Here is a 72089-nt window from a genome sequence, read left to right on the forward strand (position 1 = left end):
GTCGGATAGGCAGTATGGGTTCAGGGAAGGACGCAGTACAGAAGATGCTTGGTTTTATGTTCAGAGTGTTGTTAAGGAGAATGTCAACAAATATGTCCTTGGCATATTTGTTGACTTCAAGGGAGCGTTTGATTATTTAAGGTGGGATAGAGTTTTGCAGCGGCTGGAGGAGCTTGGCTGTCCGGAAATTACTCTTTGGCGGAGTTACTTTTCGGAGAGAAAAGCTTCTCTAGTAAGTATGAATGGAAGTGTTGAAATTGGAGTGGTTCGTGGCTGCCCGCAGGGATCCATCTGCGGTCCATATATTTGGAACCTTATGATGGACTCTCTGCTTGGACAGCTCGAGCCCCTCTGTAAATGTTGTGCGTATGCGGACGACCTTCTTCTTCTCGTTGAGGGTCGATCGCGGTCTGAGTTAGAACGGTCGGGGGGACAATTTTTAGAAATTGTAAATAGCTGGGGTTTAGATGTGGGGGTTGACATATCGGTGGACAAAACGGTTACAATGCTTCTTAAGGGCAGATTGTCGCCGGTTCGTCCACCGATTGTCAAGGTGAATGGGGTCAACATCAGGTATGTGAAGGAAGTTAAATACCTGGGGTTGACTATAGGAGAAAGAATGTGTTTCACCCCACATTTGGTGCGTGTGGGTGAGCGGCTGCAGGCAATTGTTGGCAAAGTGCGACGCATTTTGAGGAGTGATTGGGGCCTTGGACGCCGTGCTGTTCGCACCATATATCGTGGCTTGTTTGTGGCTTGTGCCACTTATGGGGCTGCTGTATGGTGGGAATCAGCGATGACGGTCTCTGGTCGCCGAAAACTCCTCTCGGTGCAACGTTGCATGATGCTTGCATGTTTGCCTGTTTGTCGTACTGTTTCGACGGATGCAATGCAAGTGTTGTTGGGTGCACCCCCTCTTGATCTGATTGTTATACAGCGTGCTGTTACATTCAGATTAAGAAGGGGCTTGAGTGTTTCTATGCTGCGGACAGATTGGACAGATGGTATTGATGTTGAGAGGGTGGGTTATCTAGAGAGCAAGAGGCTCCTGGATTTAAAGGTTAGGCGTAGGTGGCAGGACCGTTGGGAAAATAGCCCTAAGGGTCGGGTGACATATGAATACATCCGGGATGTAACGTTTGTTGAGGGTAACCCAGACTTCAGATTTTGTTTGAGTCTGGGATTTTTGTTAACGGGGCATGGGCCTCTGAATGCATTTTTGTATCGGAGGCACCTTTCTGATAGTTCGGGGTGTTTGTGTGGGGCACGTATGGAGGATTGGGTGCATGTTATTGCAGAATGCCCGATGTATTCAGACATTAGGAATATTGGGGGTGTGGGGATTAGTTGGACAGACGGACGTTTATGTGTAGGTAATGTAGTTTCTAGCAATGAGTATACTGAACAGTTAGGAATGTTTGCGCGTGAGTTATTTAAGCGGCGAAGGCGTTTAACTGAAGGTTAGGGTTAGCTTTTAGTGTGTAAGATGAGTGATTGTGTGGAGTGAATGGGGTCTAGCCCCTGGTTACCAGTCCAGAGCAGTATGGATGCTCAACTGGTAGTAGTTTCGGCTACGAGGTCTGACCGGAGACTTAATTCTGGTACCACGGGGAGCAGGGGCCCTTGGAGTTCGCTCCAACCTGCTCGTGCGGACTGGCCCTTCGGGGAGTATCGTGGTGGTTGTGGTTTATACCCAAATGCGGGAAGAGCTGATGTTTTGTCAGTTCAATGTGGAGTTGCATTGCAACCGGGTGCCGGACCCAAAGTACGGCAGAGGTTTTAGATAGGCCTCGAACCTTACCAAGGTGTGTAGTGTGTCCATCCCACACTACCAATCGGTACTGAAAAATGCCTAGCATTTTCGGGGCGCTGATCAACGCATTGTATTGATACGCTGTGCTTTTGAGCGCCGTGAGATAAGGCCGTCGACGGCAGGTACTCACGTTAAACACACCGGACGTTGTCCCTATCTACTGGCATAGTATATGGAGTGATAGTGCTATAATACTCAGCTTGAACTGATATTAGAAACACTTTAAATGAAAAAGCAAATAAAAAGACATTTGAAGTTCAAGCGACAAATGTCACCAGTCATTTGAGTAATGGGTAGCTCAACTGGCAGTAGTTTAGGCTACGCAGTCTGACCGGAGACTTTCCGGTACCACGGGGAGCAGAAAGCCCTTGGACTTCTGTTCAATCTGCTCATTGGGTTCGGCCCTTTGGGGAGTATCGTGGTGGCTGTGGTTTAAACCTAAATGCTGGAAGAACTGAATTTTCAGTTCGAAAAAAGAAGTTACACAAGTAACTGGGTGCCGTACCCGAAAACGGAAGAGGTTTTAGGTCGGCCTCGAATCATACCAAGATGGTAGTGTGGACCCAGACACACTGCCACTGGTATCCAAATAAATACTTGCATAAGCTCGTTTTGTTTGGGGCGCTGATCAACGCATTGTATTGATCCGTTGTGTTTTGAACACCGTGAGGTAAGGCCGTCGCCGGCAGGTACTCACGTAAATCTACAACGAAAGTTGTCCCTATCTACTCTGATTCATTCGTAGGCATTCATAGCGAGCAGACGTGCTAGCGCATAATTTGAATTTTTAATTCGGTCGTGTGAGTATTTGTGAATTTTACAGTGTAGAGTCGGTGTAGTGAGAGTGTATACGTGCATATGTGCTGGTAGTGTGAAGTGGTTTTTCGAAAACTCACACAAAATTGCCGTAGTGGGTTTTGCCATATATATATGTAAGTATATATATATGAATTTACGAGTTTTTGTTTGAGAAATTGTGAATTTATCGAGTAGCTTTTAAATAAAACAAGTGTTTTTCGTGTTTGTTTGCTTGTGTGTACAAGCACTTTGGGCTTTGTGCCTTTTAACTTGTCTTAGTAGGCTTTGGTACTTCGATACATATTTGCTACGCCTACTGGTGTAGTAGTGTATTGAAGAGTAGTTTTTTGGTGCTCAGGTACTTTATATACTAGAGCCTTTTTGTATAGTGTAGTAGGCTTTGTATATGATTACAACGCCTACTTGAGTAAAAATTTTATTTTTAGCTTGCAGGTAGATTTGCGCACAGTGGTTTTGTTGGGGAATTTTTTCAAAATTACTCAGTTGGCTTTGAATACGAATACAACGCCTACTTGAGTGAAAATTTTATTTTAGCTTGCAAGTAGATTTGTGTACAGTGGTTTTTTGAGAAATTTTTGTAAATTTTGTAGTTGGCGCTTACAACGCCTGCGTTTGTGCAAGTGGGTGTGTTAGGGTGTGGGATAGTTGTAAAAACTTTTTTTTTTTTTTTGTAGATTAGGGTACAGCAGGTTTTGTTGGGGAATTTTTTCAAAATTACTCAGTTGGCTTTGAATACGAATACAACGCCTACTTGAGTGAAAATTTTATTTTAGCTTGCAAGTAGATTTGTGTACAGTGGTTTTTTGAGAAATTTTTGTAAATTTTGTAGTTGGCGCTTACAACGCCTGCGTTTGTGCAAGTGGGTGTGGGATAGTTGTAAAAACTTTTTTTTTTTTTTTTTTTTTTTTTTTTTTTTTTGCTGGATTAGATTTGTAGATTAGGGTACAGCAGGTTTTGTAGGTGGGCCCGTCCGTAGTCTCAGTGACTGTGCCGTGGTGGTGTTTTTGGCTTGGGTGGCCTATTCAGGAGTGCTGTGTTGAGTGTCTGGTTTTCAGTTGCTGCTGTTTTCTAGGGGATTTCGCCAGTTTTGCTTCTAGGGTGTTAGTGGTTGTCCTAGTATTGGAGGCGCTGACTCCAGGGTGAATTAAGGTCATAGTGGTTGACTTTTAGCCCACGGTGCGATTGATACAACGTCACATCGGTCGATTCGCAACCGTTACGGGGACCTTGTTCTGTCCGGCGGTTAATTGAGTGACCTCTTCCACGCCTTTGGCTGGAGGTGTGAGTTGTGTCCCTGCGATAACGCGATAATCGACTGTTTGGGTGGTAACTGCTATTGAGCGGGTTTACGCGCGAGTTAGCTTCTTCAGTGCGTTCAATCGCACGTGCCTGGTAAGCGACTGTTTGATCTTTCCGGAACAGGGGCTTCTGCGCCAGTGTTTTTTACCGGCGGATCAGCCTGCCTGGTAGGGGATCTAGGTTGAAGATGCCTCCCCCACGGAGGAGGAAGGTTAAGTCCCTTGCTGAGAGCGATGGGTCTGTGCCTGCAAAAATGGTTGTAGGGGCGTCATCCGGTGAGGATAGTGTAGTGTCATCTACTGATGGGTCACCGGTGCGCAGAAAGGTGAGGTTGAGGTCACCACCTTTGGCGAAATCGGGGGGCTTTGTGCGCTTCACTGACTCCAGTGAAAGCAGTAGTTCGTGTGAGACAGGAGATACTGCTGACACAGTTAAGAAGGGGGGTGACGCTAAGATGAGTGTCGATAAAGGTGGTGAGGTTAAGGCTGGAAAAGGTGTTGGGCGTGTTAATGAGGGTGGAAAGAAAATAGGTGTTAGTTCCAACATGGTGAATAAGAAGGATAGTAAGGGTGGCAACCGTGAATTAGCCAAGGGCGCTGTTGCTGGTTGTGGTAGTGCGGTAAGCCATGTTGGTGCTGTTAAGAGGATTACTGGGGAGCTAAGCGGGTTGGTCTTTGGAGACAAAAAGTTTGAGATGGAAACCGTGAAGGGGCTGATGGAGCTTGCTTCTAAATACGAAGCACTCCTAATGACGGTTATTACCGAGAATGCCCATCTTCGCGGGCAAGTTGATGCCCTTAGAGGAAGCTGTGGGGGACACTCCTCGCCACTGAGCAGGTCAATGCCGGCTCCATCGGCACCGATGCCTCCGCCCCCAGCACCTGTACTGGAGGCGATTGCACCGGTGGCGCCGAAGCCTGTTGAAACCTGGTCTGTTGTGGTCAGGAGCAAGGGGCCTGCAACTTCCTCTAAGGAAGTAATTAGAAAGGTAGTTAAGGAGGTGGGTCCTTCACTCGGTGTGAGGATCCATGAGGTGAAGCCTATCAAGGGTGGTGGAGCGGTGATCCGCACACCTTCTGTTTCTGAGAGGGAAAATGTGGCGACTAACGCAAAGTTTGGGGAGGTGGGGTTAGACGTGAGTGTCAACCGGAAGTTGGGTCCTCGGGTTGTGGTTCAGGGGGTTTACACGGAGATCCCCCATGAGGAATTCATGGAAGAACTTCTCCGGTTGAACCTTCCAGGATTTAGCTCGGCGTCCCAGAAGTCGGAAGTAAGGATGGTCAGTCGTCCCTGGAAGGTGGCTCCTGATGGTGGCACTAATGTTGTTCTTGAGGGTACGGACAAAATGATGTCCGCCCTCTTGGAGGCAGGTAGGTGCTACATCAAGTGGTTCTCCTTCCGGGTGCGACCGGATAACCCCATTGCTGGCTGCTTCCGGTGTATGGGTTTTGGTCATAGGGTCGCTGAGTGTAGGGCCAAATCAGATGTCTGCCGGAGGTGCGGTCAGGAAGGCCACAGAGCTGCCAGTTGCGTCAATGCAATCCATTGCCGTAACTGTGCATTCAAGGGTAGGCCAGCTGGGCATTTTATGATGTCGGCTGTCTGCCCGATATATTGTGGGATTGTTGAGCGCGCCCTCGCCAGACACTGATGGGGGGGATTATTCAGTTAAACTGTCAGGGGTCGTATGCCGTAATGTGCGAGTTGGGGGGGTATATGACTAAGGGGGGGTGCGGCATTGCCTTACTCCAGGAGCCCTACGCCACCAATGGTGTGTTTCGAGGTTTTCCGGGTGGTTTCAGGGTCTTTTTGGACGTTAGGGCTAATGCTGCAATTGTTGTGAGTGATCCCAACTATGATTGTGTAGTTGTGGATTCCTCACAACTGGGTGTATGTGTTTCTGTAGAGGGGGGGTTTGTTAGAATACTTGTTGCTAGTATCTATTGTAAATTTGGTGAGCCCTTAGAGCCTTATCTGAGTTATATGGATAAGGTACTACTACTTGCGAGTGGTAGTCCTCTTATACTTGGCTTGGACGCGAATGCTACGTCTTCGATGTGGTTTAGTAAGGTATCCCGGCATTCGTCTGGATATCAAAGCCACAGTCGTGGAGTGGTATTAAGTGAATGGGTGGTGGGTAAAAACCTTCACATTCTAAACGAGCCGAGCGAGTGGTATACTTTTGATGGGCCTAGGGGTGTCAGTGACATTGACGTGACTTTGATGAACGAGGCAGCAAATAGAGTGTTTCGTGTTGGGTGGGAAATTAAGGGAGGGTGGGGATTGAGTGATCATAATTTGATTCAAATTATGGTTTCTTCTCAGTCCCCCCCTTTACAGTTCGTAAGTCCGTTGCGGCGATGGCGTACCTCTGGTATTGACTTGAACCAATATGGACGGTGTGTTAGGGAAGCGGTATTGGAAATACCGCTTAGTGAGTTTGAGGGCTTGGGGGTTGATGAGCAGATTGCTCGTCTTTATGAGATATTGTGGGTTGTTAATGATAGGGAACTTAAGAAGTGTGAAAGTTTTAAGCTTAGGAAAATAAAATGGTGGACGCGTGAGTTAACCTTGAAGAGGAGGACTGTCAGGCGATTGAGGCGAAAGTTTCAACGCGCTCGACGGTCCAATTCAGACAGGTTAGCTCAGGTTAGGTATGATTTTTGTTGTGAAATTAGGGAATATAAAGATATGTTAGTTAGGGTTAAAGAATATGAATGGAGGCCCTGCAGGGGTCGTAAGAGAGATGATATCACCTCTCTTTGCGTAGGTGACACTGTGTTATCTACGTGGAGAGAGTGTGCGGGGGTTCTATTAGGTGCGTTCTTTCCCAGGGCGGAGGTTCAGGTACCCCAAGCACAGGAGGTACCTGTCCCTCCATTAGATGATGGGGAGTTGGGGTATGCCTTTGGCCTGGTCAGGTCTAAACGGTCCCCAGGTTTTGATGGTTTGAACGGAGAGATGTGTAAAAGCTTGTGGAAGTTCATTCCGGAATACTTGGAGGCCATTTATGATAAGTGCGTGTGGGAGGGTTATTTTCCACGCGAGTGGAAAATTGCTAGGGTTGTACCTCTCCTGAAGTCTCCTGATAAGATCAGGAGTGATCCTCGCTCTTATCGGGGCATCAGTCTTCTTCCAGTACTTGGAAAAGTATTGGAAAGAGTTATGGTGGAACGGCTTCAGGAGCTAACGCGGGGTATATGGTCGGATAGGCAGTATGGGTTCAGGGAAGGACGCAGTACAGAAGATGCTTGGTTTTATGTTCAGAGTGTTGTTAAGGAGAATGTCAACAAATATGTCCTTGGCATATTTGTTGACTTCAAGGGAGCGTTTGATTATTTAAGGTGGGATAGAGTTTTGCAGCGGCTGGAGGAGCTTGGCTGTCCGGAAATTACTCTTTGGCGGAGTTACTTTTCGGAGAGAAAAGCTTCTCTAGTAAGTATGAATGGAAGTGTTGAAATTGGAGTGGTTCGTGGCTGCCCGCAGGGATCCATCTGCGGTCCATATATTTGGAACCTTATGATGGACTCTCTGCTTGGACAGCTCGAGCACCTCTGTAAATGTTGTGCGTATGTGGACGACCTTCTTCTTCTCGTTGAGGGTCGATCGCGGTCTGAGTTAGAACGGTCGGGGGGACAATTTTTAGAAATTGTAAATAGCTGGGGTTTAGATGTGGGGGTTGACATATCGGTGGACAAAACGGTTACAGTGCTGCTTAAGGGCAGATTGTCGCCGGTTCGTCCACCGATTGTCAAGGTGAATGGGGTCAACATCAGGTATGTGAAGGAAGTTAAATACCTGGGGTTGACTATAGGAGAAAGAATGTGTTTCACCCCACATTTGGTGCGTGTGGGTGAGCGGCTGCAGGCAATTGTTGGCAAAGTGCGACGCATTTTGAGGAGTGATTGGGGCCTTGGACGCCGTGCTGTTCGCACCATATATCGTGGCTTGTTTGTGGCTTGTGCCACTTATGGGGCTGCTGTATGGTGGGAATCAGCGATGACGGTCTCTGGTCGCCGAAAACTCCTCTCGGTGCAACGTTGCATGATGCTTGCATGTTTGCCTGTTTGTCGTACTGTTTCGACGGATGCAATGCAAGTGTTGTTGGGTGCACCCCCTCTTGATCTGATTGTTATACAGCGTGCTGTTACATTCAGATTAAGAAGGGGCTTGAGTGTTTCTATGCTGCGGACAGATTGGACAGATGGTATTGATGTTGAGAGGGTGGGTTATCTAGAGAGCAAGAGGCTCCTGGATTTAAAGGTTAGGCGTAGGTGGCAGGACCGTTGGGAAAATAGCCCTAAAGGTCGGGTGACATATGAATACATCCGGGATGTAACGTTTGTTGAGGGTAACCCAGACTTCAGATTTTGTTTGAGTCTGGGATTTTTGTTAACGGGGCATGGGCCTCTGAATGCATTTTTGTATCGGAGGCACCTTTCTGATAGTTCGGGGTGTTTGTGTGGGGCACGTATGGAGGATTGGGTGCATGTTATTGCAGAATGCCCGATGTATTCAGACATTAGGAATATTGGGGGTGTGGGGATTAGTTGGACAGACGGACGTTTATGTGTAGGTAATGTAGTTTCTAGCAATGAGTATACTGAACAGTTAGGAATGTTTGCGCCTGAGTTATTTAAGCGGCGAAGGCGTTTAACTGAAGGTTAGGGTTAGCTTTTAGTGTGTAAGATGAGTGATTGTGTGGAGTGAATGGGGTCTAGCCCCTGGTTACCAGTCCAGAGCAGTATGGATGCTCAACTGGTAGTAGTTTCGGCTACGAGGTCTGACCGGAGACTTAATTCTGGTACCACGGGGAGCAGGGGCCCTTGGAGTTCGCTCCAACCTGCTCGTGCGGACTGGCCCTTCGGGGAGTATCGTGGTGGTTGTGGTTTATACCCAAATGCGGGAAGAGCTGACGTTTTGTCAGTTCAATGTGGAGTTGCATTGCAACCGGGTGCCGGACCCAAAGTACGGCAGAGGTTTTAGATAGGCCTCGAACCTTACCAAGGTGTGTAGTGTGTCCATCCCACACTACCAATCGGTACTGAAAAATGCCTAGCATTTTCGGGGCGCTGATCAACGCATTGTATTGATACGCTGTGCTTTTGAGCGCCGTGAGATAAGGCCGTCGACGGCAGGTACTCACGTTAAACACACCGGACGTTGTCCCTATCTACTTTCCCCTGCGGGTTTGGGGAAAGAATATGCCCGCGGCAAGGCATGCCTGTCGTAAAAGGCGACTAAAAGCCAATATGCACTATGACTGTTATTATATTCTTTGCCTAGTAATATCAGCATAGTATATGGAGTGATAGTGCTATAATACTCAGCTTGAACTGATATTAGAAACACTTTAAATGAAAAAGCGAATAAAAAGACATTTGAAGTTCAAGCGACAAATGTCACCAGTCATTTGAGTAATGGGTAGTTCAACTGGCAGTAGTTTAGGCTACGCAGTCTGACCGGAGACTTTCCGGTACCACGGGGAGCAGAAAGCCCTTGGACTTCTGTTCAATCTGCTCATTGGGTTCGGCCCTTTGGGGAGTATCGTGGTGGCTGTGGTTTAAACCTAAATGCTGGAAGAACTGAATTTTCAGTTCGAAAAAAGAAGTTACACAAGTAACTGGGTGTCGGCCTCGAATCATACCAAGATGGTAGTGTGGACCCAGACACACTGCCACTGGTATCCAAATAAATACTTGCATAAGCTCGTTTTGTTTGGGGCGCTGATCAACGCATTGTATTGATCCGTTGTGTTTTGAACACCGTGAGGTAAGGCCGTCGCCGGCAGGTACTCACGTAAATCTACAACGAAAGTTGTCCCTATCTACTATCTAGCGAAACCACAGCCAAGGGAACGGGCTTGGAATAATTAGCGGGGAAAGAAGACCCTGTTGAGCTTGACTCTAGTCTGGCAGTTTAAGGAGACATAAGAGGTGTAGCATAAGTGGGAGATATATAATTTCGGTTATATATCAACAATGAAATACCACTACTCTTATTGTTTCCTTACTTACTTGATTAAGTGGAACGTGTATCATTGCTTAGCCATTATATGGGTATATTTATATATCTTATGGTATTGGGTTTTGATGCAAGCTTCTTGATCAAAGTACCACGAGTTTGTTATATAATTGTAAACTTTTTTTAATGAAATGGTAGCACTTCGGTGTTATTATTATAATTAAAATTTGGTATAACTCCAACATTCAGGTATGATCTAATTCAAGGACATTGCCAGGTGGGGAGTTTGACTGGGGCGGTACATCTCTCAAATAATAACGGAGGTGTCCCAAGGCCAGCTCAGTGCGGACAGAAACCACACATAGAGCAAAAGGGCAAATGCTGACTTGATCTCGGTGTTCAGTACACACAGAGACAGCAAAAGCTCGGCCTATCGATCCTTTTGGTTTAAAGAGTTTTTAACAAGAGGTGTCAGAAAAGTTACCACAGGGATAACTGGCTTGTGGCGGCAAAGCGTTCATAGCGACGTCGCTTTTTGATCCTTCGATGTCGGCTCTTCCTATCATTGTGAAGCAAAATTCACCAAGCGTTGGATTGTTCACCCATTCAAGGGAACGTGAGCTGGGTTTAGACCGTCGTGAGACAGGTTAGTTTTACCCTACTAATGACAATTGTTATTGCGACAGCATTCCTGCGTAGTACGAGAGGAACCGCAGGTACGGACCAATGGTACAATACTTGTTCGAGCGAACAGTGGTATGATGCTACGTCCGTTGGATTATGCCTGAACGCCTCTAAGGTCGTATCCGTGCTGGACTGCAATGATAAATATGGGGCAATTGCATTGTATGGCTTCTCTAAACCATTTAAAGTTTATAAATTTTATTTATAAACGACAATGGATATATGTGATGCCAATGTTATTTGTAACATAGCAAATACGGGAGGATTAAATATCACCTGTATGACGCGCTAGTTACTTATTAAAACATTATTTAATACAATGTCAATGCCTAGAATCAATTGTAAACGACTTTGGTAACGGGCAAGGTGTTGTAAGTGGTAGAGCAGCTGCCATACTGCGATCCACTGAAGCTTATCCTTTGCTTGATGATTCGATCATACTGTTTATAAATATATATAAATTTTATTTATTTGTATATTAATTTATACATATAATAAATAAATATTATATGTTTATATATATGTAATATATAAAAGAAAAATCTAATTTAATTATTAAATTAGATAAAGTATTTTATATATATATGTATATATATAAGAATATATAATATTAAATATTTATTTATGTAAATTATATACAAATATTATAAATTAAATTTATATAATTGTTTTGTAAGAGAGTATAAAAGAATCTTCATTTATATTATAATAAAAGAAGAAACGAAAATGAAATATGATTTCTATCTAACAAGTATCATTTAATATACCAAAAGTAATAAAGTAATTGAAATAAAAGCATATTATACAATATGGTATATTAATGAGTGTTTGAGAGAATCATAACATGAAAATAAAAATTTGAACGCATAAAACTTTGTTTTCAATATTTATTGAAAATAAGGTAAGTGTTGGGATTGTTATCAAACGACTATCATTTAATATACCAAAAGTAATAAAGTAATTGAAATTAAAGCATATTATACAATATGGTATATTAATGAGTGTTTGAGAGAATCATAACATGAAAATAAAAATTTGAGCGCATAAAACTTTGTTTTCAATATTTATTGAAAATAAGGTAAGTGTTGGGATTGTTATCAAACGACTATCATTTAATATACCAAAAGTAATAAAGTAATTGAAATTAAAGCATATTATACAATATGGTATATTAATGAGTGTTTGAGAGAATCATAACATGAAAATAAAAATTTGAACGCATAAAACTTTGTTTTCAATATTTATTGAAAATAAGGTAAGTGTTGGGATTGTTATCAAACGACTATCATTTAATATACCAAAAGTAATAAAGTAATTGAAATTAAAGCATATTATACAATATGGTATATTAATGAGTGTTTGAGAGAATCATAACATGAAAATAAAAATTTGAACGTATAAAACTTTGTTTTCAATATTTATTGAAAATAAGGTAAGTGTTGGGATTGTTATCAAACGACTATCATTTAATATACCAAAGTAATAAAGTAATTGAATTAAAATCATATTATACAATATGGTATAATAGTATATCAAGTGTTTTAATAACATGAAAATAAAAATGTTAACCAAAATACTTTGCTTGCAATATTAAATGAAGAAGTAGTGAATTTTCATATAAGTATTAAATGTATAAAGTCTATGAAGTAATAAATTTTCATATAAGTATTAATTGTATAAAGTCTATGAAGTAATAAATTTTCATATAACTATTAATTGTATAAAGTCTATGAAGTAATAAATTTTCATATAAGTATTAATTGTATAAAGTCTATGAAATAATAAATTTTCATATAAGTATTAAATGTATAAAGTCTATGAAGTAATAAATTTTCATATAAGTATTAATTGTATAAAGTCTATGAAGTAATAAATTTTCATATAAGTATTAATTGTATAAAGTCTATGAAGTAATAAATTTTCATATAAGTATTAAATGTATAAAGTCTATGAAGTAATAAATTTTCATATAAGTATTAAATGTATAAAGTCTATGAAGTAATAAATTTTCATATAAGTATTAATTGTATAAAGTCTATGAAGTAATAAATTTTCATATAAGTATTAATTGTATAAAGTCTATGAAATAATAAATTTTCATATAAGTATTAATTGTATAAAGTCTATGAAGTAATAAATTTTCATATAAGTAGTAAATATATAAAGTCTATGAAGTAATAAATTTTCATATAAGTATTAAATGTATAAAGTCTATGAAGTAATAAATTTTCATATAAGTATTCATTGTATAAAGTCTATGAAGTAATAAATTTTCATATAAGTATTAATTGTATAAGGCTATGAAGTAATAAATTTTCATATAAGTATGAATTGTATAAAGTCTATGAAGTAATAAATTTTCATATAACTATTAATTGTATAAAGTCTATGAAGTAATAAATTTTCATATAAGTATTAATTGTATAAAGTCTATGAAGTAATAAATTGTCATATAAGTACTAAATGTATAAAGTCTATGAAGTAATAAATTTTCATATAAGTAGTAAATATATAAAGTCTATGAAGTAATAAATTTTCATATAAGTATTAATTGTATAAAGTCTATGAAGTAATAAATTTTCATATAAGTATTAATTGTATAAAGTCTATGAAGTAAAATATAAAGTCTATGAAGTAATAAATTTTTATATAAGTATAAAAAATATAAAGTATATGAAGTAATGAATTTTCATATAATTATTAATTGTATAAAGTCTATGAAGTAATAAATTTTCATATAAGTATTAAATGTATAAAGTCTATGAAGTAATAAATTTTCATATAAGTATTAATTGTATAAAGTCTATGAAGTAATAAATTTTCATATAACTATTAATTGTATAAAGTCTATGAAGTAATAAATTTTCATATAAGTATTAATTGTATAAAGTCTATGAAATAATAAATTTTCATATAAGTATTAATTGTATAAAGTCTATGAAGTAATAAATTTTCATATAAGTATTAAATGTATAAAGTCTATGAAGTAATAAATTTTCATATAAGTATTAAATGTATAAAGTCTATGAAGTAATAAATATTCATATAAGTATTAATTGTATAAAGTCTATGAAGTAATAAATTTTCATATAAGTATTAATTGTATAAAGTCTATGAAATAATAAATTTTCATATAAGTATTAATTGTATAAAGTCTATGAAGTAATAAATTTTCATATAAGTATTAAATAAATTTTCATATAAGTATTAATTGTATAAAGTCTATGAAGTAATAAATTTTCATATAAGTATTAATTGTATAAAGTCTATGAAGTAATAAATTTTCATATAAGTATTAATTGTATAAAGTCTATGAAGTAATAAATTTTCATATAAGTATTAATTGTATAAAGTCTATGAAGTAATAAATTTTCATATAAGTAGTAAATATATAAAGTCTATGAAGTAATAAATTTTCATATAAGTATTAATTGTATAAAGTCTATGAAGTAATAAATTTTCATATAAGTATTAATTGTATAAAGTCTATGAAGTAAAATATAAAGTCGATGAAGTAATAAATTTTTATATAAGTATAAAAAATATATAGTCTATGAAGTAATAAATTTTCATATAACTATTAATTGTATAAAGTCTATGAAGTAATAAATTTTCATATAAGTATTAATTGTATAAAGTCTATGAAGTAATAAATTTTCATATAAGTATTAATTGTATAAAGTCTATGAAGTAATAAATTTTCATATAACTATTAATTGTATAAAGTCTATGAAGTAATAAATTTTCATATAAGTATTAAATAAATTTTCATATAAGTATTAATTGTATAAAGTCTATGAAGTAATAAATTTTCATATAAGTATTAATTGTATAAAGTCTATGAAGTAATAAATTTTCATATAAGTATTAATTGTATAAAGTCTATGAAGTAATAAATTTTCATATAAGAATTAATTGTATAAAGTCTATGAAGTAATAAATTTTCATATAAGTATTAATTGTATAAAGTCTATGAAGTAATAAATTTTCATATAAGTAGTAAATATATAAAGTCTATGAAGTAATAAATTTTCATATAAGTATTAATTGTATAAAGTCTATGAAGTAAAATATAAAGTCGATGAAGTAATAAATTTTTATATAAGTATAAAAAATATATAGTCTATGAAGTAATAAATTTTCATATAACTATTAATTGTATAAAGTCTATGAAGTAATAAATTTTCATATAAGTATTTATTGTATAAAGTCTATGAAATAATAAATTTTCATATAAGTATTAAATGTATAAAGTCTATGAAGTAATAAATTTTCATATAAGTATTAATTGTATAAAGTCTATGAAGTAATAAATTTTCATATAAGTATTAAATGTATAAAGTCTATGAAGTAATAAATTTTCATATAAGTATTAATTGTATAAAGTCTATGAAGTAATAAATTTTCATATAAGTATTAATTGTATAAAGTCTATGAAATAATAAATTTTCATATAAGTATTAATTGTATAAAGTCTATGAAGTAATAAATTTTCATATAAGTAGTAAATATATAAAGTCTATGAAGTAATAAATTTTCATATAAGTATTAAATGTATAAAGTCTATGAAGTAATAAATTTTCATATAAGTATTCATTGTATAAAGTCTATGAAGTAATAAATTTTCATATAAGTATTAATTGTATAAAGTCTATGAAGTAATAAATTTTCATATAAGTATTAATTGTATAAAGTCTATGAAGTAAAATATAAAGTCTATGAAGTAATAAATTTTTATATAATTATAAAAAATATAAAGTCTATGAAGTAATGAATTTTCATATAAGTATTAATTGTATAAAGTCTATGAAGTAATAAATTTTCATATAAGTATTAAATGTATAAAGTCTATGAAGTAATAAATTTTCATATAAGTATTAATTGTATAAAGTCTATGAAGTAATAAATTTTCATATAACTATTAATTGTATAAAGTCTATGAAGTAATAAATTTTCATATAAGTATTAATTGTATAAAGTCTATGAAATAATAAATTTTCATATAAGTATTAATTGTATAAAGTCTATGAAGTAATAAATTTTCATATAAGTATTAAATGAATAAAGTCTATGAAGTAATAAATTTTCATATAAGTATTAAATGTATAAAGTCTATGAAGTAATAAATATTCATATAAGTATTAATTGTATAAAGTCTATGAAGTAATAAATTTTCATATAAGTATTAATTGTATAAAGTCTATGAAATAATAAATTTTCATATAAGTATTAATTGTATAAAGTCTATGAAGTAATAAATTTTCATATAAGTAGTAAATATATAAAGTCTATGAAGTAATAAATTTTCATATAAGTATTAAATGTATAAAGTCTATGAAGTAATAAATTTTCAAATAAGTATTAATTGTATAAAGTCTATGAAGTAATAAATTTTCATATAAGTATTAATTGTATAAAGTCTATGAAGTAATAAATTTTCATATAAGTATTAATTGTATAAAGTCTATGAAGTAATAAATTTTCATATAACTATTAATTGTATAAAGTCTATGAAGTAATAAATTTTCATATAACTATTAATTGTATAAAGTCTATGAAGTAATAAATTTTCATATAAGTATTAATTGTATAAAGTCTATGAAGTAATAAATTTTCATATAAGTACTAAATGTATAAAGTCTATGAAGTAATAAATTTTCATATAAGTAGTAAATATATAAAGTCTATGAAGTAATAAATTTTCATATAAGTATTAAATGTATAAAGTCTATGAAGTAAAATATAAAGTCTATGAAGTAATAAATTTTTATATAAGTATAAAAAATATAAAGTCTATGAAGTAATGAATTTTCATATAAGTATTAAATGTATAAAGTCTATGAAGTAATAAATTTTCATATAAGTATTAATTGTATAAAGTCTATGAAGTAATAAATTTTCATATAAGTATTAAATGTATAAAGTCTATGAAGTAATAAATTTTCATATAAGTATTAATTGTATAAAGTCTATGAAGTAATAAATTTTCATATAAGTATTAATTGTATAAAGTCTATGAAGTAAAATATAAAGTCTATGAAGTAATAAATTTTTATATAAGTATAAAAAATATAAAGTCTATGAAGTAATGAATTTTCATATAAGTATTAATTGTATAAAGTCTATGAAGTAATAAATTTTCATATAAGTATTAAATGTATAAAGTCTATGAAGTAATGAATTTTCATATAAGTATTAATTGTATAAAGTCTATGAAGTAATAAATTTTCATATAAGTATTAATTGTATAAAGTCTATGAAGTAATAAATTTTCATATAAGTATTAATTGTATAAAGTCTATGAAATAATAAATTTTCATATAAGTATTAATTGTATAAAGTCTATGAAGTAATAAATTTTCATATAAGTAGTAAATATATAAAGTCTATGAAGTAATAAATTTTCATATAAGTATTAAATGTATAAAGTCTATGAAGTAATAAATTTTCATATAAGTATTCATTGTATAAAGTCTATGAAGTAATAAATTTTCATATAAGTATTAATTGTATAAAGTCTATGAAGTAATAAATTTTCATATAAGTATTAATTGTATAAAGTCTATGAAGTAAAATATAAAGTCTATGAAGTAATAAATTTTTATATAAGTATAAAAAATATAAAGTCTATGAAGTAATGAATTTTCATATAAGTATTAATTGTATAAAGTCTATGAAGTAATAAATTTTCATATAAGTATTAAATGTATAAAGTCTATGAAGTAATAAATTTTCATATAAGTATTAATTGTATAAAGTCTATGAAGTAATAAATTTTCATATAACTATTAATTGTATAAAGTCTATGAAGTAATAAATTTTCATATAAGTATTAATTGTATAAAGTCTATGAAATAATAAATTTTCATATAAGTATTAATTGTATAAAGTCTATGAAGTAATAAATTTTCATATAAGTATTAAATGTATAAAGTCTATGAAGTAATAAATTTTCATATAAGTATTAAATGTATAAAGTCTATGAAGTAATAAATATTCATATAAGTATTAATTGTATAAAGTCTATGAAGTAATAAATTTTCATATAAGTATTAATTGTATAAAGTCTATGAAATAATAAATTTTCATATAAGTATTAATTGTATAAAGTCTATGAAGTAATAAATTTTCATATAAGTAGTAAATATATAAAGTCTATGAAGTAATAAATTTTCATATAAGTATTAAATGTATAAAGTCTATGAAGTAATAAATTTTCATATAAGTATTAATTGTTTAAAGTCTATGAAGTAATAAATTTTCATATAAGTATTAATTGTATAAAGTCTATGAAGTAATAAATTTTCATATAAGTATTAATTGTATAAAGTCTATGAAGTAATAAATTTTCATATAACTATTAATTGTATAAAGTCTATGAAGTAATAAATTTTCATATAAGTATTAATTGTATAAAGTCTATGAAGTAATAAATTTTCATATAAGTACTAAATGTATAAAGTCTATGAAGTAATAAATTTTCATATAAGTAGTAAATATATAAAGTCTATGAAGTAATAAATTTTCATATAAGTATTAATTGTATAAAGTCTATGAAGTAATAAATTTTCATATAAGTATTAATTGTATAAAGTCTATGAAGTAAAATATAAAGTCTATGAAGTAATAAATTTTTATATAAGTATAAAAAATATAAAGTCTATGAAGTTATGAATTTTCATATAAGTATTAAATGTATAAAGTCTATGAAGTAATAAATTTTCATATAAGTATTAATTGTATAAAGTCTATGAAGTAATAAATTTTCATATAAGTATTAATTGTATAAAGTCTATGAAGTAATAAATTTTCATATAAGTATTAATTGTATAAAGTCTATGAAGTAATAAATTTTCATATAAGTATTAATTGTATAAAGTCTATGAAGTAATAAATTTTCATATAAGTATTAATTGTATAAAGTCTATGAAGTAATAAATTTTCATATAAGAATTAATTGTATAAAGTCTATGAAGTAATAAATTTTCATATAAGTATTAATTGTATAAAGTCTATGAAGTAATAAATTTTCATATAAGTAGTAAATATATAAAGTCTATGAAGTAATAAATTTTCATATAAGTATTAATTGTATAAAGTCTATGAAGTAATAAATTTTCATATAAGTATTAATTGTATAAAGTCTATGAAGTAAAATATAAAGTCTATGAAGTAATAAATTTTTATATAAGTATAAAAAATATAAAGTCTATGAAGTAATAAATTTTCATATAACTATTAATTGTATAAAGTCTATGAAGTAATAAATTTTCATATAAGTATTAATTGTATAAAGTCTATGAAATAATAAATTTTCATATAAGTATTAAATGTATAAAGTCTATGAAGTAATAAATTTTCATATAAGTATTAATTGTATAAAGTCTATGAAGTAATAAATTTTCATATAAGTATTAAATGTATAAAGTCTATGAAGTAATAAATTTTCATATAAGTATTAATTGTATAAAGTCTATGAAGTAATAAATTTTCATATAAGTATTAATTGTATAAAGTCTATGAAATAATAAATTTTCATATAAGTATTAATTGTATAAAGTCTATGAAGTAATAAATTTTCATATAAGTAGTAAATATATAAAGTCTATGAAGTAATAAATTTTCATATAAGTATTAAATGTATAAAGTCTATGAAGTAATAAATTTTCATATAAGTATTCATTGTATAAAGTCTATGAAGTAATAAATTTTCATATAAGTATTAATTGTATAAAGTCTATGAAGTAATAAATTTTCATATAAGTATTAATTGTATAAAGTCTATGAAGTAAAATATGAAGTCTATGAAGTAATAAATTTTTATATAAGTATAAAAAATATAAAGTCTATGAAGTAATGAATTTTCATATAAGTATTAATTGTATAAAGTCTATGAAGTAATAAATTTTCATATAAGTATTAAATGTATAAAGTCTATGAAGTAATAAATTTTCATATAAGTATTAATTGTATAAAGTCTATGAAGTAATAAATTTTCATATAACTATTAATTGTATAAAGTCTATGAAGTAATAAATTTTCATATAAGTATTAATTGTATAAAGTCTATGAAATAATAAATTAAATTTCATATAAGTATTAATTGTATAAAGTCTATGAAGTAATAAATTTTCATATAAGTATTAAATGAATAAAGTCTATGAAGTAATAAATTTTCATATAAGTATTAAATGTATAAAGTCTATGAAGTAATAAATATTCATATAAGTATTAATTGTATAAAGTCTATGAAGTAATAAATTTTCATATAAGTATTAATTGTATAAAGTCTATGAAATAATAAATTTTCATATAAGTATTAATTGTATAAAGTCTATGAAGTAATAAATTTTCATATAAGTAGTAAATATATAAAGTCTATGAAGTAATAAATTTTCATATAAGTATTAAATGTATAAAGTCTATGAAGTAATAAATTTTCATATAAGTATTAATTGTATAAAGTCTATGAAGTAATAAATTTTCATATAAGTATTAATTGTATAAAGTCTATGAAGTAATAAATTTTCATATAAGTATTAATTGTATAAAGTCTATGAAGTAATAAATTTTCATATAACTATTAATTGTATAAAGTCTGTGAAGTAATAAATTTTCATATAACTATTAATTGTATAAAGTCTATGAAGTAATAAATTTTCATATAAGTATTAATTGTATAAAGTCTATGAAGTAATAACTTTTCATATAAGTACTAAATGTATAAAGTCTATGAAGTAATAAATTTTCATATAAGTAGTAAATATATAAAGTCTATGAAGTAATAAATTTTCATATAAGTATTAAATGTATAAAGTCTATGAAGTAATAAATTTTCATATAAGTATTAATTGTATAAAGTCTATGAAGTAATAAATTTTCATATAAGTAATAAATTTTCATATAAGCACTAAATGTATAAAGTCTATGAAGTAATAAATTTTCATATAAGTAGTAAATATATAAAGTCTATGAAGTAATAAATTTTCATATAAGTATTAATTGTATAAAGTCTATGAAGTAATAAATTTTCATATAAGTATTAATTGTATAAAGTCTATGAAGTAATAAATTTTCATATAAGTATTAATTGTATAAAGTCTATGAAGTAATAAATTTTCATATAAGTACTAAATGTATAAAGTCTATGAAGTAATAAATTTTCATATAAGTAGTAAATATATAAAGTCTATGAAGTAATAAATTTTCATATAAGTATTAAATGTATAAAGTCTATGAAGTAAAATATAAAGTCTATGAAGTAATAAATTTTTATATAAGTATAAAAAATATAAAGTCTATGAAGTAATGAATTTTCATATAAGTATTAAATGTATAAAGTCTATGAGGTAATAAATTTTCATATAAGTATTAATTGTATAAAGTCTATGAAGTAATAAATTTTCATATAAGTATTAATTGTATAAAGTCTATGAAGTAATAAATTTTCATATAAGTATTAATTGTATAAAGTCTATGAAGTAATAAATTTTCATATAAGTATTAATTGTATAAAGTCTATGAAGTAATAAATTTTCATATAAGTATTAATTGTATAAAGTCTATGAAGTGATAAATTTTCATATAACTATTAATTGTATAAAGTCTATGAAGTAATAAATTTTCATATAAGTATTAAATATATAAAGTCTATGAAGTAATAAATTTTCATATAAGTATTAAATGTATAAAGTCTATGAAGTAATAAATTTTAATATAAGTATTAATTGTATAAAGTCTATGAAGTAATAAATTTTCATATAAGTATTAATTGTATAAAGTCTATGAAGTAATAAATTTTCATATAAGTAGTAAATATATAAAGTCTATGAAGTAATAAATTTTCATATAAGTATTAATTGTATAAAGTCTATGAAGTAATAAATTTTCATATAAGTATTAATTGTATAAAGTCTATGAAATAATAAATTTTCATATAAGTATTAATTGTATAAAGTCTATGAAGTAATAAATTTTCATATAAGAATTAATTGTATAAAGTCTATGAAGTAATAAATTTTCATATAAGTATTAATTGTATAAAGTCTATGAAGTAATAAATTTTCATATAAGTATTAATTGTATAAAGTCTATGAAGTAATAAATTTTCATATAACTATTAATTGTATAAAGTCTATGAAGTAATAAATTTTCATATAAGTATTAATTGTATAAAGTCTATGAAGTAATAAATTTTCATATAAGTACTAAATGTATAAAGTCTATGAAGTAATAAATTTTCATATAAGTAGTAAATATATAAAGTCTATGAAGTAATAAATTTTCATATAAGTATTAATTGTATAAAGTCTATGAAGTAATAAATTTTCATATAAGTATTAATTGTATAAAGTCTATGAAGTAAAATATAAAGTCTATGAAGTAATAAATTTTTATATAAGTATAAAAAATATAAGGTCTATGAAGTAATAAATTTTCATATAACTATTAATTGTATAAAGTCTATGAAGTAATAAATTTTCATATAAGTATTAATTGTATAAAGTCTATGAAATAATAAATTTTCATATAAGTATTAAATGTATAAAGTCTATGAAGTAATAAATTTTCATATAAGTATTAATTGTATAAAGTCTATGAAGTAATAAATTTTCATATAAGTATTAATTGTATAAAGTCTATGAAATAATAAATTTTCATATAAGTATTAAATGTATAAAGTCTATGAAGTAATAAATTTTCATATAAGTATTAAATGTATAAAGTCTATGAAGTAATAAATTTTCATATAAGTATTAATTGTATAAAGTCTATGAAGTAATAAATTTTCATATAAGTATTAATTGTATAAAGTCTATGAAGTAATAAATTTTCATATAAGTATTAATTGTATAAAGTCTATGAAGTAATAAATTTTCATATAAGTATTAAATGTATAAAGTCTATGAAGTAATAAATTTTCATATAAGTATTAATTGTATAAAGTCTATGAAGTAATAAATTTTCATATAAGTATTAATTGTATAAAGTCTATGAAATAATAAATTTTCATATAAGTATTAATTGTATAAAGTCTATGAAGTAATAAATTTTCATATAAGTAGTAAATATATAAAGTCTATGAAGTAATAAATTTTCATATAAGTATTAAATGTATAAAGTCTATGAAGTAATAAATTTTCATATAAGTATTAAATGTATAAAGTCTATGAAGTAATAAATTTTCATATAACTATTAATTGTATAAAGTCTATGAAGTAATAAATTTTCATATAAGTATTAATTGTATAAAGTCTATGAAGTAATAAATTTTCATATAAGTATTAATTGTATAAAGTCTATGAAGTAATAAATTTTCATATAAGTATTAATTGTATAAAGTCTATGAAGTAATAAATTTTCATATAAGTATTAATTGTATAAAGTCTATGAAGTAATAAATTTTCATATAAGTAGTAAATATATAAAGTCTATGAAGTAATAAATTTTCATATAACTATTAATTGTATAAAGTCTATGAAGTAATAAATTTTCATATAAGTATTAATTGTATAAAGTCTATGAAGTAATAAATTTTCATATAAGTATTAATTGTATAAAGTCTATGAAGTAATAAATTTTCATATAAGTATTAAATGTATAAAGTCTATGAAGTAATAAATTTTCATATAAGTATTAATTGTATAAAGTCTATGAAGTAATAAATTTTCATATAAGTATTAAATGTATAAAGTCTATGAAGTAATAAATTTTCATATAAGTATTAAATGTATAAAGTCTATGAAGTAATAAATATTCATATAAGTATTAAATGTATAAAGTCTATGAAGTAATAAATTTTCATATAAGTATTAATTGTATAAAGTCTATGAAGTAATAAATTTTCATATAAGTATTAATTGTATAAAGTCTATGAAGTAATAAATTTTCATATAAGTATTAATTGTATAAAGTCTATGAAGTAATAAATTTTCATATAACTATTAATTGTATAAAGTCTATGAAGTAATAAATTTTCATATAAGTATTAATTGTATAAAGTCTATGAAGTAATAAATTTTCATATAAGTACTAAATGTATAAAGTCTATGAAGTAATAAATTTTCATATAAGTAGTAAATATATAAAGTCTATGAAGTAATAAATTTTCATATAAGTATTAATTGTATAAAGTCTATGAAGTAATAAATTTTCATATAAGTATTAATTGTATAAAGTCTATGAAGTAAAATATAAAGTCTATGAAGTAATAAATTTTTATATAAGTATAAAAAATATAAAGTCTATGAAGTAATGAATTTTCATATAAGCATTAATTGTATAAAGTCTATGAAGTAATAAATTTTCATATAAGTATTAATTGTATAAAGTCTATGAAGTAATAAATTTTCATATAAGTAGTAAATATATAAAGTCTATGAAGTAATAAATTTTCATATAAGTATTAATTGTATAAAGTCTATGAAGTAAAATATAAAGTCTATGAAGTAATAAATTTTTATATAAGTATAAAAAATATAAAGTCTATGAAGTAATGAATTTTCATATAAGCATTAATTGTATAAAGTCTATGAAGTAATGAATTTTCATATAAGTATTAATTGTATAAAGTCTATGAAGTAATAAATTTTCATATAAGTATTAAATGTATAAAGTCTATGAAGTAATAAATTTTCATATAAGTATTAATTGTATAAAGTCTATGAAGTAATAAATTTTCATATAACTATTAATTGTATAAAGTCTATGAAGTAATAAATTTTCATATAAGTATTAATTGTATAAAGTCTATGAAATAATAAATTAAATTTCATATAAGTATTAATTGTATAAAGTCTATGAAGTAATAAATTTTCATATAAGTATTAAATGAATAAAGTCTATGAAGTAATAAATTTTCATATAAGTATTAAATGTATAAAGTCTATGAAGTAATAAATATTCATATAAGTATTAATTGTATAAAGTCTATGAAGTAATAAATTTTCATATAAGTATTAATTGTATAAAGTCTATGAAATAATAAATTTTCATATAAGTATTAATTGTATAAAGTCTATGAAGTAATAAATTTTCATATAAGTAGTAAATATATAAAGTCTATGAAGTAATAAATTTTCATATAAGTATTAAATGTATAAAGTCTATGAAGTAATAAATTTTCATATAAGTATTAATTGTATAAAGTCTATGAAGTAATAAATTTTCATATAAGTATTAATTGTATAAAGTCTATGAAGTAATAAATTTTCATATAAGTATTAATTGTATAAAGTCTATGAAGTAATAAATTTTCATATAACTATTAATTGTATAAAGTCTATGAAGTAATAAATTTTCATATAACTATTAATTGTATAAAGTCTATGAAGTAATAAATTTTCATATAAGTATTAATTGTATAAAGTCTATGAAGTAATAACTTTTCATATAAGTACTAAATGTATAAAGTCTATGAAGTAATAAATTTTCATATAAGTAGTAAATATATAAAGTCTATGAAGTAATAAATTTTCATATAAGTATTAAATGTATAAAGTCTATGAAGTAATAAATTTTCATATAAGTATTAATTGTATAAAGTCTATGAAGTAATAAATTTTCATATAAGTATTAATTGTATAAAGTCTATGAAGTAATAAATTTTCATATAAGTATTAATTGTATAAAGTCTATGAAGTAATAAATTTTCATATAAGTATTAATTGTATAAAGTCTATGAAGTAATAAATTTTCATATAAGCACTAAATGTATAAAGTCTATGAAGTAATAAATTTTCATATAAGTAGTAAATATATAAAGTCTATGAAGTAATAAATTTTCATATAAGTATTAATTGTATAAAGTCTATGAAGTAATAAATTTTCATATAAGTATTAATTGTATAAAGTCTATGAAGTAATAAATTTTCATATAAGTATTAATTGTATAAAGTCTATGAAGTAATAAATTTTCATATAAGTACTAAATGTATAAAGTCTATGAAGTAATAAATTTTCATATAAGTAGTAAATATATAAAGTCTATGAAGTAATAAATTTTCATATAAGTATTAAATGTATAAAGTCTATGAAGTAAAATATAAAGTCTATGAAGTAATAAATTTTTATATAAGTATAAAAAATATAAAGTCTATGAAGTAATGAATTTTCATATAAGTATTAAATGTATAAAGTCTATGAAGTAATAAATTTTCATATAAGTATTAATTGTATAAAGTCTATGAAGTAATAAATTTTCATATAAGTATTAATTGTATAAAGTCTATGAAGTAATAAATTTTCATATAAGTATTAATTGTATAAAGTCTATGAAGTAATAAATTTTCATATAAGTATTAATTGTATAAAGTCTATGAAGTAATAAATTTTCATATAAGTATTAATTGTATAAAGTCTATGAAGTGATAAATTTTCATATAACTATTAATTGTATAAAGTCTATGAAGTAATAAATTTTCATATAAGTATTAAATATATAAAGTCTATGAAGTAATAAATTTTCATATAAGTATTAAATGTATAAAGTCTATGAAGTAATAAATTTTAATATAAGTATTAATTGTATAAAGTCTATGAAGTAATAAATTTTCATATAAGTATTAATTGTATAAAGTCTATGAAGTAATAAATTTTCATATAAGTAGTAAATATATAAAGTCTATGAAGTAATAAATTTTCATATAAGTATTAATTGTATAAAGTCTATGAAGTAATAAATTTTCATATAAGTATTAATTGTATAAAGTCTATGAAGTAATAAATTTTCATATAAGTATTAATTGTATAAAGTCTATGAAGTAATAAATTTTCATATAAGAATTAATTGTATAAAGTCTATGAAGTAATAAATTTTCATATAAGTATTAATTGTATAAAGTCTATGAAGTAATAAATTTTCATATAAGTATTAATTGTATAAAGTCTATGAAGTAATAAATTTTCATATAACTATTAATTATATAAAGTCTATGAAGTAATAAATTTTCATATAAGTATTAATTGTATAAAGTCTATGAAGTAATAAATTTTCATATAAGTACTAAATGTATAAAGTCTATGAAGTAATAAATTTTCATATAAGTAGTAAATATATAAAGTCTATGAAGTAATAAATTTTTATATAAGTATTAATTGTATAAAGTCTATGAAGTAATAAATTTTCATATAAGTATTAATTGTATAAAGTCTATGAAGTAAAATATAAAGTCTATGAAGTAATAAATTTTTATATAAGTATAAAAAATATAAGGTCTATGAAGTAATAAATTTTCATATAACTATTAATTGTATAAAGTCTATGAAGTAATAAATTTTCATATAAGTATTAATTGTATAAAGTCTATGAAATAATAAATTTTCATATAAGTATTAAATGTATAAAGTCTATGAAGTAATAAATTTTCATATAAGTATTAATTGTATAAAGTCTATGAAGTAATAAATTTTCATATAAGTATTAATTGTATAAAGTCTATGAAATAATAAATTTTCATATAAGTATTAAATGTATAAAGTCTATGAAGTAATAAATTTTCATATAAGTATTAAATGTATAAAGTCTATGAAGTAATAAATTTTCATATAAGTATTAATTGTATAAAGTCTATGAAGTAATAAATTTTCATATAAGTATTAATTGTATAAAGTCTATGAAGTAATAAATTTTCATATAAGTATTAATTGTATAAAGTCTATGAAGTAATAAATTTTCATATAAGTATTAAATGTATAAAGTCTATGAAGTAATAAATTTTCATATAAGTATTAATTGTATAAAGTCTATGAAGTAATAAATTTTCATATAAGTATTAATTGTATAAAGTCTATGAAATAATAAATTTTCATATAAGTATTAATTGTATAAAGTCTATGAAGTAATAAATTTTCATATAAGTAGTAAATATATAAAGTCTATGAAGTAATAAATTTTCATATAAGTATTAAATGTATAAAGTCTATGAAGTAATAAATTTTCATATAAGTATTAAATGTATAAAGTCTATGAAGTAATAAATTTTCATATAACTATTAATTGTATAAAGTCTATGAAGTAATAAATTTTCATATAAGTATTAATTGTATAAAGTCTATGAAGTAATAAATTTTCATATAAGTATTAATTGTATAAAGTCTATGAAGTAATAAATTTTCATATAAGTATTAATTGTATAAAGTCTATGAAGTAATAAATTTTCATATAAGTATTAATTGTATAAAGTCTATGAAGTAATAAATTTTCATATAAGTAGTAAATATATAAAGTCTATGAAGTAATAAATTTTCATATAACTATTAATTGTATAAAGTCTATGAAGTAATAAATTTTCATATAAGTATTAATTGTATAAAGTCTATGAAGTAATAAATTTTCATATAAGTATTAATTGTATAAAGTCTATGAAGTAATAAATTTTCATATAAGTATTAAATGTATAAAGTCTATGAAGTAATAAATTTCCATATAAGTATTAATTGTATAAAGTCTATGAAGTAATAAATTTTCATATAAGTATTAAATGTATAAAGTCTATGAAGTAATAAATTTTCATATAAGTATTAAATGTATAAAGTCTATGAAGTAATAAATATTCATATAAGTATTAAATGTATAAAGTCTATGAAGTAATAAATTTTCATATAAGTATTAATTGTATAAAGTCTATGAAGTAATAAATTTTCATATAAGTATTAATTGTATAAAGTCTATGAAGTAATAAATTTTCATATAAGTATTAATTGTATAAAGTCTATGAAGTAATAAATTTTCATATAACTATTAATTGTATAAAGTCTATGAAGTAATAAATTTTCATATAAGTATTAATTGTATAAAGTCTATGAAGTAATAAATTTTCATATAAGTACTAAATGTATAAAGTCTATGAAGTAATAAATTTTCATATAAGTAGTAAATATATAAAGTCTATGAAGTAATAAATTTTCATATAAGTATTAATTGTATAAAGTCTATGAAGTAATAAATTTTCATATAAGTATTAATTGTATAAAGTCTATGAAGTAATAAATTTTCATATAACTATTAATTGTATAAAGTCTATGAAGTAATAAATTTTCATATAAGTATTAAATGTATAAAGTCTATGAAGTAATAAATTTTCATATAAGTATTAATTGTATAAAGTCTATGAAGTAATAAATTTTCATATAAGTATTAATTGTATAAAGTCTATGAAGTAATAAATTTTCATATAACTATTAATTGTATAAAGTCTATGAAGTAATAAATTTTCATATAAGTATTAATTGTATAAAGTCTATGAAGTAATAAATTTTCATATAAGTATTAATTGTATAAAGTCTATGAAGTAATAAATTTTCATATAAGTATTAAATGTATAAAGTCTATGAAGTAATAAATTTTCATATAAGTATTAATTGTATAAAGTCTATGAAGTAATAAATTTTCATATAAGTATTAAATGTATAAAGTCTATGAAGTAATAAATTTTCATATAAGTATTAAATGTATAAAGTCTATGAAGTAATAAATATTCATATAAGTATTAAATGTATAAAGTCTATGAAGTAATAAATTTTCATATAAGTATTAATTGTATAAAGTCTATGAAGTAATAAATTTTCATATAAGTATTAATTGTATAAAGTCTATGAAGTAATAAATTTTCATATAAGTATTAATTGTATAAAGTCTATGAAGTAATAAATTTTCATATAACTATTAATTGTATAAAGTCTATGAAGTAATAAATTTTCATATAAGTATTAATTGTATAAAGTCTATGAAGTAATAAATTTTCATATAAGTATTAATTGTATAAAGTCTATGAAGTAATAAATTTTCATATAAGTAGTAAATATATAAAGTCTATGAAGTAATAAATTTTCATATAACTATTAATTGTATAAAGTCTATGAAGTAATAAATTTTCATATAAGTAGTAAATATATAAAGTCTATGAAGTAATAAATTTTCATATAAGTATTAATTGTATAAAGTCTATGAAGTAATAAATTTTCATATAAGTAGTAAATATATAAAGTCTATGAAGTAATAAATTTTCATATAACTATTAATTGTATAAAGTCTATGAAGTAATAAATTTTCATATAAGTATTAATTGTATAAAGTCTATGAAGTAATAAATTTTCATATAAGTATTAATTGTATAAAGTCTATGAAGTAATAAATTTTCATATAAGTATTAAATGTATAAAGTCTATGAAGTAATAAATTTTCATATAAGTATTAATTGTATAAAGTCTATGAAGTAATAAATTTTCATATAAGTATTAAATGTATAAAGTCTATGAAGTAATAAATTTTCATATAAGTATTAAATGTATAAAGTCTATGAAGTAATAAATATTCATATAAGTATTAAATGTATAAAGTCTATGAAGTAATAAATTTTCATATAAGTATTAATTGTATAAAGTCTATGAAGTAATAAATTTTCATATAAGTTATAATTGTATAAAGTCTATGAAGTAATAAATTTTCATATAAGTATTAATTGTATAAAGTCTATGAAGTAATAAATTTTCATATAACTATTAATTGTATAAAGTCTATGAAGTAATAAATTTTCATATAAGTATTAATTGTATAAAGTCTATGAAGTAATAAATTTTCATATAAGTACTAAATGTATAAAGTCTATGAAGTAATAAATTTTCATATAAGTAGTAAATATATAAAGTCTATGAAGTAATAAATTTTCATATAAGTATTAATTGTATAAAGTCTATGAAGTAATAAATTTTCATATAAGTATTAATTGTATAAAGTCTATGAAGTAAAATATAAAGTCTATGAAGTAATAAATTTTTATATAAGTATAAAAAATATAAAGTCTATGAAGTAATGAATTTTCATATAAGCATTAATTGTATAAAGTCTATGAAGTAATAAATTTTCATATAAGTATTAATTGTATAAAGTCTATGAAGTGATAAATTTTCATATAACTATTAATTGTATAAAGTCTATGAAGTAATAAATTTTCATATAAGTATTAAATATATAAAGTCTATGAAGTAATAAATTTTCATATAAGTATTAAATGTATAAAGTCTATGAAGTAATAAATTTTAATATAAGTATTAATTGTATAAAGTCTATGAAGTAATAAATTTTCATATAAGTATTAATTGTATAAAGTCTATGAAGTAATAAATTTTCATATAAGTAGTAAATATATAAAGTCTATGAAGTAATAAATTTTCATATAAGTATTAATTGTATAAAGTCTATGAAGTAATAAATTTTCATATAAGTATTAAATGTATAAAGTCTATGAAGTAATAAATTTTCATATAAGTATTAAATGTATAAAGTCTATGAAGTAATAAATTTTCATATAACTATTAATTGTATAAAGTCTATGAAGTAATAAATTTTCATATAAGTATTAATTGTATAAAGTCTATGAAGTAATAAATTTTCATATAAGTATTAATTGTATAAAGTCTATGAAGTAATAAATTTTCATATAAGTATTAATTGTATAAAGTCTATGAAGTAATAAATTTTCATATAAGTATTAATTGTATAAAGTCTATGAAGTAATAAATTTTCATATAAGTAGTAAATATATAAAGTCTATGAAGTAATAAATTTTCATATAACTATTAATTGTATAAAGTCTATGAAGTAATAAATTTTCATATAAGTATTAATTGTATAAAGTCTATGAAGTAATAAATTTTCATATAAGTATTAATTGTATAAAGTCTATGAAGTAATAAATTTTCATATAAGTATTAAATGTATAAAGTCTATGAAGTAATAAATTTCCATATAAGTATTAATTGTATAAAGTCTATGAAGTAATAAATTTTCATATAAGTATTAAATGTATAAAGTCTATGAAGTAATAAATTTTCATATAAGTATTAAATGTATAAAGTCTATGAAGTAATAAATATTCATATAAGTATTAAATGTATAAAGTCTATGAAGTAATAAATTTTCATATAAGTATTAATTGTATAAAGTCTATGAAGTAATAAATTTTCATATAAGTATTAATTGTATAAAGTCTATGAAGTAATAAATTTTCATATAAGTATTAATTGTATAAAGTCTATGAAGTAATAAATTTTCATATAACTATTAATTGTATAAAGTCTATGAAGTAATAAATTTTCATATAAGTATTAATTGTATAAAGTCTATGAAGTAATAAATTTTCATATAAGTACTAAATGTATAAAGTCTATGAAGTAATAAATTTTCATATAAGTAGTAAATATATAAAGTCTATGAAGTAATAAATTTTCATATAAGTATTAATTGTATAAAGTCTATGAAGTAATAAATTTTCATATAAGTATTAATTGTATAAAGTCTATGAAGTAATAAATTTTCATATAACTATTAATTGTATAAATTCTATGAAGTAATAAATTTTCATATAAGTATTAAATGTATAAAGTCTATGAAGTAATAAATTTTCATATAAGTATTAATTGTATAAAGTCTATGAAGTAATAAATTTTCATATAAGTATTAATTGTATAAAGTCTATGAAGTAATAAATTTTCATATAACTATTAATTGTATAAAGTCTATGAAGTAATAAATTTTCATATAAGTATTAATTGTATAAAGTCTATGAAGTAATAAATTTTCATATAAGTATTAATTGTATAAAGTCTATGAAGTAATAAATTTTCATATAAGTATTAAATGTATAAAGTCTATGAAGTAATAAATTTTCATATAAGTATTAATTGTATAAAGTCTATGAAGTAATAAATTTTCATATAAGTATTAAATGTATAAAGTCTATGAAGTAATAAATTTTCATATAAGTATTAAATGTATAAAGTCTATGAAGTAATAAATATTCATATAAGTATTAAATGTATAAAGTCTATGAAGTAATAAATTTTCATATAAGTATTAATTGTATAAAGTCTATGAAGTAATAAATTTTCATATAAGTATTAATTGTATAAAGTCTATGAAGTAATAAATTTTCATATAAGTATTAATTGTATAAAGTCTATGAAGTAATAAATTTTCATATAACTATTAATTGTATAAAGTCTATGAAGTAATAAATTTTCATATAAGTATTAATTGTATAAAGTCTATGAAGTAATAAATTTTCATATAAGTATTAATTGTATAAAGTCTATGAAGTAATAAATTTTCATATAAGTAGTAAATATATAAAGTCTATGAAGTAATAAATTTTCATATAACTATTAATTGTATAAAGTCTATGAAGTAATAAATTTTCATATAAGTAGTAAATATATAAAGTCTATGAAGTAATAAATTTTCATATAAGTATTAATTGTATAAAGTCTATGAAGTAATAAATTTTCATATAAGTAGTAAATATATAAAGTCTATGAAGTAATAAATTTTCATATAACTATTAATTGTATAAAGTCTATGAAGTAATAAATTTTCATATAAGTATTAATTGTATAAAGTCTATGAAGTAATAAATTTTCATATAAGTATTAATTGTATAAAGTCTATGAAGTAATAAATTTTCATATAAGTATTAAATGTATAAAGTCTATGAAGTAATAAATTTTCATATAAGTATTAATTGTATAAAGTCTATGAAGTAATAAATTTTCATATAAGTATTAAATGTATAAAGTCTATGAAGTAATAAATTTTCATATAAGTATTAAATGTATAAAGTCTATGAAGTAATAAATATTCATATAAGTATTAAATGTATAAAGTCTATGAAGTAATAAATTTTCATATAAGTATTAATTGTATAAAGTCTATGAAGTAATAAATTTTCATATAAGTTATAATTGTATAAAGTCTATGAAGTAATAAATTTTCATATAAGTATTAATTGTATAAAGTCTATGAAGTAATAAATTTTCATATAACTATTAATTGTATAAAGTCTATGAAGTAATAAATTTTCATATAAGTATTAATTGTATAAAGTCTATGAAGTAATAAATTTTCATATAAGTACTAAATGTATAAAGTCTATGAAGTAATAAATTTTCATATAAGTAGTAAATATATAAAGTCTATGAAGTAATAAATTTTCATATAAGTATTAATTGTATAAAGTCTATGAAGTAATAAATTTTCATATAAGTATTAATTGTATAAAGTCTATGAAGTAAAATATAAAGTCTATGAAGTAATAAATTTTTATATAAGTATAAAAAATATAAAGTCTATGAAGTAATGAATTTTCATATAAGCATTAATTGTATAAAGTCTATGAAGTAATAAATTTTCATATAAGTATTAATTGTATAAAGTCTATGAAGTGATAAATTTTCATATAACTATTAATTGTATAAAGTCTATGAAGTAATAAATTTTCATATAAGTATTAAATATATAAAGTCTATGAAGTAATAAATTTTCATATAAGTATTAAATGTATAAAGTCTATGAAGTAATAAATTTTAATATAAGTATTAATTGTATAAAGTCTATGAAGTAATAAATTTTCATATAAGTATTAATTGTATAAAGTCTATGAAGTAATAAATTTTCATATAAGTAGTAAATATATAAAGTCTATGAAGTAATAAATTTTCATATAAGTATTAATTGTATAAAGTCTATGAAGTAATAAATTTTCATATAAGTATTAATTGTATAAAGTCTATGAAGTAATAAATTTTCATATAAGTATTAATTGTATAAAGTCTATGAAGTAATAAATTTTCATATAAGAATTAATTGTATAAAGTCTATGAAGTAATAAATTTTCATATAAGTATTAATTGTATAAAGTCTATGAAGTAATAAATTTTCATATAAGTATTAATTGTATAAAGTCTATGAAGTACTAAATTTTCATATAACTATTAATTGTATAAAGTCTATGAAGTAATAAATTTTCATATAAGTATTAATTGTATAAAGTCTATGAAGTAATAAATTTTCATATAAGTACTAAATGTATAAAGTCTATGAAGTAATAAATTTTCATATAAGTAGTAAATATATAAAGTCTATGAAGTAATAAATTTTCATATAAGTATTAATTGTATAAAGTCTATGAAGTAATAAATTTTCATATAAGTATTAATTGTATAAAGTCTATGAAGTAAAATATAAAGTCTATGAAGTAATAAATTTTTATATAAGTATAAAAAATATAAAGTCTATGAAGTAATGAATTTTCATATAAGTATTAATTGTATAAAGTCTATGAAGTAATAAATTTTCATATAAGTATTAATTGTATAAAGTCTATGAAGTGATAAATTTTCATATAACTATTAATTGTATAAAGTCTATGAAGTAATAAATTTTCATATAAGTATTAAATATATAAAGTCTATGAAGTAATAAATTTTCATATAAGTATTAAATGTATAAAGCCTATGAAGTAATAAATTTTAATATAAGTATTAATTGTATAAAGTCTATGAAGTAATAAATTTTCATATAAGTATTAATTGTATAAAGTCTATGAAGTAATAAATTTTCATATAAGTAGTAAATATATAAAGTCTATGAAGTAATAAATTTTCATATAAGTATTAATTGTATAAAGTCTATGAAGTAATAAATTTTCATATAAGTATTAATTGTATAAAGTCTATGAAGTAATAAATTTTCATATAAGTATTAATTGTATAAAGTCTATGAAGTAATAAATTTTCATATAACTATTAATTGTATAAAGTCTATGAAGTAATAAATTTTCATATAAGTATTAATTGTATAAAGTCTATGAAATAATAAATTTTCATATAAGTATTAATTGTATAAAGTCTATGAAGTAATAAATTTTCATATAAGTAGTAAATATATAAAGTCTATGAAGTAATAAATTTTCATATAAGTATTAAATGTATAAAGTCTATGAAGTAATAAATTTTCATATAAGTATTCATTGTATAAAGTCTATGAAGTAATAAATTTTCATATAAGTATTAATTGTTTAAAGTCTATGAAGTAATAAATTTTCATATAAGTATTAATTGTATAAAGTCTATGAAGTAATAAATTTTCATATAACTATTAATTGTATAAAGTCTATGAAGTAATAAATTTTCATATAAGTATTAATTGTATAAAGTCTATGAAGTAATAAATTTTCATATAAGTACTAAATGTATAAAGTCTATGAAGTAATAAATTTTCATATAAGTAGTAAATATATAAAGTCTATGAAGTAATAAATTTTCATATAAGTATTAATTGTATAAAGTCTATGAAGTAATAAATTTTCATATAAGTATTAATTGTATAAAGTCTATGAAGTAAAATATAAAGTCTATGAAGTAATAAATTTTTATATAAGTATAAAAAATATAAAGTCTATGAAGTAATGAATTTTCATATAAGTATTAATTGTATAAAGTCTATGAAGTAATAAATTTTCATATAAGTATTAATTGTATAAAGTCTATGAAGTAATAAATTTTCATATAAGTACTAAATGTATAAAGTCTATGAAGTAATAAATTTTCATATAAGTAGTAAATATATAAAGTCTATGAAGTAATAAATTTTCATATAAGTATTAATTGTATAAAGTCTATGAAGTAATAAATTTTCATATAAGTATTAATTGTATAAAGTCTATGAAGTAAAATATAAAGTCTATGAAGTAATAAATTTTTATATAAGTATAAAAAATATAAAGTCTATGAAGTAATGAATTTTCATATAAGTATTAATTGTATAAAGTCTATGAAGTAATAAATTTTCATATAAGTATTAATTGTATAAAGTCTATGAAGTAAAATATAAAGTCTATGAAGTAATAAATTTTCATATAAGTATTAATTGTTTAAAGTCTATGAAGTAATAAATTTTCATATAAGTATTAATTGTTTAAAGTCTATGAAGTAATAAATTTTCATATAAGTATTAATTGTATAAAGTCTATGAAATAATAAATTTTCATATAAGTATTAATTGTATAAAGTCTATGAAGTAATAAATTTTCATATAAGTATTAAATGTATAAAGTCTATGAAGTAATAAATTTTCATATAAGTATTAAATGTATAAAGTCTATGAAGTAATAAATATTCATATAAGTATTAAATGTATAAAGTCTATGAAGTAATAAATTTTCATATAAGTACTAAATGTATAAAGTCTATGAAGTAATAAATTTTCATATAAGTAGTATATATAAAGTCTATGAAGTAATAAATTTTCATATAAGTATTAATTGTATAAAGTCTATGAAGTAATAAATTTTCATATAAGTATTAATTGTATAAAGTCTATGAAGTAAAATATAAAGTCTATGAAGTAATAAATTTTCATATAAGTATTAAATATATAAAGTCTATGAAGTAATAAATTTTCATATAAGTATTAAATGTATAAAGTCTATGAAGTAATAAATTTTAATATAAGTATTAATTGTATAAAGTCTATGAAGTAATAAATTTTCATATAAGTATTAATTGTATAAAGTCTATGAAGTAATAAATTTTCATATAAGTAGTAAATATATAAAGTCTATGAAGTAATAAATTTTCATATAAGTATTAATTGTATAAAGTCTATGAAGTAATAAATTTTCATATAAGTATTAATTGTATAAAGTCTATGAAGTAATAAATTTTCATATAAGTATTAATTGTATAAAGTCTATGAAATAATAAATTTTCATATAAGAATTAATTGTATAAAGTCTATGAAGTAATACATTTTCATATAAGTATTAATTGTATAAAGTCTATGAAGTAATAAATTTTCATATAAGTATTAATTGTATAAAGTCTATGAAGTAATAAATTTTCATATAACTATTAATTGTATAAAGTCTATGAAGTAATAAATTTTCATATAAGTATTAATTGTATAAAGTCTATGAAGTAATAAATTTTCATATAAGTACTAAATGTATAAAGTCTATGAAGTAATAAATTTTCATATAAGTAGTAAATATATAAAGTCTATGAAGTAATAAATTTTCATATAAGTATTAATTGTATAAAGTCTATGAAGTAATAAATTTTCATATAAGTATTAATTGTATAAAGTCTATGAAGTAAAATATAAAGTCTATGAAGTAATAAATTTTTATATAAGTATAAAAAATATAAAGTCTATGAAGTAATGAATTTTCATATAAGTATTAATTGTATAAAGTCTATGAAGTAATAAATTTTCATATAAGTATTAATTGTATAAAGTCTATGAAGTGATAAATTTTCATATAACTATTAATTGTATAAAGTCTATGAAGTAATAAATTTTCATATAAGTATTAAATATATAAAGTCTATGAAGTAATAAATTTTCATATAAGTATTAAATGTATAAAGTCTATGAAGTAATAAATTTTAATATAAGTATTAATTGTATAAAGTCTATGAAGTAATAAATTTTCATATAAGTATTAATTGTATAAAGTCTATGAAGTAATAAATTTTCATATAAGTAGTAAATATATAAAGTCTATGAAGTAATAAATTTTCATATAAGTATTAATTGTATAAAGTCTATGAAGTAATAAATTTTCATATAAGTATTAATTGTATAAAGTCTATGAAGTAATAAATTTTCATATAAGTATTAATTGTATAAAGTCTATGAAGTAATAAATTTTCATATAACTATTAATTGTATAAAGTCTATGAAGTAATAAATTTTCATATAAGTATTAATTGTATAAAGTCTATGAAGTAATAAATTTTCATATAAGTACTAAATGTATAAAGTCTATGAAGTAATAAATTTTCATATAAGTAGTAAATATATAAAGTCTATGAAGTAATAAATTTTCATATAAGTATTAATTGTATAAAGTCTATGAAGTAATAAATTTTCATATAAGTATTAATTGTATAAAGTCTATGAAGTAATAAATTTTCATATAAGTAGTAAATATATAAAGTCTATGAAGTAATAAATTTTCATATAAGTATTAATTGTATAAAGTCTATGAAGTAATAAATTTTCATATAAGTATTAATTGTATAAAGTCTATGAAGTAATAAATTTTCATATAAGTATTAATTGTATAAAGTCTATGAAGTAATAAATTTTCATATAAGTACTAAATGTATAAAGTCTATGAAGTAATAAATTTTCATATAAGTATTAATTGTATAAAGTCTATGAAGTAATAAATTTTCATATAAGTATTAATTGTATAAAGTCTATGAAGTAATAAATTTTCATATAAGTATTAATTGTATAAAGTCTATGAAGTAATAAATTTTCATATAAGTATTAATTGTATAAAGTCTATGAAGTAATAAATTTTCATATAAGTATTAATTGTATAAAGTCTATGAAGTAATAAATTTTCATATAAATATTAAATGTATAAAGTCTATGAAGTAAAATATAAAGTCTATGAAGTAATAAATTTTTATATAAGTATAAAAAATATAAAGTCTATGAAGTAATGAATTTTCATATAAGTATTAAATGTATAAAGTCTATGAAGTAATAAATTTTCATATAAGTATTAATTGTATAAAGTCTATGAAGTAATAAATTTTCATATAAGTATTAATTGTATAAAGTCTATGAAGTAATAAATTTTCATATAAGTATTAAATGTATAAAGTCTATGAAGTAAAATATAAAGTCTATGAAGTAATAAATTTTTATATAAGTATAAAAAATATAAAGTCTATGAAGTAATGAATTTTCATATAAGTATTAAATGTATAAAGTCTATGAAGTAATAAATTTTCATATAAGTATTAAATGTATAAAGTCTATGAAGTAATAAATTTTCATATAAGTATTACATCATACAAGTTAAAAATTTAAAAAAAAAATCGATTGTAAAAATACTTTTGATGTTATTAGTTGTATTATGACCATGACGATATTTGAAAATTATATAAATTACCCACGTATATATGAGTTTTTAAATTTTAAATAGGTTAAAAGAATTTTTCCATATATTTTCGGGTTGGTAACGTCAACATGGCAGAGAACATTTATAACAAATTTGCACAAATCTGCTCAAATTGACATATACTGAAATAGTACTTATATGAAAATTTATTACTTCATAGACTTTATACATTTAGTACTTATATGAAAATTTTTTACTGCTAGGAAATGTATTATCTATACTAATATTATAAATGCGAAAGTCCGTTTGTTTGTTAAGCTTTCACGCAAAAACTACTTAACAGATCATCATGAAATTTTGTACATATACTCTTAGAGGTGTCAGAATGAACATAGGATACTTTTTATTACAAAATTTATAAATTTTTTACGGATTATTAAAAAAATTATTTTGGAAGATTATATATGTTTGGAAAATAAATTTGAAAATTTTGAAATTGAAAAACAAAAGTTTGGCAGAAATGATTGTTTGTCGAAAAAATTAAAAATGAAAGAAAACATAAATGTATAAAAAACGTAAATCAGAGAAATAACACAAATATTATTAGTTACTCTTATTAAATATAAAAATGCCTCGAAAGCGGAAATCGGCGCTGTCAAGAAATTCTACGCCGGTGCGTAAGGCTAAAGTTACACGAAATAAAGAATGTGAAGTTCAAGCAGAGCTGAGAAGGCAACAGCAAGCAGATCGACAACGTGTTTTGAGAGCAGCTGAAACTTCTCATCAGGCACGAGTACGTTCGAAAAGACAAGCTTAGCAGCAGGAAGCTAGAAGAGCAACGGAAACGCAAGAACAATTGCAGGCAAGAAGAATTAATGATGCAGAAGTAAGAACCACGCGTCGTCGTAATTTCATAACTAAGAATTGGAATATATATAAAATATATTCTTTATATGGATCCATATCTACTATAATGATATCAGTTATTTATTTGATGGATTCGATGCGAGCGAAGCCGCGGGTAAAAGCTAGTACTTTTATATATTTGAATTCCTTATGTTAGTTTATTAGTAAGAAGTTGTTTTTAAATACTTATAAGTATGAATATTACTATACTTATATGATTTATGTATTTAGTACTTGTATGAAAATTTTCATACTTGTATGACTTTATTTACTTAGTATTTATATGGAAATATTTTTTACTTTATATGTATTTTTAAGTAAATATGAAAATGAAAGTTGATTTTGTGTGCCTTTTTATTCCTGGTTTTTATACAGTTAGTTTAAATAGAAATAGATTTTGTTTTATACAAAACTCTATATTCTGTACTAACATATTGTATATAATGAGCGTTTTTTTATTCCTGGTTTTTATACAGTTAGTTTAAATAGAAATAGATTTTGTTTTATACAAAACTCTATATTCTGTACTAACATATTGTATATAATGAGCGTTTTTTATTCCTGGTTTTTATACAGTTAGTTTAAATAGAAATAGATTTTGTTTTATACAAAACTCTATATTCTGTACTAACATATTGTATATAATGAGCGTTTTTTATTCCTGGTTTTTATACAGTTAGTTTAAATAGAAATAGATTTTGTTTTATACAAAACTCTATATTCTGTACTAACATATTGTATATAATGAGCGTTTTTTATTCCTGGTTTTTATACAGTTAGTTTAAATAGAAATAGATTTTGTTTTATACAAAACTCTATATTCTGTACTAACATATTGTATATAATGAGCGTTTTTTATTCCTGGTTTTTATACAGTTAGTTTAAATAGAAATAGATTTTGTTTTATACAAAACTCTATATTCTGTACTAACATATTGTATATAATGAGCGTTTTTTATTCCTGGTTTTTATACAGTTAGTTTAAATAGAAATAGATTTTGTTTTATACAAAACTCTATATTCTGTACTAACATATTGTATATAATGAGCGTTTTTTATTCCTGGTTTTTATACAGTTAGTTAAAATAGAAATAGATTTTGTTTTATACAAAAAAATAAAAATCTATTATTCTATACTAACATATTGTAGAAATAAATATTAAACAATATTTTAGTTTTATTTGTGAGCTATTCTAATATTTACTTATTTAAAAGGATGGTTTATTGTGTAAAAGGATGGTTTTTAAATAAAATAAAATATTAATGTGTTGCACCCGAAAATACTTTATATCATATATTTATTATTGAAATAAATATAATAGAATTTGAAATTATTAATTTCAAATCAAGAAAAAAATGTATATACTCTTAAAAAAAGGTATATATATTACTATATGCATTGAAATAAAGTAAAATGTATAGAATGATATTATTTGAAAATTTTGCCAATATAAGAAGAAATATCGTTCTTACATAATAATTAAATAATAATATGTATAGAGAACGAAAATTCTTTTCACGATACCAATACAAAAATTAAAAAAATCCATTACAAAATCACACATAGAAATGAAATATAATGAAAAAAAATATAGTAAAGAAAGAAACATAGAAAAATTGTTGTGTATATTGTAAATGTTTTTATGTTTTATGTTTTGTGTATTTGTGTATAATTTTCAAATAAGAAAATATCATTTTAAACTTTTATATAATATAAAAAATATTATATAAAAAAGAAATATATATTATTCTGGTTGATCCTGCCAGTAGTTATATGCTTGTCTCAAAGATTAAGCCATGCATGTCTAAGTACAAACAAATTAAAAGTGAAACCGCAAAAGGCTCATTATATCAGTTATGGTTCCATAGATCGTTAACAGTTACTTGGATAACTGTGGTAATTCTAGAGCTAATACATGCAAAATAAACACGGACCTTTTGGAACGTGTGCTTTTATTAAGCTAAAACCAAGCGATTATTCGATCGTTATATTGGTTGAACTCTAGATAACTTGCAGATCGTATGGTCTCGTACCGACGACAGATCTTTCAAATGTCTGCCCTATCAACTTTTGATGGTAGTATCTAGGACTACCATGGTTGCAACGGGTAACGGGGAATCAGGGTTCGATTCCGGAGAGGGAGCCTGAGAAACGGCTACCACATCTAAGGAAGGCAGCAGGCGCGTAAATTACCCACCCCCAGTTCGGGGAGGTAGTGACGAAAAATAACAATACAGGACTCATATCCGAGGCCCTGTAATTGGAATGAGTACACTTTAAATCCTTTAACAAGGACCTATTGGAGGGCAAGTCTGGTGCCAGCAGCCGCGGTAATTCCAGCTCCAATAGCGTATATTAAAGTTGTTGCGGTTAAAACGTTCGTAGTTGAATTTGTGCTTCATACGGGTAGTACAACTATAATTGTGGTATGTACATTACCTTATGTATGTAAGCGTATTACCGGTGGAGTTCTTATATATAATTAATACAATGTATTTTTTATATATTCCTCCTATTTAAACCTGCTTCAGTGCTCTTCATCGAGTGTTGTTGTGGGCCGGTACAATTACTTTGAACAAATTAGAGTGCTTAAAGCAGGCTCCAAATGCCTGAATATTTTGTGCATGGAATAATGAAATAAGACCTCTGTTCTACTTTCATTGGTTTTTAGATCAAGAGGTAATGATTAATAGAAGCAGTTTGGGGGCATTAGTATTACGACGCGAGAGGTGAAATTCTTGGACCGTCGTAAGACTAACTTAAGCGAAAGCATTTGCCAAAGATGTTTTCATTAATCAAGAACGAAAGTTAGAGGTTCGAAGGCGATCAGATACCGCCCTAGTTCTAACCATAAACGATGCCAGCTAGCAATTGGGTGTAGCTACTACTATGGCTCTCTCAGTCGCTTCCCGGGAAACCAAAGCTTTTGGGCTCCGGGGGAAGTATGGTTGCAAAGCTAAAACTTAAAGGAATTGACGGAAGGGCACCACCAGGAGTGGAGCATGCGGCTTAATTTGACTCAACACGGGAAAACTTACCAGGTCCGAACATAAGCGTGTAAGACAGATTGATAGCTCTTTCTCGAATCTATGGGTGGTGGTGCATGGCCGTTCTTAGTTCGTGGAGTGATTTGTCTGGTTAATTCCGATAACGAACGAGACTCAAATATATTAAATAGATGCTTTCAGGATTATGGTGTTGAAGCTTATATAGCCTTCATTCATGCGTTCATCTTGAATGTACAAGTGTTTGAATGTGTTTATATAAGTGGAGTCGTACCTGTTGGTTTGTCCCATTATAAGGACACTAGCTTCTTAAATGGACAAATTGCGTCTAGCAGTAACGAGATTGAGCAATAACAGGTCTGTGATGCCCTTAGATGTCCTGGGCTGCACGCGCGCTACAATGAAAGTATCAACGTGTATTTCCTAGACCGAGAGGTCCGGGTAAACCGCTGAACCACTTTCATGCTTGGGATTGTGAACTGAAACTGTTCACATGAACTTGGAATTCCCAGTAAGTGTGAGTCATTAACTCGCATTGATTACGTCCCTGCCCTTTGTACACACCGCCCGTCGCTACTACCGATTGAATTATTTAGTGAGGTCTCCGGACGTGATCACTGTGACGCCTTGTGTTTCACGGTTGTTTCGCAAAAGTTGACCGAACTTGATTATTTAGAGGAAGTAAAAGTCGTAACAAGGTTTCCGTAGGTGAACCTGCGGAAGGATCACTATTGTGTTCCTATCCGAAAAGAAAAAAAAAATAATTATATAAAAACAAAATAAAAAAAAAATAAAAAAAAGTTTTCTTTTTGTTCTTTTCATTCAAAATGTTTTGAATTATACAATGTTTTGAATGTTTTTCTGTTTTTTTTTTTTTTTTTTTTAACTCCTTGTAATGCATTATGACAATATATATTATATTGTGAACTTCGCATACATTGTATTTGAACGCAATAAAATAACCTTTAAACATATAGCTGTACTTATTATTTATATAGAAAATAATATTTAATTGTGATATTTATATAAAATATTATAAATGATAAGTTAACTTGTTCACATTAACGTGTGTAATACCTTTTTTTTATGGTATTTTCTATTTGTGATTAAAAACATGTTGAAAAATTAAAAAAAAGAAAACGCACAAATAGAGAAGAAAATAATATATAAAAGGTATTACTGTTTTTGTTGACCTAAGACATGCGCAGCTGCAAATGTTTGGGTTTAAAATTACAATTTCTTGAAAGATGTTTTAAACTTTTGTATTAAAAATTTATTATTGATTAATTATTAATACTTTCAATAAATTAAAATTCTTTGACTTTGAATTAAAAAAATACAAAAAAATTATCACTCTAAGCGGTGGATCACTCGGCTCATGGGTCGATGAAGAACGCAGCAAACTGTGCGTCATCGTGTGAACTGCAGGACACATGAACATCGACATTTTGAACGCATATTGCGGTCCATGCTGTTATGTACTTTAATTAATTTTAAAGTGCTGCTTGGACTACATATGGTTGAGGGTTGTAAGACTATGCTAAATTAGTTGCTTATTCTTTTAGTCAATTAATAGAATTTAAGCATATGGCATATTATTGGATTGTATTTTTCAATCCATAATATTAATAGCATAAAAAGAAATATAGAAAATATATTTTTGAATACCTCATATTTGAACGAAAATTTATGATAAATGAGAATCTTAGTATTCCCATAAAAGAAAAAATTTTCAACATTATTTAAATTATATTAAATAATACATAAGAGGAATGTCTAGCATAAAATAAATTTTTATTCTAGAATTAATTCACTCTATTGTATTGAGAAAAATTTATAATAAAAAAAATATATGATATGTGGAGGAATAATGTTGTTAATTTTATTAATTATTATATTATGAATTTTAAAAAGGGATGAAAAGATTGAATAATATTTGAGTAATCAAGATATAAAAATATATTTCTTTAAAATAGCAAATAGCAAAAAAATTAAATAAAAATAAACAAATCAATCTAAAATATATTTTATACAACCTCAACTCATATGGGACTACCCCCTGAATTTAAGCATATTAATGAGGGGAGGAAAAGAAACTAACAAGGATTTTCTTAGTAGCGGCGAGCGAAAAGAAAATAGTTCCGCACTAAGTCACTTTGTCCATATGGCAAATGTGAGATGCAGTGTATAGAATATCTTAATATCTAGTATGAGAAATTAACGATTTAAGTCCTTCTTAAATGAGGCCATTTACCCATAGAGGGTGCCAGGCCCGTATAACGTTAATGATTACTAGAAAGATATTTCCAAAGAGTCGTGTTGCTTGATAGTGCAGCACTAAGTGGGTGGTAAACTCCATCTAAAACTAAATATAACCATGAGACCGATAGTAAACAAGTACCGTGAGGGAAAGTTGAAAAGAACTCTGAATAGAGAGTTAAATAGTACGTGAAACTGCTTAGAGGTTAAGCCCGATGAACCTGAATATCCATTATGAAAAATTCGTCATTATAACTGTAGTATTTAATTTTAAATATTATAGTAATAGTGTGCATTTTTTTCATATAAGGACATTGTAATCTATTAACATAATAAAATATTTATCAAAAGATCATTGGTTTTTAAGTTTATTCAAATTAATTTGCTTTTAGCTTATTAACATAGAATAATTACTGATGATTTGATAAAGTGTTGATAGATTTTATTATATATAATGCTAATATTCTTTTGAATTTTACAATAATATTATTATCATTGATTTTAATATTAATTGTATGCATTTATATGATTAACAATGCGAAAGATTCAGGATACCTTCGGGACCCGTCTTGAAACACGGACCAAGGAGTCTAACATATGTGCAAGTCATTGGGTTATATTAAACCTAATGGCGAAATTAACTTAACTGTATTAATAATGGGATTAATTTTTAATGTATTACATTATTAATTCAATCCCTGGCCGTTCCATATAGTTATGTATAATGATAATTTATTATTATTTATACCTCTAACTGGAGCGTACCTTGAGCATATATGCTGTGACCCGAAAGATGGTGAACTATACTTGATCAGGTTGAAGTCAGGGGAAACCCTGATGGAAGACCGAAACAGTTCTGACGTGCAAATCGATTGTCAGAATTGAGTATAGGGGCGAAAGACCAATCGAACCATATAGTAGCTGGTTCCCTCCGAAGTTTCCCTCAGGATAGCTGGTGCATTTAAAAATTATGTAAAATAATCTTATCTGGTAAAGCGAATTATTAGAGGCCTTAGGATCGAAACGACCTTAACCTATTCTCAAACTTTAAATGGGTAAGAACCTCACCTTTCTTGATATGAAGGTTGAGGTTATGATATAATGTGCCCAGTGGGCCACTTTTGGTAAGCAGAACTGGCGCTGTGGGATGAACCAAACGTAATGTTACGGTGCCTAAAATAACAACTCATGCAGATACCATGAAAGGCGTTGGTTGCTTAAAACAGCAGGACGGTGGACATGGAAGTCGTAATCCGCTAAGGAGTGTGTAACAACTCACCTGCCGAAGCAACTAGCCCTTAAAATGGATGGCGCTTAAGTTGTATACCTATACATTACCGCTAAAGTACATGATTTATAATACAATTTCGGTTGGATTATAAATTTTGAACCTTTAGTGAGTAGGAGGGTACAATGGTGTGCTGAGAAGTGTTTGGCGTAAGCCTGCATGGAGCCGCTATTGGTACAGATCTTGGTGGTAGTAGCAAATAATCGAATGAGACCTTGGAGGACTGAAGTGGAGAAGGGTTTCGTGTGAACAGTGGTTGATCACGAGTTAGTCGGTCCTAAGTTCAAGGCGAAAGCCGAAAATTTTCAAGTTTTAATGAAATGAAATGAATGAATTTTTATTCCATAGTAATTAAACACTTGAATAATTTTGAACGAAAGGGAATACGGTTCCAATTCCGTAACCTGTTGAGTATCCGTTTGTTATTAAAAATGGGCCTTGTGCTCATCCTGGCAACAGGAACGACCATAAAGAAGCCGTCGAGAGGTATCGGAAGAGTTTTCTTTTCTGTTTTATAGTCGTACTACCATGGAAGTCTTTCGAAGAGAGATATGGTAGATGGACTAGAAGAGCATGACATTTACTGTTGTGTCGATATTTTCTCCTCGGACCTTGAAAATTTATGGTGGGGTTACGCAAACTTCTCAACAGGCCGTACCAATATCCGCAGCTGGTCTCCAAGGTGAAGAGTCTCTAGTCGATAGAATAATGTAGGTAAGGGAAGTCGGCAAATTAGATCCGTAACTTCGGGATAAGGATTGGCTCTGAAGATTGAGATAGTCGGGCTTGATTGGGAAGCAATACCATGGTTTATGTACTCGTTCTGGGTAAATAGAGAATTTCGATTCTTGTTCCCCGGATAGTAGTTACGTAGCCAATTGTGGAACTTTCTTGCTAAAATTTCTAAAGGTTTTATTATTCTATAGATACTTTTTAAATTATAACGATTATCAATTAACAATCAATTCAGAACTGGCACGGACTTGGGGAATCCGACTGTCTAATTAAAACAAAGCATTGTGATGGCCCTAACGGGTGTTGACACAATGTGATTTCTGCCCAGTGCTCTGAATGTCAAAGTGAAGAAATTCAAGTAAGCGCGGGTAAACGGCGGGAGTAACTATGACTCTCTTAAGGTAGCCAAATGCCTCGTCATCTAATTAGTGACGCGCATGAATGGATTAACGAGATTCCCTCTGTCCCTATCTACTCACTCAGTTGTAGACACTCGAAGTGAACGGTCGTGTTCGCGCATTGAAGAAACAATTTAGTGACAGTTTTAATATAGTAAATTTTCTGTTAACAGAAATCGAACGAAAGCATACAATTGCCTGGCCCGAGTTAAATCGAAGGCCATAGACAGATAAAGCATTACCGCGGGTAATTGCTTTAAAAATTGTAGTGCAAGTGTACAGTGACAAAACTAACAATAGACAGTGTTATTGCCTGGTGCGAAGGCCAGTGACAATTTAGGCACGTTAAGTTTGCTTAAAAACAATAGGCAGTGTTTTTTGCCTGGTGTGTGCTACAAACAATAGGCAGTGTTTTTGCCTGGTGTGTGCTACAAACAATAGGCAGTGTTATTGCCTGCGTGAAGTTTTGTGTGTGTAAAACAAAAGACAGTGACCGCATTGTCCACAAACAGTTCGGGCACCGGTTTTGTGTGGACCGCAAGAAACCTGAAGGCCACTGACAATATTGTTGTAGTGCAGGTACGCGTTCGTGAGTGCCGATTTCGAACTTTGTCGGATCGCGAGTTACGTACTTGTGTAGTAGGTACGCGATCGCGAGGGTAGGAGAAAAATGTCTCCACCACGAAGGCGAGGAGCGAAGGCACCCGCCGAAAGCGATGACTCGGAAGTCGTAATGATTACGGCAGCGTCATCGGCGGGTGAAGAGGAAGTGGAGAAGCCCCCACCGCGCAGAAAGGCTCGCCTGGCCACTCCACCGTTGGGGAGGTGGCGCGAGAGCGCCAGCGAGACGGGAGCGTCGAAACCCGTAGCCGGAGCAGCGAAGGAGGCAGGCGGAGGCAAAAAGAGTGAAGGAGAAAAACGAGAAAAGAAGAAAGGTATAAAAGGGGAGCGTATTTCAAATAAGGCGGGTGTTGTTGGTGGTGTTGTTGGGGGTGGCGCTATCACCCATGTTGCAGCTATGAAAGCTGTAACAGCGGAGGTTAGCGCGTTGGTTTTCGGGGGGAAAAATATAGAGGTTTCCGAGATGAAGGGTCTTATGGAGCTTGCCTCAAAGTACGAGGCACTCCTGATGACCATAATTGCGGAGAACGCTCATCTTCGCGGGCAGGTGGATGCCCTTACGGGAGGGTGTGGGGGATCGCGTCCGACCAAACCAATGGTGGCTCCCGCGACTTCGGCGCCTGCCCCTCCAGCACCCGTGCTGAAGGCAATAGCGCCGATGTCGCCGAAGCCGGTGGAGACCTGGTCAGTTGTGGTCAGGAGTAAGGGGCCTGCAACTTCCTCTAAGGAAGTAATCAAAAAGGTGGTCAAGGAGGTGGGTCCTTCACTCGGCGTAAGGATCCATGATGTTAGGCCGATAAAGGGTGGTGGGGCGGTCATCCGCACTCCCTCCGTATTAGAGAGGGAGAAAGTGGCGACTAACGCAAAATTCGGGGAGGTAGGGTTGGACGTCAGTGTCAACCGGAAGTTGGGGCCAAGGGTTGTGGTGCAAGGAGTACACACCGAGATCTCCCATGAGGAATTCATGGAAGAACTGTTCAGTACGAATTTAAGTCCGGAGGCAAAGAAATCCGACGTTAGGTTGGTCAGTCGCCCCTGGAAGGTGGCGCCAGATGGTAAAACTAACGTCGTTCTGGAGGGTTCGGAGGAAGTAATGTCCGCCCTTTTAGAAGCGGGAAGGTGCTACATTAAGTGGTTTTCCTTCCGAGTGCGACCAGACAGCCCTGTTGCCGGCTGTTTTCGGTGCATGGGCTTTGACCATCGAGTGGCGCAATGTAAGGCCAAGTCCGATGTCTGCCGTAGGTGTGGTCAGGAAGGCCACAGAGCTGCTAGTTGCGTCAATGCACCACATTGTCGCAACTGTGCATTTAAGGGTAGACCAGCTGGGCATCTTATGATGTCAGCTGCTTGTCCAGTCTACTGTGGCATAGTAGAGCGTGCCCTTTCCAGACACTAATGGGGACGATTTTACAGCTAAATTGTCAGGGTTGTTATGCCGTAATGTGCGAGTTAGGGGGTTGTATGCTAGAGGGTGGGTGCGGCATCGCATTACTCCAGGAGCCCTACGCCACTAATGGTGTGGTTCGGGGTCTCCCTGGAGGATTTAGGGTCTTCACAGACCTTAGGAGAAATGCCGCAATAGTTGTGAATAATCCGAGCTACGACTGCGTAGTTCTGGGAGTGCGTAGGTAGTGATAAGATCAGGAGTGATCCTCGTTCTTATCGGGGCATCAGTCTCCTTCCAGTGCTGGGAAAAGTACTGGAGAGAGTTATGGTGGAACGACTTCAGGATCTAACGCGGGATATGTGGTCGGATAGGCAGTATGGTTTCAGGAAAGGACGCAGTGTAGAGGATGCTTGGATGTATGTCCAGAGTGCCGTTAGGGAGAACGTCAACGAATATGTCCTTGGCATATTTGTTGACTTTAAGGGAGCTTTTGACTACCTAATCTGGGATAGGGTGATTGAACGATTGGAGGAGCTCGGCTGCCCGGAAGTTACTCTCTGGCGCAGCTACTTTTCGGACAGAAAAGCCTCAATCGTAGGAATGAATGGGAGTGTCGAGATTGGGGTGGCTCGGGTCTGCCCGCAGGGATCCATCTGTGGTCCATATATTTGGAACCTTATGATGGACTCTCTGCTTAGACAACTTGAACCAGTATGCAAGTGTTGTGCGTACGCGGACGACCTTCTTCTTTTAGTTGAAGGTCACTCAAGGTCCGAAATAGAGCGAGCGGGAGGACGATTCTTAGAAATTGTCCACAGCTGGGGTGTAGGTGTTGGTGTGGACATATCAATGGACAAAACGGTTACAATGCTGCTTAAGGGCAGATTGTCGCCGGCTCGTCCACCGATTGTCCGTGTAAATGGGGTCAGCATCAAATACATGACGCAAGTCAAATACTTGGGGTTGACCATGAGGGAAAGGATGTGTTTCACACCACACTTGGTTAGCGTGAAAGAAAGACTGCTGGCGACTGTCGGCAAGGTCAGGCGCGTTTTACGGAGTGATTGGGGCCTCGGACGTCGTGCGGTTCGCACCATATATCGTAGCTTATTTGTGGCCTGTGCCACTTATGGAGCTGCAGTATGGTGGGAATTAGCCACGACGGTCTTCGGTCGCCAAAAACTACTCTCCGTGCAGCGCTGTATGCTGCTAGCCTGTTTGCCAGTGTGTCGCACCGTTTCAACGGATGCGATGCAAGTTTTGTTAGGTGCACCCCCTCTTGACCTGATTGTCATACAGCGTGCTGTTGCATTCAGGTTAAGAAGAGGCTTGAGTGTGTCCTTGCTGCAGAATAACCTGATTTCCGACCTTGACGTAGAGAGGGAAGGATATCTAGGAAGCAAGAGACTTCTAGAGGACAGGGTTAAGATAAGGTGGCAAGACCGTTGGGACAATAGCCCTAACGGTAGGGTGACCTATGGGTACATCCGGGACGTTAGGTTTGTAGAAGAAAACCCAGACTTCCGATTCTGTCTGAGCCTGGGTTTTCTGCTTACTGGACATGGTCCTCTGAACGCATTTCTGCATCAGAGGCACCTTTCTGACACGCCAGAGTGTATGTGTGGGGCGCGTGTTGAAGATTGGGCGCATGTTATTGCGCTCTGCCCGATGTACTCGGACATTAGGAACCTTGAAGGAATGGGGATTAGTTGGACTAATGGACGATTAGACGTCAGCGGTGTGATCTCCACTAGTCCAAATACCGAACAGTTAGGGTCGTTTGATAGGTTTGCGCGTGAATTGTTCAGGCGGCGGAGACAATTAGCTGAAAATAGGGGTTAGATTAAGGGTGAAAGAGAAGGGGTAGGGATTTAATCCCTGGTCACCAGTACAGAGCAGTATGGAAGCTCAACTGGTAGTAGCTTCGGCTACGAGGTCTGACCGGAGACTTAATTCTGGTACCACGGGGAGCAGGGGCCCTTGGAGTTCGCTCCAACCTGCTCGTGCGGACTGGTCCTTCGGGGAGTATCGTGGTGGTTGTGGTTTATACCCAAATGCCGGAAGAGCTGACGTTTTGTCAGTTCAATGTGGAGTTGCATTGCAACCGGGTGCCGGACCCAAAGTACGGCAGAGGTGTTAGATAGGCCTCGAACCTCACCAAGGTGTGTAGTGTGTCCATTCCACACTACCAATCGGTACTGAAAAATGCCTGGCATTTTCGGGGCGCTGATCAACGCATTGTATTGATACGCCGTGCTTTTGAGCACCGTGAGGTAAGGCCGTCGACGGCAGGTACTCACGTAAAACACACCGGACGCGGTCCCTATCTACTTATTAGAAACACTTTAAATGAAAAAGCAAATAAAAAGACATTTGAAGTTCAAGCGACAAATGTCACCAGTCATTTGAGTAATGGGGAGCTCAACTGGCAGTAGTTTAGGCTACGCAGTCTGTGCCAGGCCCGTATAACGTTAATGATTACTAGAAAGATATTTCCAAAGAGTCGTGTTGCTTGATAGTGCAGCACTAAGTGGGTGGTAAACTCCATCTAAAACTAAATATAACCATGAGACCGATAGTAAACAAGTACCGTGAGGGAAAGTTGAAAAGAACTCTGAATAGAGAGTTAAATAGTACGTGAAACTGCTTAGAGGTTAAGCCCGATGAACCTGAATATCCATTATGAAAAATTCATCATTATAACTGTAGTATTTAATTTTAAATATTATAGTAATAGTGTGCATTTTTTTCATATAAGGACATTGTAATCTATTAACATAATAAAATATTTATCAAAAGATCATTGGTTTTTAAGTTTATTCAAATTAATTTGCTTTTAGCTTATTAACATAGAATAATTACTGATGATTTGATAAAGTGTTGATAGATTTTATTATATATAATGCTAAAATTCTTTTGAATTTTACAATAATATTATTATCATTGATTTTAATATTAATTGTATGCATTTATATGATTAACAATGCGAAAGATTCAGGATACCTTCGGGACCCGTCTTGAAACACGGACCAAGGAGTCTAACATATGTGCAAGTCATTGGGTTATATTAAACCTAATGGCGAAATTAACTTAACTGTATTAATAATGGGATTAATTTTTAATGTATTACATTATTAATTCAATCCCTGGCCGTTCCATATAGTTATGTATAATGATAATTTATTATTATTTATACCTCTAACTGGAGCGTACCTTGAGCATATATGCTGTGACCCGAAAGATGGTGAACTATACTTGATCAGGTTGAAGTCAGGGGAAACCCTGATGGAAGACCGAAACAGTTCTGACGTGCAAATCGATTGTCAGAATTGAGTATAGGGGCGAAAGACCAATCGAACCATATAGTAGCTGGTTCCCTCCGAAGTTTCCCTCAGGATAGCTGGTGCATTTAAAAATTATGTAAAATAATCTTATCTGGTAAAGCGAATTATTAGAGGCCTTAGGATCGAAACGACCTTAACCTATTCTCAAACTTTAAATGGGTAAGAACCTCACCTTTCTTGATATGAAGGTTGAGGTTATGATATAATGTGCCCAGTGGGCCACTTTTGGTAAGCAGAACTGGCGCTGTGGGATGAACCAAACGTAATGTTACGGTGCCTAAAATAACAACTCATGCAGATACCATGAAAGGCGTTGGTTGCTTAAAACAGCAGGACGGTGGACATGGAAGTCGTAATCCGCTAAGGAGTGTGTAACAACTCACCTGCCGAAGCAACTAGCCCTTAAAATGGATGGCGCTTAAGTTGTATACCTATACATTACCGCTAAAGTACATGATTTATAATACAATTTCGGTTGGATTATAAATTTTGAACCTTTAGTGAGTAGGAGGGTACAATGGTGTGCTGAGAAGTGTTTGGCGTAAGCCTGCATGGAGCCGCTATTGGTACAGATCTTGGTGGTAGTAGCAAATAATCGAATGAGACCTTGGAGGACTGAAGTGGAGAAGGGTTTCGTGTGAACTGTGGTTGATCACGAGTTAGTCGGTCCTAAGTTCAAGGCGAAAGCCGAAAATTTTCAAGTTTTAATGAAATGAAATGAATGAATTTTTATTCCATAGTAATTAAACACTTGAATAATTTTGAACGAAAGGGAATACGGTTCCAATTCCGTAACCTGTTGAGTATCCGTTTGTTATTAAAAATGGGCCTTGTGCTCATCCTGGCAACAGGAACGACCATAAAGAAGCCGTCGAGAGGTATCGGAAGAGTTTTCTTTTCTGTTTTATAGTCGTACTACCATGGAAGTCTTTCGAAGAGAGATATGGTAGATGGACTAGAAGAGCATGACATTTACTGTTGTGTCGATATTTTCTCCTCGGACCTTGAAAATTTATGGTGGGGTTACGCAAACTTCTCAACAGGCCGTACCAATATCCGCAGCTGGTCTCCAAGGTGAAGAGTCTCTAGTCGATAGAATAATGTAGGTAAGGGAAGTCGGCAAATTAGATCCGTAACTTCGGGATAAGGATTGGCTCTGAAGATTGAGATAGTCGGGCTTGATTGGGAAGCAATAACATGGTTTATGTACTCGTTCTGGGTAAATAGAGAATTTCGATTCTTGTTCCCCGGATAGTAGTTACGTAGCCAATTGTGGAACTTTCTTGCTAAAATTTCTAAAGGTTTTATTATTCTATAGATACTTTTTAAATTATAACGATTATCAATTAACAATCAATTCAGAACTGGCACGGACTTGGGGAATCCGACTGTCTAATTAAAACAAAGCATTGTGATGGCCCTAACGGGTGTTGACACAATGTGATTTCTGCCCAGTGCTCTGAATGTCAAAGTGAAGAAATTCAAGTAAGCGCGGGTAAACGGCGGGAGTAACTATGACTCTCTTAAGGTAGCCAAATGCCTCGTCATCTAATTAGTGACGCGCATGAATGGATTAACGAGATTCCCTCTGTCCCTATCTACCTCTCCGTGCAGCGCTGTATGCTGCTAGCCTGTTTGCCAGTGTGTCGCACCGTTTCAACGGATGCGATGCAAGTTTTGTTAGGTGCACCCCCTCTTGACCTGATTGTCATACAGCGTGCTGTTGCATTCAGGTTAAGAAGAGGCTTGAGTGTGTCCTTGCTGCAGAATAACCTGATTTCCGACCTTGACGTAGAGAGGGAAGGATATCTAGGAAGCAAGAGACTTCTAGAGGACAGGGTTAAGATAAGGTGGCAAGACCGTTGGGACAATAGCCCTAACGGTAGGGTGACCTATGGGTACATCCGGGACGTTAGGTTTGTAGAAGAAAACCCAGACTTCCGATTCTGTCTGAGCCTGGGTTTTCTGCTTACTGGACATGGTCCTCTGAACGCATTTCTGCATCAGAGGCACCTTTCTGACACGCCAGAGTGTATGTGTGGGGCGCGTGTTGAAGATTGGGCGCATGTTATTGCGCTCTGCCCGATGTACTCGGACATTAGGAACCTTGAAGGAATGGGGATTAGTTGGACTAATGGACGATTAGACGTCAGCGGTGTGATCTCCACTAGTCCAAATACCGAACAGTTAGGGTCGTTTGATAGGTTTGCGCGTGAATTGTTCAGGCGGCGGAGACAATTAGCTGAAAATAGGGGTTAGATTAAGGGTGAAAGATAAGGGGTAGGGATTTAATCCCTGGTCACCAGTACAGAGCAGTATGGAAGCTCAACTGGTAGTAGCTTCGGCTACGAGGTCTGACCGGAGACTTAATTCTGGTACCACGGGGAGCAGGGGCCCTTGGAGTTCGCTCCAACCTGCTCATGCGGACTGGCCCTTCGGGGAGTATCGTGGTGGTTGTGGTTGATGCCCAAATGCGGGAAGAGTGTTTTGTTCACTCAATGTGGAGTTGCACTGCAACCGGGTGCCGGACCCAAAGTACGGCAGAGGTGTTAGATAGGCCTCGAACCTCACCAAGGTGTGTAGTGTGTCCATTCCACACTACCAATCGGTACTGAAAAATGCCTGGCATTTTCGGGGCGCTGATCAACGCATTGTATTGATACGCCGTGCTTTTGAGCACCGTGAGGTAAGGCCGTCGACGGCAGGTACTCACGTTAAACACACCGGACGTTGTCCCTATCTACTCACTCTGTTGTAGACACTCGTAGTGAACGGTCGTGTTAGCGCATTGATAAAACAATTTAGTGACGGTTTAAAACAGTGAATTTTTTCTGTTAACAGAAAACATACAATTGCCTGGCGCGAATTAAATCGAAGGCCAGAGACACATAAAGCATTACCGCGGGTAATTGCTTTAAAAATTGTAGTGCAAGTGTACAGTGACAAAACTAACAATAGACAGTGTTATTGCCTGGTGCGAAGGCCAGTGACAATTTAGGCACGTTTAAGTTTGCTTAAAAACAATAGGCAGTGTTTTTTGCCTGGTGTGTGCTACAAACAATAGGCAGTGTTTTTGCCTGGTGTGTGCTACAAACAATAGGCAGTCTTATTGCCTGCGTGAAGTTTTGTGTGTGTAAAACAAAAGACAGTGACCGCATTGTCCACAAACAGTTCGGGCACCGGTTTTGTGTGGACCGCAAGAAACCTGAAGGCCACTGACAATATTGTTGTAGTGCAGGTACGCGTTCGTGAGTGCCGATTTCGAACTTTGTCGGATCGCGAGTTACGTACTTGTGTAGTAGGTACGCGATCGCGAGGGTAGGAGAAAAATGTCTCCACCACGAAGGCGAGGAGCGAAGGCACCCGCCGAAAGCGATGACTCGGAAGTCGTAATGATTACGGCAGCGTCATCGGCGGGTGAAGAGGAAGTGGAGAAGCCCCCACCGCGCAGAAAGGCTCGCCTGGCCACTCCACCGTTGGGGAGGTCGTGCGAGAGCGCCAGCGAGACGGGAGCGTCGAAACCCGTAGCCGGAGCAGCGAAGGAGGCAGGCGGAGGCAAAAAGAGTGAAGGAGAAAAACGAGAAAAGAAGAAAGGTATAAAAGGGGAGCGTATTTCAAATAAGGGGGGTGTTGTTGGGGGCGTTGTTGGGGGTGGCGCTATCACCCATGTTGCAGCTATGAAAGCTGTAACAGTGGAGGTTAGCGCGTTGGTTTTCGGGGGGAAAAATATAGAGGTTTCCGAGATGAAGGGTCTTATGGAGCTTGCCTCGAAGTACGAGGCACTCCTGATGACCATAATTGCGGAGAACGCTCATCTTCGCGGGCAGGTGGATGCCCTTACGGGAGGGTGTGGGGGATCGCGTCCGACCAAACCAATGGTGGCTCCCGCGACTTCGGCGCCTGCCCCTCCAGCACCCGTGCTGAAGGCAATAGCGCCGATGTCGCCGAAGCCGGTGGAGACCTGGTCAGTTGTGGTCAGGAGTAAGGGGCCTGCAACTTCCTCTAAGGAAGTAATCAAAAAGGTGGTCAAGGAGGTGGGTCCTTCACTCGGCGTAAGGATCCATGATGTTAGGCCGATAAAGGGTGGTGGGGCAGTCATCCGCACTCCCTCCGTATTAGAGAGGGAGAAAGTGGCGACTAACGCAAAATTCGGGGAGGTAGGGTTGGACGTCAGTGTCAACCGGAAGTTGGGGCCAAGGGTTGTGGTGCAAGGAGTACACACCGAGATCTCCCATGAGGAATTCATGGAAGAACTGTTCAGTACGAATTTAAGTCCGGAGGCAAAGAAATCCGACGTTAGGTTGGTCAGTCGCCCCTGGAAGGTGGCGCCAGATGGTAAAACTAACGTCGTTCTGGAGGGTTCGGAGGAAGTAATGTCCGCCCTTTTAGAAGCGGGAAGGTGCTACATTAAGTGGTTTTCCTTCCGAGTGCGACCAGACAGCCCTGTTGCCGGCTGTTTTCGGTGCATGGGCTTTGACCATCGAGTGGCGCAATGTAAGGCCAAGTCCGATGTCTGCCGTAGGTGTGGTCAGGAAGGCCACAGAGCTGCTAGTTGCGTCAATGCACCACATTGTCGCAACTGTGCATTTAAGGGTAGACCAGCTGGGCATCTTATGATGTCAGCTGCTTGTCCAGTCTACTGTGGCATAGTAGAGCGTGCCCTTTCCAGACACTAATGGGGACGATTTTACAGCTAAATTGTCAGGGTTGTTATGCCGTAATGTGCGAGTTAGGGGGTTGTATGCTAGAGGGTGGGTGCGGCATCTCATTACTCCAGGAGCCCTACGCCACTAATGGTGTGGTTCGGGGTCTCCCTGGAGGATTTAGGGTCTTCACAGACCTTAGGAGAAATGCCGCAATAGTTGTGAATAATCCGAGCTACGACTGCGTAGTTCTGGATTCGTCACAGCTGGGTGTTTGTGTATCCATAGAGGGGGAGTTCGGTAGATTGGTAGTCGCTAGTGTTTATTGCAAATACAGCGAACCTCTAGAGCCTTACCTGCTGTACATGGATAAGCTACTGCTACTTGCCAGTAGTAGCTCGCTTATCCTAGGAATGGATGCGAATGCCTCGTCCTCTATGTAGTTTAGTAAGGTATCCCGACATTCGTCCGGATATCAAAGCCACTCTAGAGGCGAGGTATTAAGCGAATGGGTGGAGGCAAATAGTCTTCACATATTAAACGAGCCAAGCGAGTGGTATACGTTTGATGGGCCTGGGGGTGTGAGCGACATCGATGTGTCCTTCATCAATGAGGCAGCAAATAGGACCTTTAATGTTAGGTGGGAGATTAGGGGAGGGTGGGGATTGAGTGACCATAACTTGATTCAAATTATGGTTACTCCTAAATCTCCTCCCTCGGCGTATGAGAGTCCATTGCGGCGATGGCGTACCTCTGGTATCGACTGGAACCAATATGGACGATCTGTCAGGGAAGCGGTATTAGAAATACCGCTTAGTGAGTTTGAAGACTTTGGGGTGGACGAGCAAATTTCTCGGCTATACGATGTAGTGTGGGAAGTGAACAACAGTGTTCTCGGAAAGTTCGAAAGCTTCAGAGTGAGAAAACTTAAGTGGTGGACGAAAGAGCTAACGATGAAGAGGAGAGCTGTCCGGCGATTGAGACGAAAGTTTCAACGCGCTAGACAGTCAAACTCTGATGGGCTATCCCAGATTAGGTATGAATTTAGTTGTGTGATGAGGGATTACAAACAAATGCTAGTCAAAACCAAGGAAGAGGAATGGAGGAATTTTATAGGGGAAAATAGGAACGACCAATGGGGTCAGGTCTACAAGATCTGTAGGGGTCGTAAGAGGGAGGATATCACCTCTCTCCGCGTTGGTGATACTGTATTATCAACGTGGAGAGACTGTGCTGGGGTTCTGCTAGGAGCGTTCTTTCCTAGGGCGGAGGCTCGGGTATCTCAAACGTGTGAGGTACCTGTTCCTCCACTAGATGAAGGGGAGCTGGGATACGCCTTTGGCCTGGTCAGGTGTAAAAGATCCCCAGGTTTTGATGGTTTGAACGGAGAGATGTGTAAAAGCATGTGGAAGTTCATTCCGGAATACCTGGAGGCCATTTACAATAAGTGCGTGTGGGAGGGATATTTTCCACGGGAGTGGAAAAGAGCTAGGGTCGTTCCTCTCCTGAAGTCCCCTGATAAGATCAGGAGTGATCCTCGTTCTTATCGGGGCATCAGTCTCCTTCCAGTGCTGGGAAAAGTACTGGAGAGAGTTATGGTGGAACGACTTCAGGATCTCACGCGGGATATGTGGTCGGATAGGCAGTATGGTTTCAGGAAAGGACGCAGTGTAGAGGATGCTTGGATGTATGTCCAGAGTGCCGTTAGGGAGAACGTCAACGAATATGTCCTTGGCATATTTGTTGACTTTAAGGGAGCTTTTGACTACCTAATCTGGGATAGGGTGATTGAACGATTGGAGGAGCTCGGCTGCCCGGAAGTTACTCTCTGGCGCAGCTACTTTTCGGACAGAAAAGCCTCAATCGTAGGAATGAATGGGAGTGTCGAGATTGGGGTGGCTCGGGGCTGCCCGCAGGGATCCATCTGTGGTCCATATATTTGGAACCTTATGATGGACTCTCTGCTAGGACAACTTGAACCAGTATGCAAGTGTTGTGCGTACGCGGACGACCTTCTTCTTTTAGTTGAAGGTCACTCAAGGTCCGAAATAGAGCGAGCGGGAGGACGATTCTTAGAAATTCTCCACAGCTGGGGTGTAGGTGTTGGTGTGGACATATCAATGGACAAAACGGTTACAATGCTGCTTAAGGGCAGATTGTCGCCGGCTCGTCCACCGATTGTCCGTGTAAATGGGGTCAGTATCAAATACATGACGCAAGTCAAATACTTGGGGTTGACCATGAGGGAAAGGATGTGTTTCACACCACACTTGGTTAGCGTGAAAGAAAGACTGCTGGCGACTGTCGGCAAGGTCAGGCGCGTTTTACGGAGTGATTGGGGCCTCGGACGTCGTGCGGTTCGCACCATATATCGTAGCTTATTTGTGGCCTGTGCCACTTATGGAGCTGCAGTATGGTGGGAATTAGCCACGACGGTCTTCGGTCGCCAAAAACTACTCTCCGTGCAGCGCTGTATGCTGCTAGCCTGTTTGCCAGTGTGTCGCACCGTTTCAACGGATGCGATGCAAGTTTTGTTAGGTGCACCCCCTCTTGACCTGATTGTCATACAGCGTGCTGTTGCATTCAGGTTAAGAAGAGGCTTGAGTGTGTCCTTGCTGCAGAATAACCTGATTTCCGACCTTGACGTAGAGAGGGAAGGATATCTAGGAAGCAAGAGACTTCTAGAGGACAGGGTTAAGATAAGGTGGCAAGACCGTTGGGCAATAGCCCTAACGGTAGGGTGACCTATGGGTACATCCGGGACGTTAGGTTTGTAGAAGAAAACCCAGACTTCCGATTCTGTCTGAGCCTGGGTTTTCTGCTTACTGGACGTGGTCCTCTGAACGCATTTCTGCATCAAAGGCACCTTTCTGACACGCCAGAGTGTATGTGTGGGGCGCGTGTTGAAGATTGGGCGCATGTTATTGCGCTCTGCCCGATGTACTCGGACATTAGGAACCTTGAAGGAATGGGGATTAGTTGGACTAATGGACGATTAGACGTCAGCGGTGTGATCTCCACTAGTCCAAATACCGAACAGTTAGGGTCGTTTGATAGGTTTGCGCGTGAATTGTTCAGGCGGCGGAGACAATTAGCTGAAAATAGGGGTTAGATTAAGGGTGAAAGATAAGGGGTAGGGATTTAATCCCTGGTCACCAGTACAGAGCAGTATGGAAGCTCAACTGGTAGTAGCTTCGGCTACGAGGTCTGACCGGAGACTTAATTCTGGTACCACGGGGAGCAGGGGCCCTTGGAGTTCGCTCCAACCTGCTCATGCGGACTGGCCCTTCGGGGAGTATCGTGGTGGTTGTGGTTGATGCCCAAATGCGGGAAGAGTGTTTTGTTCACTCAATGTGGAGTTGCACTGCAACCGGGTGCCGGACCCAAAGTACGGCAGAGGTGTTAGATAGGCCTCGAACCTGACCAAGGTGTGTAGTGTGTCCATTCCACACTACCAATCGGTACTGAAAAATGCCTGGCATTTTCGGGGCGCTGATCAACGCATTGTATTGATACGCCGTGCTTTTGAGCACCGTGAGGTAAGGCCGTCGACGGCAGGTACTCACGTAAAACACACCGGACGCTGTCCCTATCTACTTATTAGAAACACTTTAAATGTAAAAGCAAATAAAAAGACATTTGAAGTTCAAGCGACAAATGTCACCAGTCATTTGAGTAATGGGGAGCTCAACTGGCAGTAGTTTAGGCTACGCAGTCTGACCGGAGACTTTCCGGTACCACGGGGAGCAGAAAGCCCTTGGACTTCTGTTCAATCTGCTCATTGGGTTCGGCCCTTTGGGGAGTATCGTGGTGGCTGTGGTTTAAACCTAAATGCTGGAAGAACTGAATTTTCAGTTCGAAAAAAGAAGTTACACAGTAACTGGGTGCCGTACCCGAAAACGGAAGAGGTTTTAGGTCGGCCTCGAATCATACCAAGATGGTAGTGTGGACCCAGACACACTGCCACTGGTATCCAAATAAATACTTGCATAAGCTCGTTTTGTTTGGGGCGCTGATTAACGCATTGTATTGATCCGTTGTGTTTTGAACACCGTGAGGTAAGGCCGTCGCCGGCAGGTACTCACGTAAATCTACAACGAAAGTTGTCCCTATCTACTTCCCCTGCGGGTTTGGGGAAAGAATATGCCCGCGGCAAGGCATGCCTGTCGTAAAAGGCGACTAAAAGCCAATATGCACTATGACTGTTATTATATTCTTTGCCCAGTAATATCAGCATAGTATATGGAGTGATAGTGCTATAATACTCAGCTTGAACTGATATTAGAAACACTTTAAATGAAAAAGCAAATAAAAAGACATTTGAAGTTCAAGCGACAAATGTCACCAGTCATTTGAGTAATGGGTAGCTCAACTGGCAGTAGTTTAGGCTACGCAGTCTGACCGGAGACTTTCCGGTACCACGGGGAGCAGAAAGCCCTTGGACTTCTGTTCAATCTGCTCATTGGGTTCGGCCCTTTGGGGAGTATCGTGGTGGCTGTGGTTTAAACTTAAATGCTGGAAGAACTGAATTTTCAGTTCGAAAAAAGAAGTTACACAAGTAACTGGGTGCCGTACCCGAAAACGGAAGAGGTTTTAGGTCGGCCTCGAATCATACCAAGATGGTAGTGTGGACCCAGACACACTGCCACTGGTATCCAAATAAATACTTGCATAAGCTCGTTTTGTTTGGGGCGCTGATCAACGCATTGTATTGATCCGTTGTGTTTTGAACACCGTGAGGTAAGGCCGTCGCCGGCAGGTACTCACGTAAATCTACAACGAAAGTTGTCCCTATCTACTTTCCCCTGCGGGTTTGGGGAAAGAATATGCCCGCGGCAAGGCATGCCTGTCGTAAAAGGCGACTAAAAGCCAATATGCACTATGACTGTTATTATATTCTTTGCCCAGTAATATCAGCATAGTATATGGAGTGATAGTGCTATAATACTCAGCTTGAACTGATATTAGAAACACTTTAAATGAAAAAGCAAATAAAAAGACATTTGAAGTTCAAGCGACAAATGTCACCAGTCATTTGAGTAATGGGGAGCTCAACTGGCAGTAGTTTAGGCTACGCAGTCTGACCGGAGACTTTCCGGTACCACGGGGAGCAGAAAGCCCTTGGACTTCTGTTCAATCTGCTCATTGGGTTCGGCCCTTTGGGGAGTATCGTGGTGGCTGTGGTTTAAACCTAAATGCTGGAAGAACTGAATTTTCAGTTCGAAAAAAGAAGTTACACAAGTAACTGGGTGCCGTACCCGAAAACGGAAGAGGTTTTAGGTCGGCCTCGAATCATACCAAGATGGTAGTGTGGACCCAGACACACTGCCACTGGTATCCAAATAAATACTTGCATAAGCTCGTTTTGTTTGGGGCGCTGATCAACGCATTGTATTGATCCGTTGTGTTTTGAACACCGTGAGGTAAGGCCGTCGCCGGCAGGTACTCACGTAAATCTACAACGAAAGTTGTCCCTATCTACTTTCCCCTGCGGGTTTGGGGAAAGAATATGCCCGCGGCAAGGCATGCCTGTCGTAAAAGGCGACTAAAAGCCAATATGCACTATGACTGTTATTATATTCTTTGCCCAGTAATATCAGCATAGTATGTGGAGTGATAGTGCTATAATACTCAGCTTGAACTGATATTAGAAACACTTTAAATGAAAAAGCAAATAAAAAGACATTTGAAGTTCAAGCGACAAATGTCACCAGTCATTTGAGTAATGGGTAGCTCAACTGGCACTAGTTTAGGCTACGCAGTCTGACCGGAGACTTTCCGGTACCACGGGGAGCAGAAAGCCCTTGGACTTCTGTTCAATCTGCTCATTGGGTTCGGCCCTTTGGGGAGTATCGTGGTGGCTGTGGTTTAAACCTAAATGCTGGAAGAACTGAATTTTCAGTTCGAAAAAAGAAGTTACACAAGTAACTGGGTGCCGTACCCGAAAACGGAAGAGGTTTTAGGTCGGCCTCGAATCATACCAAGATGGTAGTGTGGACCCAGACACACTGCCACTGGTATCCAAATAAATACTTGCATAAGCTCGTTTTGTTTGGGGCGCTGATCAACGCATTGTATTGATCCGTTGTGTTTTGAACACCGTGAGGTAAGGCCGTCGCCGGCAGGTACTCACGTAAATCTACAACGAAAGTTGTCCCTATCTACTCTGACTCTGTTGTAGACACTCGTAGTGAACGGTCGTGTTAGCGCATTGATAAAACAATTTAGTGACAGTTGAAAACAGTGAATTTTTTCTGTTAACAGAAAACATACAATTGCCTGGCGCGAATTAAATCGAAGGCCAGAGACACATAAAGCATTACCGCGGGTAATTGCTTTAAAAATTGTAGTGCAAGTGTACAGTGACAAAACTAACAATAGACAGTGTTATTGCCTGGTGCGAAGGCCAGTGACAATTTAGGCACGTTTAAGTTTGCTTAAAAAAAAAACAATTTGCAGTGTTTTTGCCTGGTGTGTGCTACAAACAATAGGCAGTGTTTTTGCCTGGTGTGTGCTACAAACAATAGGCAGTGTTATTGCCTGGCGTGAAGTTTTGTGTGTGTAAAACAAAAGACAGTGACCGCATTGTCCACAAACAGTTCGGGCACCGGTTTTGTGTGGACCGCAAGAAACCTGAAGGCCACTGACAATATTGTTGTAGTGCAGGTACGCGTTCGTGAGTGCCGATTTCGAACTTTGTCGGATCGCGAGTTACGTACTTGTGTAGTAGGTACGCGATCGCGAGGGTAGGAGAAAAATGTCTCCACCACGAAGGCGAGGAGCAAAGGCACCCGCCGAGAGCGAGGAGTCGGAAACCGATATGATTACGGCAGCGTCATCGGCGGGCGCAAAGGAAGTCGAGAAGCCCCCACCGCGCAGAAAGGCTCGCCTGGGCACTCCACCGTTGGGGAGGTCGTGCGAGAGCGCCAGCGAGACGGGAGCGTCGAAACCCATAGCCGGAGCAACGAAGGAGGCAGGAGGAGGCAAAAAGCGTGAAGGAGAAAAGAAGGAGAAAGGTAAAAAAGGGGAGCGTATTGCGAATAAGGGGGGTGTTGTTGGGGGTGGCGCTATCACCCATATTGCAGCTATGAAAGCTGTAACAGCCGAGGTTAGCGCTTTGGTTTTCGGGGGGAAAATATTGAGGTTTCCGAGATGAGGGGTCTTATGGAGCTTGCCTCGAAGTACGAGGCACTCCTGATGACCATAATTGCGGAGATTGCTCATCTTCGCGGGCAGGTGGATGCCCTTACGGGAGGTTGTGGGGAATCGCGTCCGAGCAAACCAATGGTGGCTCCCGCGACTTCGGCGCCTCCCCTTCCGGCACCAGTGCTGAAGGCAATAGCGCCGATGTCGCCGAAGCCGGTGGAGACCTGGTCAGTTGTGGTCAGGAGTAAGGGGCCTGCAACTTCCTCTAAGGAAGTAATCAAAAAGGTGGTCAAGGAGGTGGGTCCTTCACTCGGCGTAAGGATCCATGATATAAGGCCGATAAAGGGTGGTGGGGCGGTCATCCGCACTCCCTCCGTTTTAGAGAGGGAGAAAGTGGCGACTAACGCAAAATTCGGGGAGGTAGGGTTGGACGTCAGTGTCAACCGGAAGTTGGGGCCAAGGGTTGTGGTGCAAGGAGTACACACCGAGATCTCCCATGAGGAATTCATGGAAGAACTCTTCAGTACGAATTTAAGTCCGGAGGCAAAGAGATCCGACGTTAGGTTGGTCAGTCGCCCCTGGAAGGTGGCGCCAGATGGTAAAACTAACGTCGTTCTGGAGGGTTCGGAGGAAGTAATGTCCGCCCTCTTAGAAGCGGGAAGGTGCTACATTAAGTGGTTTTCCTTCCGAGTGCGACCAGACAGCCCTGTTGCCGGCTGTTTTCGGTGCATGGGCTTTGACCATCGAGTGGCGCAATGTAAGGCCAAGTCCGATGTCTGCCGTAGGTGTGGTCAGGAAGGCCACAGAGCTGCTAGTTGCGTCAATGCACCACATTGTCGCAACTGTGCATTTAAGGGTAGACCAGCTGGGCATCTTATGATGTCAGCTGCTTGTCCAGTCTACTGTGGCATAGTAGAGCGTGCCCTTTCCAGACACTAATGGGGACGATTTTACAGCTAAATTGTCAGGGTTGTTATGCCGTAATGTGCGAGTTAGGGGGTTGTATGCTAGAGGGTGGGTGCGGCATCGCATTACTCCAGGAGCCCTACGCCACTAATGGTGTGGTTCGGGGTCTCCCTGGAGGATTTAGGGTCTTCACAGACCTTAGGAGAAATGCCGCAATAGTTGTGAATAATCCGAGCTACGACTGCGTAGTTCTGGATTCGTCACAGCTGGGTGTTTGTGTATCCATAGAGGGGGAGTTCGGTAGATTGGTAGTCGCTAGTGTTTATTGCAAATACAGCGAACCTCTAGAGCCTTACCTACTGTACATGGATAAGCTACTGCTACTTGCCAGTAGTAGCTCGCTTATCCTAGGAATGGATGCGAATGCCTCGTCCTCTATGTGGTTTAGTAAGGTATCCCGACATTCGTCAGGATATCAAAGCCACACTAGAGGCGAGGTATTAAGCGAATGGGTGGAGGCAAATAGTCTTCACATATTAAACGAGCCAAGCGAGTGGTATACGTTTGATGGGCCTGGGGGTGTGAGCGACATCGATGTGTCCTTCATGAATGAGGCAGCAAATAGGACCTTTAATGTTAGGTGGGAGATTAGGGGAGGGTGGGGATTGAGTGACCATAACTTGATTCAAATTATGGTTACTCCTAAATCTCCTCCCTCGGCGTATGAGAGTCCATTGCGGCGATGGCGTACCTCTGGTATCGACTGGAACCAATATGGACGATCTGTCAGGGAAGCGGTATTAGAAATACCGCTTAGTGAGTTTGAAGACTTTGGGGTGGACGAGCAAATTTCTCGGCTATATGATGTAGTGTGGGAAGTGAACAACAGTGTTCTCAGAAAGTTGGAAAGCTTCAGAGTGAGAAAACTTAAGTGGTGGACGAAAGAGCTAACGATGAAGAGGAGAGCTGTCCGGCGATTGAGACGAAAGTTTCAACGCGCTAGACAGTCAAACTCTGATGGGCTATCCCAGATTAGGTATGAATTTAGTTGTGTGATGAGGGATTACAAACAAATGCTAGTCAAAACCAAGGAAGAGGAATGGAGGAATTTTATAGGGGAAAATAGGAACGACCCATGGGGTCAGGTCTACAAGATCTGTAGGGGTCGTAAGAGGGAGGATATCACCTCTCTCCGCGTTGGTGATACTGTATTATCAACGTGGAGAGACTGTGCTGGGGTTCTGCTAGGAGCGTTCTTTCCTAGGGCGGAGGCTCGGGTATCTCAAACGTATGAGGTACCTGTTCCTCCACTAGATGAAGGGGAGCTGGGATACGCCTTTGGCCTGGTCAGGTGTAAAAGATCCCCAGGTTTTGATGGTTTGAACGGAGAGATGTGTAAAACATGTGGAAGTTCATTCCGGAATACCTGGAGGCCATTTACAATAAGTGCGTGTGGGAGGGATATTTTCCACGGGAGTGGAAAAGAGCTAGGGTCGTTCCTCTCCTGAAGTCCCCTGATAAGATCAGGAGTGATCCTCGTTCTTATCGGGGCATCAGTCTCCTTCCAGTGCTGGGAAAAGTACTGGAGAGAGTTATGGTGGAACGACTTCAGGATCTAACGCGGGATATGTGGTCGGATAGGCAGTATGGTTTCAGGAAAGGACGCAGTGTAGAGGATGCTTGGATGTATGTCCAGAGTGCCGTTAGGGAGAACGTCAACGAATATGTCCTTGGCATATTTGTTGACTTTAAGGGAGCTTTTGACTACCTAATCTGGGATAGGGTGATTGAACGATTGGAGGAGCTCGGCTGCCCGGAAGTTACTCTCTGGCGCAGCTACTTTTCAGACAGAAAAGCCTCAATCGTAGGAATGAATGGGAGTGTCGAGATTGGGGTGGCTCGGGGCTGCCCGCAGGGATCCATCTGTGGTCCATATATTTGGAACCTTATGATGGACTCTCTGCTTGGACAACTTGAACCAGTATGCAAGTGTTGTGCGTACGCGGACGACCTTCTTCTTTTAGTTGAAGGTCACTCAAGGTCCGAAATAGAGCGAGCGGGAGGACGATTCTTAGAAATTGTCCACAGCTGGGGTGTAGGTGTTGGTGTGGACATATCAATGGACAAAACGGTTACAATGCTGCTTAAGGGCAGATTGTCGCCGGCTCGTCCACCGATTGTCCGTGTAAATGGGGTCAGCATCAAATACATGACGCAAGTCAAATACTTGGGGTTGACCATGAGGGAAAGGATGTGTTTCACACCACACTTGGTTAGCGTGAAAGAAAGACTGCTGGCGACTGTCGGCAAGGTCAGGCGCGTTTTACGGAGTGATTGGGGCCTCGGACGTCGTGCGGTTCGCACCATATATCGTGGCTTATTTGTGGCCTGTGCCACTTATGGAGCTGCAGTATGGTGGGAATTAGCCACGACGGTCTTCGGTCGCCAAAAACTACTCTCCGTGCAGCGCTGTATGCTGCTAGCCTGTTTGCCAGTGTGTCGCACCGTTTCAACGGATGCGATGCAAGTTTTGTTAGGTGCACCCCCTCTTGACCTGATTGTCATACAGCGTGCTGTTGCATTCAGGTTAAGAAGAGGCTTGAGTGTGTCCTTGCTGCAGAATAACCTGATTTCCGACCTTGACGTAGAGAGGGAAGGATATCTAGGAAGCAAGAGACTTCTAGAGGACAGGGTTAAGATAAGGTGGCAAGACCGTTGGGACAATAGCCCTAACGGCAGGGTGACCTATGGGTACATCCGGGACGTTAGGTTCGTAGAAGAAAACCCAGACTTCCGATTCTGTCTGAGCCTGGGTTTTCTGCTTACTGGACATGGTCCTCTGAACGCATTTCTGTATCAGAGGCACCTTTCTGACACGCCAGAGTGTATGTGTGGGGCGCGTGTTGAAGATTGGGCGCATGTTATTGCGCTCTGCCCGATGTACTCGGACATTAGGAACCTTGAAGGAATGGGGATTAGTTGGACTAATGGACGATTAGACGTCAGCGGTGTGATCTCCACTAGTCCAAATACCGAACAGTTAGGGTCGTTTGATAGGTTTGCGCGTGAATTGTTCAGGCGGCGGAGACAATTAGCTGAAAATAGGGGTTAGATTAAGGGTGAAAGAGAAGGGGTAGGGATTTAATCCCTGGTCACCAGTACAGAGCAGTATGGAAGCTCAACTGGTAGTAGCTTCGGCTACGAGGTCTGACCGGAGACTTAGTTCTGGTACCACGGGGAGCAGGGGCCCTTGGAGTTCGCTCCAACCTGCTCATGCGGACTGGCCCTTCGGGGAGTATCGTGGTGGTTGTGGTTGATGCCCAAATGCGGGAAGAGTGTTTTGTTCACTCAATGTGGAGTTGCACTGCAACCGGGTGCCGGACCCAAAGTACGGCAGAGGTGTTAGATAGGCCTCGAACCTCACCAAGGTGTGTAGTGTGTCCATTCCACACTACCAATCGGTACTGAAAAATGCCTGGCATTTTCGGGGCGCTGATCAAAGCATTGTATTGATACGCCGTGCTTTGGAGCACCGTGAGGTAAGGCCGTCGACGGCAGGTACTCACCTAAAACACACCGGACGCTGTCCCTATCTACTACCCCTGCGGGCAGGGGATAGAATATGCCCGCGGCAAGGCATGCCTGTCGTAAAAGGCGACTAAAAGCCAATATGCACTATGACTGTTATTATATTCTTTGCCCAGTAATATCAGCATAGTATATGGAGTGATAGTGCTATAATACTCAGCTTGAACTGATATTAGAAACACTTTAAATGAAAAAGCTAATAAAAAGACATTTGAAGTTCAAGCGACAAATGTCGCCAGTCATTTGAGTAATGGGTAGCTCAACTGGCAGTAGTTTAGGCTACGCAGTCTGACCGGAGACTTTCCGGTACCACGGGGAGCAGAAAGCCCTTGGACTTCTGTTCAATCTGCTCATTGGGTTCGGCCCTTTGGGGAGTATCGTGGTGGCTGTGGTTTAAACCTAAATGCTGGAAGAACTGAATTTTCAGTTTGAAAAAAGAAGTTACACAAGTAACTGGGTGCCGTACCCGAAAACGGAAGAGGGTTTAGGTCGGCCTCGAATCATACCAAGATGGTAGTGTGGACCCAGACACACTGCCACTGGTATCCAAATAAATACTTGCATAAGCTCGTATTGTTTGGGGCGCTGATCAACGCATTGTATTGATCCGTTGTGTTTTGAACACCGTGAGGTAAGGCCGTCGCCGGCAGGTACTCACGTAAATCTACAACGAAAGTTGTCCCTATCTACTCGACTTTGTTGCAGACACTCGTAGTGAACGGTCGTGTTCGCGCATTGATAAAACAATTTAGTGACAGTTGAAAACAGTGAATTTTTTCTGTTAACAGAAACCATAGAAAACATAAAATTGCCTGGCGCGAATTAAATCGAAGGCCAGAGACACATAAAGCATTACCGCGGGTAATTGCTTTAAAAATTATAGTGCAAGTGACAAAACTAACAATAGACAGTGTTATTGCCTGGTGCGAAGGCCAGTGACAATTTAGGCACGTTTAAGTTTGCTTAAAAACAATAGGCAGTGTTTTTGCCTGGTGTGTGCTACAAACAATAGGCAGTGTTTTTGCCTGGTGTGTGCTACAAACAATAGGCAGTGTTATTGCCTGGCGTGAAGTTTTGTGTGTGTAAAACAAAAGACAGTGACCGCATTGTCCACAAACAGTTCGGGCACCGGTTTTGTGTGGACCGCAAGAAACCTGAAGGCCACTGACAATATTGTTGTAGTGCAGGTACGCGTTCGTGAGTGCCGATTTCGAACTTTGTCGGATCGCGAGTTACGTACTTGTGTAGTAGGTACGCGATCGCGAGGGTAGGAGAAAAATGTCTCCACCACGAAGGCGAGGAGCAAAGGCACCCGCCGAGAGCGAGGAGTCGGAAACCGATATGATTACGGCAGCGTCATCGGCGGGCGCAAAGGAAGTCGAGAAGCCCCCACCGCGCAGAAAGGCTCGCCTGGGCACTCCACCGTTGGGGAGGTCGTGCGAGAGCGCCAGCGAGACGGGAGCGTCGAAACCCATAGCCGGAGCAGCGAAGGAGGCAGGAGGAGGCAAAAAGCGTGAAGGAGAAAAGACGAAAGGTAAAAAGGGGAGCGTATTGCGAATAAGGGGGGTGTTGTTGCGGGTGGCGCTATCACCCATGTTGCAGCTATGAAAGCTGTAACAGCCGAGGTTAGCGCTTTGGTTTTCGGGGGGGAAAATATTGAGGTTTCCGAGATGAGGGGTCTTATGGAGCTTGCCTCGAAGTACGAGGCACTCCTGATGACCATAATTGCGGAGAACGCTCATCTTCGCGGGCAGGTGGATGCCCTTACGGGAGGTTGTGGGGGATCGCGTCTGACCAAACCAATGGTGGCTCCCGCGACTTCGGCGCCTGCCCCTCCGGCACCAGTGCTGAAGGCAATAGCGCCGATGTCGCCGAAGCCGGTGGAGACCTGGTCAGTTGTGGTCAGGAGTAAGGGGCCTGCAACTTCCTCTAAGGAAGTAATCAAAAAGGTGGTCAAGGAGGTGGGTCCTTCACTCGGCGTAAGGATCCATGATGTAAGGCCGATAAAGGGTGGTGGGGCGGTCATCCGCACTCCCTCCGTTTTAGAGAGGGAGAAAGTGGCGACTAACGCAAAATTCGGGGAGGTAGGGTTGGACGTCAGTGTCAACCGGAAGTTGGGGCCAAGGGTTGTGGTGCAAGGAGTACACACCGAGATCTCCCATGAGGAATTCATGGAAGAACTCTTCAGTACGAATTTAAGTCCTGAGGCAAAGAGATCCGACGTTAGGTTGGTCAGTCGCCCCTGGAAGGTGGCGCCAGATGGTAAAACTAACGCCGTTCTGGAGGGTTCGGAGGAAGTAATGTCCGCCCTTTTAGAAGCGGGAAGGTGCTACATTAAGTGGTTTTCCTTCCGAGTGCGACCAGACAGCCCTGTTGCCGGCTGTTTTCGGTGCATGGGCTTTGACCATCGAGTGGCGCAATGTAAGGCCAAGTCCGATGTCTGCCGTAGGTGTGGTCAGGAAGGCCACAGAGCTGCTAGTTGCGTCAATGCACCACATTGTCGCAACTGTGCATTTAAGGGTAGACCAGCTGGGCATCTTATGATGTCAGCTGCTTGTCCAGTCTACTGTGGCATAGTAGAGCGTG

General features: G+C 33.5%; 2 non-coding genes and 1 pseudogene across 2 annotated transcripts; all 3 read left to right on the forward strand.

Annotated features, from left to right (window-relative positions):
- The first annotated feature begins 41929 nt into the window (after positions 1 to 41929).
- On the forward strand, positions 41930 to 43919 carry LOC138858379 (small subunit ribosomal RNA). Its single transcript, XR_011397513.1, has one exon. It is a non-coding gene; the product is annotated as a small subunit ribosomal RNA (ribosomal RNA).
- A 620-nt stretch (positions 43920 to 44539) lies between these two features.
- On the forward strand, positions 44540 to 44718 carry LOC138858507 (5.8S ribosomal RNA). The gene has a single exon (XR_011397606.1). It is a non-coding gene; the product is annotated as a 5.8S ribosomal RNA (ribosomal RNA).
- A 502-nt stretch (positions 44719 to 45220) lies between these two features.
- Positions 45221 to 47988, forward strand: LOC118682318 (large subunit ribosomal RNA; annotated as a pseudogene).
- The last annotated feature ends 24101 nt before the right edge of the window (positions 47989 to 72089 follow it).

This window comes from Bactrocera oleae, unplaced genomic scaffold (genome assembly GCF_042242935.1).
Source record: "Bactrocera oleae isolate idBacOlea1 unplaced genomic scaffold, idBacOlea1 ctg00000009.1, whole genome shotgun sequence".
Taxonomy (NCBI): Eukaryota; Metazoa; Arthropoda; class Insecta; order Diptera; family Tephritidae; genus Bactrocera; species Bactrocera oleae.